The sequence below is a fragment of the Trachurus japonicus genome, chromosome 6 (assembly GCF_045865225.1).
Source record: "Trachurus japonicus isolate A0001 chromosome 6, Traja_1.0".
NCBI lineage: Eukaryota > Metazoa > Chordata > Actinopteri > Carangiformes > Carangidae > Trachurus > Trachurus japonicus.
Genome location: NC_140912.1, coordinates 26,054,186 through 26,126,274, shown reverse-complemented (window position 1 = coordinate 26,126,274; position 72,089 = coordinate 26,054,186). Strand labels below are relative to the sequence as shown.

General features: G+C 40.2%; 3 protein-coding genes and 1 long non-coding RNA gene across 10 annotated transcripts in view; 3 read left to right on the top strand and 1 right to left on the bottom strand.

Annotated features, from left to right (window-relative positions):
- Window positions 1-1,919, top strand: part of gnao1a (guanine nucleotide binding protein (G protein), alpha activating activity polypeptide O, a) — a 107,975-nt gene extending 106,056 nt beyond the window's left edge. For both annotated transcript variants that reach the window (XM_085780034.1, XM_085780036.1), the window contains exon 8: window positions 1,539-1,919. In XM_085780034.1, the coding sequence (XP_085636160.1) occupies window positions 1,539-1,726 (188 nt within the window). In that variant the 3' untranslated portion in view covers window positions 1,727-1,919. The remainder of the gene's footprint in view (window positions 1-1,538) is intronic.
- Window positions 1,920-3,842: 1,923 nt separating this feature from the next.
- On the bottom strand, window positions 3,843-4,151 carry LOC146986271 (uncharacterized). Its single transcript, XR_015036021.1, has 2 exons — window positions 4,033-4,151; window positions 3,843-3,960 (listed from the first exon to the last, which is right to left on the bottom strand). It is a non-coding gene; the product is annotated as an uncharacterized LOC146986271 (long non-coding RNA).
- A 19,103-nt stretch (window positions 4,152-23,254) lies between these two features.
- cbfb (core-binding factor subunit beta) lies at window positions 23,255-60,735 on the top strand. 4 transcript variants are annotated; one of them, XM_085780029.1, is made up of 7 exons: window positions 23,255-23,551; window positions 24,147-24,233; window positions 30,401-30,517; window positions 48,111-48,227; window positions 50,138-50,233; window positions 51,604-51,669; window positions 60,329-60,735. In XM_085780029.1, the coding sequence occupies exons 1-6, from the start codon at window positions 23,474-23,476 to the stop codon at window positions 51,631-51,633; spliced, it is 525 nt and encodes a 174-aa protein (XP_085636155.1). In that variant the 5' UTR covers window positions 23,255-23,473; the 3' UTR covers window positions 51,634-51,669; window positions 60,329-60,735. The 4 variants fall into 4 exon arrangements, with proteins under 4 accessions (XP_085636155.1, XP_085636154.1, XP_085636153.1 ...); XM_085780028.1 differs by having other exon boundaries at window positions 60,324-60,735; XM_085780027.1 differs by lacking the exon at window positions 51,604-51,669.
- Window positions 60,736-65,663: 4,928 nt separating this feature from the next.
- phaf1 (phagosome assembly factor 1) overlaps window positions 65,664-72,089 on the top strand; it is a 12,179-nt gene continuing 5,753 nt past the window's right edge. Inside the window, exons 1-9 of one of the 3 annotated variants that reach the window (XM_085780023.1) lie at window positions 65,664-65,800; window positions 66,959-67,109; window positions 67,272-67,354; window positions 67,920-68,003; window positions 68,717-68,760; window positions 69,067-69,146; window positions 69,269-69,363; window positions 71,218-71,315; window positions 71,696-71,808. In XM_085780023.1, the coding sequence (XP_085636149.1) occupies window positions 67,046-67,109; window positions 67,272-67,354; window positions 67,920-68,003; window positions 68,717-68,760; window positions 69,067-69,146; window positions 69,269-69,363; window positions 71,218-71,315; window positions 71,696-71,808 (661 nt within the window). In that variant the 5' untranslated portion in view covers window positions 65,664-65,800; window positions 66,959-67,045. The other 2 variants (XM_085780025.1, XM_085780024.1) reach the window with 2 other exon arrangements.

Genomic DNA, 72,089 nt, shown 5'->3' with positions numbered 1-72,089 from the left:
CGTGGTGAATGTGCAGGTCACAACTTGTCCACGAGAGCGTTTTGGAGTTTTTGGATTGTGTATTAGCTCGCATGACAAATAAAGGTAACGAACCTACTGCTATGACTACAGGAATTATGGCAATAGGCCAACTTGCCAAAATGTTGAACTATCCCTTTAACTCATTCTGAAGCAGGGTCACGTATTGAGCAACAAAAAGAGCATAGAAACATTGATAAAGTGGAACTGAACCAATAAGAGCTTATAAACAAAACTCAAAGACAGGAAGATTGAGTCAAGTTATAGAGAAGCAGAGATTTTTAAAAAAGAGAGTAGATGTAGCTGTGTCAGAGAGGAGGAGAAGGAGAAGAAGAAGGGACGGGGAGTGAGAGAGCAGGAGACGGTCACGCTTGGCCGGCCGTGAACACAGAGCAGAGGAGATGGCAAGTGAAAGCTGTCTCCTGCCGTCTCCACAGGCCGCAGCTCTGTGAGCCGCGCAGCCCATTCACTTCCGTCTCTCATGCTTTACTCACTCGCTGCTAACCGCCTTGATAATCACACTGAGTCCATGTGACACATTCAATCCCTCTCTCCCTCCATCATCACATTCCTACTGAATGAGAAGCCTGTTATAAATACAGTGTGTGTTTAAAAACAAAACAAAAAAAAGGAAACAAAGACAAAAATAAACCAACAATATTAAAATAGCAAACAACGTAGCACAACTTCCAGACTTGGTGGATTTAGTTAGTAAGTAAAATAAATATGAAAAGTCTTTTTGTGTGTGTTTGTTTGTTTTTTGTTTTGTTTTTTATTCATACTCCTGATGGTATCATGAGACAGAAGACACTGGGCTACTTTACTTTTTGTATAAATCCTCATACAGTATAGCCTCTGTCTTTCCTTTTCTTACTTCATTTACTTCAAAATCAGAATTGGACTACTTTATTGATCCCCAAGGGGAAATTGCTTACAACAACATCTCCACCTCAAAGTGTACAAGTTAAAAGAGCAAAGTAGTCAAGTGGTCAATAGACAAATAAAGAAATATAAATATATATTGTATGAAAAATATATGTACAAGTACAAACATGGACAGGAGTTATTGCACTATACAAAATATGGCATTGAATGTGGGTTATTTAAAAAGTGAAAATAAAATATCCAAAAATAAATATGAAAAGGAGCTGCAGCCATCAACAGTGAAAAGCTGGAACTTAACATAAAATAAACAAACTTGAACTCCAGCTTCACTGTTTTTATGTAAATACACAACGTTAACCTGCTGGAAAACACCTGCTCACCTGGGGACAGGTGTCACACACACACACACACACACACCTTCCACTTATCAGACGTTATCTAGTCCAGGGTTTTGTTACTGTAGCACGACCAGCAGCTGGTTAGTGTAACATGATGAGGATGTGCGTTGATTTTATAATTTGTGTCGTCTTCACAGGTTCTTTGGTGAACACACAGCTGTTTAAAACCTCTATTTACACACACGTTTCTAAAGTTTTTTTTTCTCTCTCTTCTCTTGTGTCTTCGTCTCCGTCCAGGACCCAACACCTACGAGGACGCAGCAGCGTACATCCAAGCACAGTTCGAGAGCAAGAACCGCTCTCCAAACAAGGAAATCTACTGTCACATGACCTGCGCCACGGATACAGGAAACATCCAGGTGGTGTTTGACGCTGTGACCGACATCATCATCGCCAACAACCTCCGAGGGTGTGGCTTGTACTGAGCACACACCCCTCCTTCCCCCTCCCCCTCCGTAATACCCCCCCTCTTTGCCCCCTCCTCTCTCCCTCTTCCTCCTCCTTCTCCTCCTCTTCCTCCTCCCTCCTTGCTCCTGTTCCTTTGACACTGCTGTGGAAATGATGATGGTGATGATGATGATGATTCTGCTGATTATTTAAAGAAAAAAGAAAGAAAAATGCAACTAGGTACATATTAATAATGAGGATAATTTAAAAAAATAGGCATACATATATATAAATATATATATATATAATGTTTTTAGTTCTCGTATCTTTCTCTTCTCCTCCCGCTCCGACTTCTCCTCCTGATGACCTTTGGCCTGCTGCCAAGCAAACAAATTTGTTTTAGTAGAAAACATGAGACCCTGCAGCCTTGAAAACTTCTTGAACAAAGTCGATGAAAGCCTCCGTTCCTGTTCTCCTCTCTGTTTCTTTCTCAATGTCTTTTTGTTGGTAACAAAAACAAAACCTGTACTTGTTTTTTGTTTTGAGCAGATTTTTTTTTATTATTATGAGTATGAATATGACTTCTGTTTTATTTTTGTTGATCATGTGTGTATTTATTACATGAGTATAAGTCTGTACACTGATTTTTATTCACATTTTGCCTCACCTGACACCTTTATTTGTTTATTATTTCTTGTTTTATTTTCTTTTTCTTTTTCTTTTTGCTATAGTAGTGATTACATAATAACGATTTATGCGGAGATCTGTGAAAATGTGGATAACAGAAACAAACAGCAGACGGGTCGGCCAAAACCTTACAAACAAACTCCTGAGACCTGCTGAAAACTGACAACGCCGATTTTTTAACGTTAGTCTTTTGTTTACATTAGCCGAGACATTTTAAAATGTTTGTTGTCGATTTTTTCTTTTGTTTTTTTCTTGATCATTCGTTTTACTCCCTGCATTCGAGACGTGGTTTTCATCCACAGGAAGTGAAGTGGCTTCCCGTGTGTGGTCCTGAAGCCTGGCCTCGGCCATCAGCCAACCCGTGGGGGTCGTGGCTGCGCCCGAGAGCCAATAGGAAAAATGTGCTAAACGTCCAATCAGTGCCATGTAATTGAGGTACTGTACTGTAGATAGCTACGCTTTTAGAAGCAAGTACACAACGTTATAACTCTACCTTCCTCACTGTTATAACCTCTAAGACCTACTAACATCCTCCATGTAAGGAAACTCACTCTTGGTTTGATAATGGTTGATTAATTTATTAATGTATTTATTGATTGATTGCCTGTCCTACACACACCTATCTGTCTGTCTCTCTCTCTCTCTTCATTTACACACACCACCATGCCTTTACTTCTCTCACATCCATCCATTTATCTCAATCATTTTGCCTTCTTTTGGCATGACGCCCAGATTTCAGGGGGTGGGGTGGTAACAGAAGCCCCTCTCGTCTTTTTTTGCCAACCGACCCTCTTCCTCTTCTTCCTCCTCCTCCTCTTTCTCCTCTTCCTCCTGAAGCCCTGACACAGATAGCATGAGATACTCAAGCCTTTGTATAAAGAGACCGGTTTAAAAAAAAAGAAAAAGGAAAAAAAAGCTTCTCATCAAAACTGTTCAGATAATAATAACAAAAAAAATTCTTTTAATAAAAATTGCAAAAGTTAAATAAAAAAAGATGAGAAAAAAACTACAAAAAAAAAGACATAAGAAGATGGATAGCAGCAAATGAAGGAGACAGGTGATTGGTTCCTGAACCGGAAGGGGGCGGGGTCAAATCTGAAAAAGAAAAAACTAAAAAAAAAACTAAATAAATAAAAAAAAGTGAGAGTTGTAGTTTCAAAGAGTAGAAAAGTGATGTGGGAGGTTCGGAAGAAGACGTGTAGATTTTGGGGATTCTTGCCGTGACATGTAGAATTCATAGTGGGGGAAAAAAAGTCTACACTTATTATTACAATGATTAATAATAAAAAACCAATGAACATGGGTATTACCACAACATCATCAACAACAAAGACGATGACGACAACAACAACAACCACAACGACGACGACGATGACGATCGTGATAATCCTGTAATATTCTCAAAAGATAATCTTTCTTGTGCTTTGTAGCTACAGAACATTTTTCTCTATATCTCCCTTTTTTAAATAATAAAAAAGATGTTTTGCAAAAAGGGGTTCCAGTTGGACAGCGAGCTGATTTGGACCCGTGGCGATCTCAGACCGACCCCGTGTTGTTGTAATGCTCTGAACTGTGCCCCCTCCTCCTCTTCCTCCTCCTCTTGCCCTCAACCAACTGCCCCACACACACATACCCCTCCTCCCTCCCCTTCCCCAACCTTACCCTCTTTACCGTTTTGCCTGTTTCCCTGCATTAGAACCGTGTCCTCACTTTAGCCTGACTCAGAACGATTAAATATAATATTATAACAATATCTATTTTTTATTATTTCAGGAAGATGATGAAAAAAAAACAAAAAAACAACCACTTTTTTTGGGGAGAGCACGTTTCTCGCTGCGTTCGCTAGTTAGGGACGCCGCATGTACACACATCAATGCTGTATAAAGTCATGCGCCTTTCTTCTTCTTCTCCTCCTCCTCCTACTACTTCTACTTCTTCTTATTCTTCTGTCTCTTTTCAGTTCGACACACACCTTCCAGGTCTACAATGAAAAGCACAGTTCTCACGTCTCTCACACACACACACACTTTTCTCGCACTCTCACACACATTACACACACAATAAAGTAGATTTGGAAATTTGTTATCTATTCATACCTAATCTATGTTACCCCTCATCGATCTATCTACCCATCTATCTATATAGACCTCTCTCTTTCTTGCCTTCTTCAGTTCTAGTTTTTAAAAGAGAAAACAACTGTGTATAATGACATGATATACCTGTTTTTGGCATTCTGTTCCTGTTACCTTCATTATTTTTTATTTGACCTCCTCTTCGTTCTGTTCTTTACCCAGTGAATGCTTTTTTCTGTGCAGCTTTTTTTTTTCAATCTCTCACTCTCTCTCTCTCTCTCTCTCAATCTATCTCTCTCTCTCTCTCCCTGTACTCCTCTTTAGTGAATGGTTGTTATTTCATGTGGGATGTCCGTGCTGGAAAAACCAATCGAATGTAGTGTTTACATTAAAAAGCCACTGTTTTCATGACTACAAAAAAAAAGGCCAACCTCTTCTTGTCTCCAGTTCGTTCATTCAGTATCGCTGTGTCTACGTCACTCACTCATCCAGCTCTTCCATGATGAAGAGTCTCAATATAAAGACATGTTTTGTTTTTTCTTGTTCGTTTGTTGAAGTTGAAATCTGATTAAAAATGATTAATAACTTCTCTAAACAATGTGACAGATATCAGTTTCAGATCAGGTTTCAGGATTATTGTTGGTTGAATGATGATCTCCTTTTAATTGCATTTTAATAAACACACTCTCTCTCTCTCTTTCTTCTTTCTCTCTCTGTGTTCACAGCTGGGCGTCCAATAGGCAGCACCAGGCAGCCTGATGCCACAGCAGTCACACAGGGAGAAAATTAATTATCTCACTACACAAAACATTTTCCAATTATTTTCTTCCAATGCACCACACTGACCTGTGTAGCTCTGCTGCAACAGTTTAATCCTTAGACTGTAAATAAAGATGGACATACGCACACTGGACTACCTTTAACTGGAGGCAGCGACACCCTCAATTTACACAGAACTTTACGCTATAATAATAAGATTTAAACAAGTGAGTTATATAAAGTGAAAGAGGAAATTAGCAGTAGAGATCAAAATTGTTTTTTCACCAGACATGTTTAGTCTGACTCTTTGTTGGAGCCTCTAGTGGCCGTTTGAAGAAGTGCAGCTTTTGAAACTTTTTATGCCACTGGCTTCAATCTCCAGAAAACTTGTCCAGATGTTGCTTCATCACATGCAGCTCTTGAATGCACCAAGTCTCTTTGATGTGCAAATCTCACATTTCCTTTTTTATTCCAGTTTTTTTCGTTATTATCTTAAAATTCATCGGTCGACATGAACCAAAGAGGAGCCAGATGACGGCAGTAAACTAATTCATCTACAGTCATTGTGAATGAATGTTTAAAACTGGCCATCGTTCCCATCAATGATACAACAGCAGTTTCAGTATTGATTAGCGGAGTAACAACAACACTGCAGCTTTACAAGCAGACAAATGTTAGTGCTGTGAGTCTGGGATGGAAATAAAACCTACATCTGTACAGACAGTGGGCCTTGATGATTTTGATTATCCCCTGAATTTCCCTCTGGGGCCACTAGTTTTTGACGTTGTGTTTTTTTAGTGAAATATTTTTATGAAAATTGGATGGATTTTCACTTCAACACCTTCAAGACTGAACTGGAATAACTGAAATGATAAGTAAACCTTTTATCTAGTGCCATCATAGGGACAAATAAAACTTTGGTTTGGTTTTTGCCTCAATAGCTGTAAAACAAACAACCAACAAGTCTCAGCTGCTTCTCTTTTACTGTCAATTAGCTCATATTTGCAGGCTAAATTAGGAAGGTGAATAGGAAATGAAGAGTTTTAAGGGAATGAAAAAATATGGTTTTAGCTTTGAAACATCTGCCCCTCTCTCTCTCTCTCTCTCACACACATCCTTGTAATGCTATCTTTGTGAGGACACTCATTGACATAATGTATTCCCTAGCCCCTTGCCTTACCCTAACCTTAACCATCCAAAACAAATGCCTAACCATAACCTTATATAAACCTAATTATAACCTAAAGTCTTAACCCTCAAACAGCCCTTGGAAAAAGTGAGGACCGGCCAAAATGTCCTCACTTATCAAAAATGCACTCTGCTGGTTAAAAACTCTTGCTGGTCCTCATAACGTAGTAAGTACAAGAACACACACAGACACACACACACATAAACAAACATGTTGTTTCCTGTCATTGCCCACAGTTGACCCCCAAGGGGAAGGAAGTCATGAAGTGAGTTGACATATTTTAGGGGGACAAACACAAACACACTTTTACTATCTGTTTCTTGCTCAATCTAAGTCACACACACACACACACACTCAAACACAAGAGAGATTTGTGAGATACACACATAGCCAATGTACATCAGTAGAGGGAGTAAGTAATCCATACAGTAGCTACTCACACTTCACTGTGTAGCACTGGCCTGACCTTATAAAGGTGAATCTCGACTGTACTCAGGTCCTATTGACATGAAAAGTCACACACACACAGAGATGAGACAGCGCTCATGTCACTGCAGATAGAAAGGTAAATGTGAGCTGCAGTGATAGTGGGCATGCAGATAGAGGTTGTGTCAAGACTGTTCATTCATTCACACATGAGGAGAGAGGGTGGAGGCAGAGAGGAGCCTTTCATCCTTGTTGCTGTGGAAGAAGCTGTGAGGGAAAGGGCTGGTTCACTGGGTTCAAGCGTAGCAGAGAGAAAGAGGAGAGAGCATCAGACAAGAGAGAGGAGGGGTGGAGGGGGAGAAAGGAAGGGAAACCTCTGGATGTTATCCACTCCCCTCACACAAACTGCTTAAAAAATTAAGTACCTCTGACTTGCGTCTTTCTCAGCACACAGTTTTTGACTTGACCCCTCAGTTCACCTACAGCTTCTGCTTTGATTTGAGTTAAAAAAAAACTGACTGGTCTGCATCAGGAAATCTACAAGTGAAAGTATCATGAATTAAATAAGGCAATGAAGATAAACTAGGTCATTTTTTATTTTAGAGTTTATTCAACATGGGAGGTTTGGTCAATAAAAAGTATAACAATTAGCACACAGTTAGCATCAGTATGATGACTCTATCTGGTGCAGAGAAAACCAAGATGGCAATGTACAGTAGGCTACACATGCAGTTGCCGTGGTAGCAGTATCAGATTCTAGAACGTTATGTTTCATAATGATACGTCAGATTCTAGAACGTTATGTTTGATAATGATACGTCAGATTCTAGAACGTTATGTTTCATAATGATACGTCAGATTCTAGAACATTATGTTTGACTTTAATGCAACAGATTCTAGAACTCTTCCTATGAAGTCAACTATTCCCAGGATGCTGATAGACACTGACAAACCGTCAAACTATAGAAGACACATATCGTGTATCAGTGACCGACAGGATTTCATCATTGTCTCTCTTGTACTTGAAGCAGCACACACCCACCAATACAATCCCTATTATGAGAGAGATTTTTATGCACTGTTCTACATTATAGATTTGTAGCATTTTGAAACTGATAATTGTAATGATCTATCTTGTTATTGCACTGTACTTGAGAGCCACATGATTGTCAAATGGATAATAGAAATCCTTTAAGGACAAGTGAGAGAGTGAGTTGATATTGATGGATTAAGGGGGGGCCAGGATCATTGGTTCCCTCTGTGGCCAATCTAGACGAGCTAATGGACTCTTTGCTCTAGTGCCAACAGAGTGTTTTCAATCTTCTCATTAGCAGGAAAGAGAATAATTCAATTATGATAATTAATAATAATGACAATAATTACGTTTCCCAAAAAGTTATGAAATGATCTGAGGATGAGGGAGGTTTGAGTTTATGGACTCACAGATATGAAAAGCAGAATAGAGGCCACAGCACAAGAGAGGAGCAGATATTGATTTTTAATAGAACGGGGTGAAAACTGACAGGGAAAACTTCACTCCTTAGCAGATTGACTGACAACTGCATTAGACAATTGAGTGTCGAGAATCTTAAATCATACCCTGAGTGACCTCGGCTCCTCGCTGCCAGTGAGATATTTTTAAATCCTGGGGAAAACATCAATGAATCATCATCAAGTGAAACAGAAGATAACAGCAGTCACATCTGCTTCCTGCCTAATTGAAACAGACGCAGCGCCTAATTTATACCACACCGAGGAGGACTGAGATGGCCAGGACTTTCATTGGTGTTTTTTATTGAATTAAAAAGCCAGAGTGGGAGTGATTCAGACGAAATGATGCACCAAACTCACCCTTCTTCTCTGTGTTTTCTCTCTCTCAGATAATAACGAGCAAATGACATTTTGCCACACAGCTCTTTGTATTTCATTGTCTAGAGTCGTGCTGTCTCACTCGTACTTTTTGCACAACTCAAAGCTATAAAAAAAAGTGTCATTTTGCTGAAGGCACATGGAAAAATCAACCCACTATGAGAGTGATGAATTCCAATACAAAATATTTTTCAAATTTGTTCTGGATTGAGAGAAATTAATATTGAGTTCTGCTGCATAATTTTTTGCATGACGTCCCCGCTGGCGTGTACAAAAATCATCGTCTGTGTTTGATTTAGTGCATGATCTTTTCTAGGGCAGTCATTTTAATAGCCAAGGGTGCAAAGTAATACCAGAAATATGATTCTCATCGCCATCCGGCAAGCTTTTATAATCAATAAAGGAGGATGGGTTTTATATGGAAATGGAAATTCCTGTCAGATTTAATTTAGTGCACTTTCTGATGGTTTAATAGCCTTCTTGGTCTGGACTTGTCAGGGTTTTTTTCCCCACATAGTTAAAAGAAAAAAGAAACACTTCTCAAGTCAAACAACAGTTTGATAAGGCAGCAAAATATATTCAGACATATTTTTGCTTGTGTAGTGTTGCAGAATATTGGATTTGAAATGAAATTGTGATTACGGGGTAAAAGTGCTGCCTCAGCTTTAATTTCACTGCCACAACAATATCCAGGGTCCATCCGTCTGTAGGTTTCAAGAAGTTATTGCTCACAAGAAACCTTTCAATACTTTAAAGATTTTTTACTTGTAAAGCTTGCAAACAGGAAGACTAAGAAGAGTGTGTGATATCAAATACAATAGGAAACACAGTCAGCAGCCTGGACAAGAAGCTGCAAGAATGCTGCAAACATCAGATTTGTATTTGTTTGTTTGTTTGTTTGTTTGTTTCGAACTGTAAATTATGTTATTTTTAGATCCATATCTCAAAGCTGCAGCACACACATACACCCACATCCTTTTCAAAGATGCTTATCCATTTATCTACTCCACAATTAGCTAGGGCAGAACCACACTTTATTCAGGGTGCCAAGTCTACTTGCAAAAAAAACCCGATTATATAAGAAAATGTACTTTTAACAGTAAAGATCAACACAACTAACAAAGCTCAATTTATAACTTTGTAAACAAACTGTATCATCACCCGAAAGTGGGGGAAACTTACTGACAGAGCATATTAAACTTATGGGCACCCCCACACTCATGGTATAACCCGACATCATCAAGAGCATAAATCAGGTGAGTGTTTGGTTGACACACCTTTCAGGTAACTGAGCTCCTGCAGAAAGTGGTGAGTACAGAGGATCAATAATATCTAGATTTAGCACAACTGTATTTGACTGACCAACAAATTTTAATGGCAACTGCATAAAATGCAATGGTGACCACAAGATGAAGTGTAAAACGTCACATGAGGTTTGTGTTTTCATGTAGCTAAACACACTCACATGGGGAGTGTAAATGTTTCCATTCACTATTTTTTTCAGTGCTAGTAGTGAACTTTCTGAAACAGTATCAGTGATATGAGCTGCCAACTGCTAATATAAAGTCAATGTGGAGCTAAGCAGAGCATTGTCACTAACATAGCATGTTTTAGATGCTATTGTTAGCTGCAAGCAGCATTATGGAGAAGCTGCATTAGCTGCCAATGTTTAAGAATCAGGCTATGCTATCATAGCTGCTAACTTTTTTACGGTGGCCCTGAAGTGCAAAACACAACGGCAAATCAGACAACAACGGCAAAAGAGAAAACACAACACAAAAAGAGAAAACACAACGCTAAAAGAGAAAACACAACGCTAAAAGAGAAAACACAACGCAAAAAGAGAAAACACAACACAAAAAGAGAAAACACAACGGCAAAAGAGAAAACACAACACAAAAAGAGAAAACACTACACAAAAAGAGAAACACAACACAAAAAGAGAAAACACTACACAAAAAGAGAAAACACAACACAAAAAGAGAAAACACAACGCAAAAAGAGAAAACACAACGGCAAAAGAGAAAACACAACGGCAAAAGAGAAAACACAACACAAAAAGAGAAAACACTACACAAAAAGAGGAAACACAACACAAAAAGAGAAAACACAACGGCAAATCAGAAAACACAACAACAAAACAGAAAACACAACAACAAATTACTAAACAACGGCAAATCAGAAAACACAAAAGCAAAACATTTTGGGCAATACATAGCGGCCTCTGTGCTAGTCCTGCTTGCGATACTTTTTTTCCTACTATGGCCATGCCAAGACCCGCCTTACTCTGCCTCTGATTGGCTGCCTCTGCAAGGCTAAGCCTATACCTGCATCTTACCCTAACCTTAACCACTCCCTTCACACGCCTAAACCAACCGTCTTTGCCTAAACCAGCCCGAGGGTACCTACCTTTTCCGGTTTGGTTAATGTCGTTGTGTTTTCTCTTTCTGTGTAGTGTTATCTCTTTTGCTTTTGTGTTTTCTGATTTGCCGTTGTGTTTTCTCTTTTTGTGTTGTGTTTTCTCTTTTTGTGTTGTGTTTTCTCTTTTTGTGTTGTGTTTTCTCTTTTGCCGTTGTGTTTTCTCTTTTTGTGTTGTGTTTTCTCTTTTTGTGTTGTGTTTTCTCTTTTGCCGTTGTGTTTTCTCTTTTTGTGTTGTGTTTTCTCTTTTTGTGTTGTGTTTTCTCTTTTGCCGTTGTGTTTTGCACTTCAGGGCCACCACACTTTTTGGACTTTATAAAGATAGGTTTAGCTCATCCTCCTAACCTTTTTGTTATAAAGCCAGATTTACTGTAGCTGCTAACCCTTGACCCAGGATAGCATTGAGCTACATAACAGGGCTAATAACATTTTTTTTAAAGCAGATTCAGCTCATCTTCCTGGGTTCCCCACAAAATATACAGTACAAAAGCATACATAGGCTACCATACATATTAGCATGTAGTCTTAGTCTATGTAAAAACGTAATAGCCAGGTTTATTTAACCCATCAACCATTAATAAAACAAAAAAACACAAAACAATTAAAGAGAAATTAACTTAACCAAAAGCTACTATGTTCTAATTTTCTCTTTATACATCTAATAACATCTAATTGGTGATTAGCATTGATAGGGACTTCCAAAGGTGACATCTTTCCTTCTGTAAACAGACTGTCTCTAGAAAATCAACCATGAGGCTATGATGTTCATACTTTGGCACAAAGAAATGCTGACATGTGTTATGTGCACTCCTACCAGTGACAGTTATATTTCCTTTGGATGGGATGACACACTGCTGATATTGGGGCCCACATTTCCTGCTCAAATGGCGCACACAACCACCAGAAGAAGTTCAGTTACAGTCTGGCTCAAAGATATTAGATTACATGGGTTGTTGCCTCTTATTTATTTATTTATTTTTTAATCTTATTTCTTCTTTTTTTTAACCTACTTTGGAGATTTGATTGAAACTGTTTATTGGTTGTTAAAATTAGAGGGGAAGCATTGGTGGGAGGTAAATGTCTGAACAGAGTTAATGAATGATTGTTTTGTGGATGTTTTTCTTGTATTTCAGCAGTTTTCATGAACTCGACTCATGCAAAACCAGCCTAAAACAATCTTTTTTTCTCCTTCTCTCACTCTTTCCTACTCTCTCGCTCTGTGTCTGAAGTGGAACAGGTGATCCACCTTGTGGTTGGACGAGGACACTGCACCACCACACCCACTGATCAGATCAGTGCTGAGTGCAGGACAAGAAGCCAAACACCAGACAACACATGTCATGTAGATGAGATGATGCAGTAACAGACTACAGAGGATCCAGGAGCGTCTTCTTCTTCTTCTTCTTTCTTCTTTTTCTTCTTCTTTCTATCTTTTTTCCTGCATTGCATGTATTTCATCAGATGGCAAGATAGTGTCCATGCTACTAAACACACATAACACACACACTCTCCACACACCAAAAAGGATATTTATAGCGCTCTAGCACCAGCCTGTTGCTAGGATACCAGCCAGCTCACTATTCTCAGACATGCAGTTTAGCTTTGTTTACAAAAATTAGTATGTTCAGTATGGTTTCGCCTGACACACACACACACACACACACACACACACACACACACATATACACACACACACACACACACACACACACACACACACACACACACACACACAGACCCACTCCTGAGCCTCTGAGGGGAACACTTTGACCTCCGAGCTGACAGTCAGTAACCATGGCGAGGGTGTTGGACGAGGAATTGCTGGGGGAGAAAAAGAAAAAAAAAGGGGGGGAGAAGATGCTGACGGTTTTTATTTCACGGTCTGACAGTGTCTGGTTGCTACAGCAACTGGTCCAGGCCTCTCAGGAGCATCACTTCAGCAGCAGAGAGGGATGTGGTAGTTGTTGGTAGTTGGTAGTTGGGTAAACCAACAGCAGCAGCAGCAGCAGCAGCTCCTCATGGGGGGAAAGGAAGCTGCTGTGTCGCCCTCTACTGGTGGAGAGAGGGAACAGCAAGATACATCTGATTTTAGTTTATATCGAGAAACTACTTTTTTGTATTAAAGCAGAAGTAAGTGGTCCGGTCGTTTTCGCTAATGCTGCGTTCCAGGCAGGCTTTTGAAATCGTAAATTACAGCTTCAAGTCACAATTTACGACTTTGTAGCGTTCCAGGCAACCCACTCGTGTTTTTCCGACCTGTTTTACCGGTGAAAGTCACTATAACGGCCACTCGTAACTTCCGACCGGTGAACTCGTACCAGATCGAACTGGTACGGCTTCACGGTCGGAAAAATACGAGTTTCCTTGAACGCACCATAACAGTCCTCGTCCCTACGTCGCCACATTCACGGCGTCCCTTGGCTGCACACACAGCCCTGCATGCCGTTCTCTCTCCTCATTGGATAAAAACTGTAGGATACGATAAATGTTTTCTCCTCGGCTCAGAGCAGAGCAGAGTGACTGAGAGACCCGTGTTTCAGTCCAAACACTCTATGTAAGTGATTGCTGTCGGAAGATACAACTATTTAAGACTTATATTAACACAAATATATCACTTACTTCTGCTTTAATGGAAAGAGTTTGGGTTTAGTTTGTAGAGTTTTCAACAGTTCTACTACAAAAACCCCTAGAAGTCTGATTTTATTAATCTGAGTTTAATCCAATTCACTTTAATCCAAATCCTTGTTAATCTGTTAAAAAAACAAACAGCTGTTTTGTTTGGCTGTCAGGGGGGAGTCATTCTGTATCTGACAAATTAATGTTAAAAGGATAAAGTAGTGATAGTTGGGAGGACGAGTGTGTAGGCTATAGCCCGTTTATTTTAAGATGCAAAACGTAATCGATAAAATTTGATGTCTTCATCGAAATCCAATGAGCTATAAAAACATTTTTTAAAAGATGGCGGCCGCAGCCAGGCCAGGTGCTGGCTGGACAGGTTGGCTAAACATCAGTCCAGGGACAACAGATGTTAAAAAAAAAGAAAAAAAAAAAAGCCTTTTGGCTAATTCTGTCATGTTTTATTAATGTGCATCGTCCCTGATTATTAAACCTTTAAATAAAAATAAAATGATGCTGAATATCTCAGACAGGACAGGATAGTCAGATACTGAGAGATGAATGTATAAGTATTTGCTGAACTATGGGACATGTAGTGGTTTAATGTTTCCACTGGAGGGTACAAAAGTCTAAAGTTTTCAAAGTCTACACCCAAGTTTGTGTTTTATAATGGGGTGTAATGTAACAGTATAATGTTATTTGTAAGAAAAATAAACATCTCAATGGCTTTGATTTATGGCCTTTGTTATGTGGTAAATGCTGTGAGTGCATGTAAGTTAATTAAACTTTATTAAATTAGTACTTCCATTGACTTAATTTAGTGTAAAAACTATTTTTTGCTTTTTAATACAGTGAAGAAATGCATGAACTTTCAGTTTCACATAATGTTATTGCAGAATGTTGTTGATGGCACATACTGTACACAAGATAAAAATACTTTAAACACTCTCGCATGTGCAGGAATATATCATGTTCAGTTAAAGATAGTCTTAATCTAAGTAGTAGGCCTGTTAGGATTACTTGGCCTCATGCTACCCTGGATCATCATTTTGGTTTGACACGTGTGTGCATGTGTGTATGTAGATCTCAGGGGACGAAGACAACAGGCATATCTATGAGAGCATTGCAGGGTCACCACGGTGATCCCCTTTAATGCTGGATATCCGTTCAGCAACAGTTTGATTTGTTTCCAACATTTACAACAATTTTCTTGCCGTGAAATCAACTCAGTCCAAACGCAGCTCTGTGATAAACTAATATTAGACACAATGTGTGTGGAGAAACTTTACGTATCGCTGGTTTGTTGCCATTTGTGTGTTGTCTGTTGTTTATTTTGTTGTTGTCATGAGGAGTAGAGGACCCCACCCACCCCCTCCCCATCCCTCCCTCCACCCCCTCTGGTCTTTCTCAGGCAAGGCAGCAGCAGACAGACAAACAGACAAGCAGACAGACAGACTGGCTGACCGTAACATTGTAACCGATATACTAAAATACTGGACCATGCGCCTTTTCCAAATTTGTCTTTCAGCCACGGGATCCCGCCGTCTGAACAGGAATAAACGCACACACACATGCAGACGACTCCCCCTGCTCTATACTGTACGCCCGTGTGTGTGTGTGTGTGTGTGTGTGTGTGTGTGAGCGATGCAGGGATGTCTGGGTGAGGAAGGAGGTTGATTCTCAGTCGCTGATGTAACCAGACTGGCAGAGTTGGGTCACTGAGCCCACGTGCAGCTCGCTTTATGGAGCCGCGGGGTGATCCTGTCTCCTGCTAACGGTCATTTAATTCACGGGGAGTGCTGTTAACTCTTTGTTGTTGTTGTTTGTGTTTGGAGGTTTCACTGAGCAACACACATGGTGATGATGAACATTTACAGACCAACTTTTTTCCCTCTTAACCTTCGTCTTGTATTAGCTTTCTACTGCCATTTATGGTGTTCTAAATCAGCTGTAAAATACACTTTTCATCAAATTGTTTTTCTTCTCTTACTGTAGTTATTGTGAGGCTTCCTTATCCATGAAAATACTGGTTTTAATCTTTTTGGTGTGGACCCCAGGGCTTTGTTTTTGTCAGTATACCACTTGGCTTCAATTGAACCTTCCTCTTGTCAGCTTTCCGCCACCATTTATGGTGTTCGGGTCGTTTTTGACCCGAGTCTTAAATCAGCTGTAAAACACACTAAAACAATTATTTATCATCCCATTTGTTTCTCATCTCTTGGTTACATTGTCAGGCTTCCTTATCCATGAAAAGGTTGGTTTTGCACTTACGATTTCAATTTGAACTCTCATTTTTGTTCTTATCGTTATAACTGGGTCAAAATGGACCCTAACACCACAAATGTCATAATTTTAACCAGAGCATTTTAGAATTTTGTTTAAATTGAGGTTCCTGACAAAGTCAAAAAGCCTTGATGCTATAAACAAATTTATGTGGTACTTGTATGCATTTAAAACCAGAAAACGGGTCACCGGTGACCCGAACACCAGAGAACTTTTTTCCCTCTTACTGTAACAGCACAGAAAAGCAGAGAATGAAATATTAAGATGTTGTATTGAGGATGTTTTTGAAATACCCCCCTCTCCCTCCTCATGCATGATATATTTATTTTTTTGCAGTGAAAGCAGAAATGATTGTGTATAGACACGTCAGATGGCACTTTTCCAGTCTTGGTTTCTCTGTCAGAGTTACAAACAGTCGAGAAAAACTTGCTAAACACCTGGTTTTCTGTGCTACATTGTGTGTTTGAACATTATTGAGGAGGAAGAGGAGATGACAGACCAGGTAGCCGAACGCAGACAGAAAGACAGATGAGGCGTAGTCGCCTTGTTCATCTTCTTGCTCACTCTCCTTTGTATAAACACATCAAGGAGGTGAATTGAGAACGGCATCGCGACTCTTCTACAAACACACACACACAGATTGTCAGCTGTGTGTCAGTGTAGCATCATTAGCTTTGCTGTGTTTCCCGTGTTATTGATGTGTTTTAAATATTTATCAGGCCACTTCCACCTCAGCAGCAGCAGCATCTTCTCAGCCAGCAAACAAAGCCAAGATATTTCTGTTGTGTCCTTGAATAACAACGAGGAACAACCGGGACAAAACAAATCGACGGCAGATGGGACAGTTTTTCTCCGGTTTTAGTCTGAAGAGGGGTTTTTTGACCTCATGTCCCAGGGATTGGTTGTAAACTTTAATCTAAATCTAACACATGGCAAGTTACTGCTCACTGGTGCAACCAAAGGTGTTATACCAATGTGGCAATTTAATGTTACAACAGCATTTGAAGGATTAACCTTTATGCTATTATTATTGATTAATCAGTTTAAATCTGAATACAGATGTTCATATTTACTTTTCAGTGCAAACATAAATTGATGTGTAGTTCAAATTCAGTGTCCTTTAAAGTCAGGATTTTCACAGAGGAGACAAAATGACCCAAAACAAAAATGAAAGACAGTTAAAGTTTAAATCTGCGTGCAATAACAAGGGAGGTTATGTAAGGGACGGGCTGTATAAATGTTTTGGTGGTGACAAAAACAAGTCATGTGATGTTCGATGTGTTTTGATCTTCCAGTTTGTGTTAGTGTGAAGGATGGGAAACAAGAGACACAAAATGAGGCAGAAAAACAACATGATAAGGTGAAAGAAAAACAAGGTCAAGCTGCAGTGCTCAAAACTGTTCATTTCACACACTGATGTTTTAGCATTTAGCGTGTTCGCAGTCTGTGGGACCTTAGACGTTAAACTGTGAACATGCCGGTGTGTTCGCATATGAATCCACCTGGCTAAAGATTGTAGCCTAAACATGCTGGTGTGCTACTATCATGCTAAAACACCAACCTACTTGTAAACATACTTTTAAATGCTTTAACATCAGTCAGTGAATAGGTTTGAACATATTAGCATGATTATGTTAGCATGTGCTAGTTGTAAACACAAAGACATTTGGCCATAAACTAAATGATGAATATTCATGTCGTAAAACCTCGTAGCACTTTTGGTCACTATTTGCTGAGACCTGTCTTTATTATATTTATTTATATAAGTTCATTAAAATTCATTGAGCAAACAAAACATTAAAATGCCAGCAGCACAATATCTTGAATCTTGAATAAAAAGGAGCAGAAAGAAGAATAATCCTCAATAATTCCCTCCTTTTTTCACAAGACATTCATTAACAAAGCAAATAATTCAACAGATTGAAAAACCTGCAGGCCAGCACATCAAAGCTAATGGACTGCAGACTGTAGTAGACAAAGGGCTGTCCAGATGTCCACCTGTCCAACATGCCTCTTATGAGGTAATCCATCATTGATATATTTCATTTTACTGCACATGTTCACATCCTTTAACCCCGCAGAGTCTATGGTATTTTCTTGTGTCTCCTTGTGTATTTATGCTTGTAAAACTTCAGCCCTGTAATGCACAATCAAGTAGCTGACATCCTTTTTTTCAGGACAACCTGGGCTTTCAGAATATTCATACTGTAGTGGTGTCATATGAATGTAGAAAAAGCTATATGATCAGAAATAGAAAGGGAAAAATAAAAACAGAAAATAAATTTCACACATATTTACCAGGCCCAGAAATTTAGGAGAACATGAGCCTGAGTTTGGAAAGATAAAATATATCAGCCAAATTATTTTAAGACACGAGATCAGCTGTTTAGCAGAGAGACAGAGTGAAACGGAGCTTCATCCACTGTCTTTATAAAACACTTATAGAAAGTCATGTGTTTATACAAAGACTCACAGAGTAAATGTAAGATCTGAGAAAGTGTTGGTGTGATTTACAGATAATGACTTACAGCTCTAAACAAGAATGTTTTATATGGTTTACATTGCTTTGCTAAATTAGGCTCAAATTAAGTTAATGTTAATCTAAAATGTATGTCATATGAAAGTAAATGAGACCAAAGTGCTACACTAAAGAATAAAACTATAACTTAAACTGAGTGAAAACAAATAACTTAAACAAACTCGGTTAAAACCAGAACAAAACCTGCTTTGTTTAGACAGAATAGGAAAAAAAATCAAAAAAAAAAAGTATGAAAATCTGAAAATGAACTTAACTCAACTTCACACTTGACTTGACAATTATCACGAGTCTCATTTTAAAAATGACATAACATGGACTTTAAAAAAAAAAGTGAGCTGTGCCCAGTGTGCTGTGTGAGGATGAGACCAGACTGCGTGTCAGAACAGTTCGCCATGGCAACCGCAGATTACCTGATTAATTAATGAACCTTTTACCCGTTTACTGCATCAACACCAACACCACCACCACCAGCTACTGTTGTTAATCACTCACGCACTATTTGGCCTGCAGCTAGCACACACACACACACATGCATACATACAGATGTAGCCTACAAACGGTGGAAGACACTAAAACTGGTGATGAACTCTTTGTGTGTCATCTCCATGCGAGTTTTGGTGGAAATCAATGACACGGGGCGTCATAAAACCAGGGTTTCTTTTCATCAGAGGCTGTCGGAGCATATGCCGTGGCCCGAGGCCTCGTTTCCAACCGTTGTTTAGGGTGAGAAGAGAATAACCGACTGAAACATTTAACTCGTCATCCTGCACAGATGCACCACAGACAGGCCGAGGACATTAAACTCATCTGATTAGTCGCTGCTACATGGAAACAAATGTAGATATTAGAAACACTGTTGATCAAACACCTTCAGTTCTCCTCTGTTAGTGTGTGCGTGTGTGTTTCCAAAGCTTAATTATGTGTTTTTTATTTTCTCCCTTGTCTCAGGGGATTTTTTATTATTATTCGAACGTACATTTCTCTAGTCTCTATACACACACACACATACACGTACAGCCTCACAAACACCAACAAAACAAACAGCAAAACATGTCAGGACAGAGATGCACACATGAGATTTGTAGCCAACACACACACACATTTCCAACCTGCAGGTTCTTGTTCGTTGTTTAATTAAGGTCTGTGAGTGCGATTATGAAAATCTCCTGGGAGTCTAATAGTCATATTTACACTGTGTGTGTATGTGTGTGTGTGTGTGTAGGTGTGATGACACAAAAAGAAGCTGAGCCTCATTTCAGGGGCGTGTTTTAATCCGCCTGTTCATTGCATAATCAAACATTCATTCCTTATTATGTTGCAAGTGCCAATACGTCTTAGCTGCAAAGCCGTAAATATCAATTATAAAAGCTTGACTCTGAAACAGGCAGATATATTTTATAATAATTGCACTTCTCAACTACACTGAGACCACCCTGAAGTGCGGTGGTGATTTGTATCTCGTCTTTTTTTTCTGTTTTTTTGCTCAAGACATCTTGAGTAGTGACAACAGGAACTCCCAAAGATGTGTGAAAAAAAAAAAAAGACACAGGTGAAACAATGGGTCGGTTAAATGTCTCAGTAAACTGTGATAGATCTGCATGGAAATACCCTGGAACTACATGGGACGCACTCATAATTCACTGACTGATCACAATTGAAAGGTCAGTTGTCCATCATGATTCACTTGCACAGAAGCAGAACAGTTTTTAATGTTATTAGCAACACCTGCGTTTTTCTTGCAACAGTACAATAATAAGTCAAAATGTCTGTTAAGATGTGTCATAATGACAGCGTAGTAACAAGGCAACAGTAGAGATGCAATGTTTTTAACTGAAAAGTGAGGAGAGTTATTATTGTGTGAAGTGTTGTACAGTGTAAAACTTTAACTTAGGAGGCCAGAGCCAATCAAACAGCAGCATCGTGTGCAGACTGACAGACAGCCAGATCTCTCCTGGGAGAGCAGCCAGGTGCTCCCGGTCACACGCAGAAGAAACTCTGTGACCTGCCAGAAAACATGCAAAGGTAACGCAAAAAAACAAAAAAAACAAAAAAGAAACACATAGAGCCGGAGTGGTGCCGTCACAACAAAGTGGCTTTAATCTATATTTATGTAATAACAAAGTGTCAAATGACAAAGTGTAATGTGAGAGGCATCACTTCAGCTGCTAAAGAGTCAGATATTTCCCTCAGGATGTTGGAGAGCAGCAGCAGTTTGGACTTAAGATTCACTGAGCGGCCACAAACATAACATAAAAATATTTCGCTCTAACATCTGAATGTGTAAATATGCAAAAGTTCACTATATCAACTTGTTTTTATAAAAAACTAAAGTTAAATAAAGTTATTATAGGATTGAACAAGAGGAAATTCACTGAAATATAACAATCGACGGGACTTTACTGATGTGGCCTCCTCGCACATTCTTTTAAATGTCAGTCGTCCTATAAAAAGTCTTCAGCAACAAAACAAGATTTCTTTTTTTTTTTCTTTCTTTCTGATCTGGAGTTCAATGTCCTCAGGCGGATCATTTTGAAAAGATGTGTCACTCTCACCCTATAATTAACCCAATAAAGAGTGAAGAAGTACGACTGAACTGAATAGGTGCTCGTCGTCAGTTTGTAATGAGGCCTGTGTTGTTCAAATACTGGGCACCATTTAGGATTTAGGATGGTTGCAACAAGTCGTATTTATCCAATCAGAAAGACACTGAAGCTCTGACCCTCCCATCAGCAGATATTTATTCAATAATAACATTTACTGAAAACTTTTTTGTCACTTGGTGTGTGGACCATTGTATTGTAGTTGTTCTCGGCGACATGTTCATCATGTGTGTGTGTCTCTATCTGGCAGATGATGCTCTGTCATGGCTGATAGGGTGGAGACAGTTGCAAAAAGTCTCTGTTAACTGTCAAGATGAGCAGACATGTTAAAACAGACACAACTGTGTGTGTGTGTGTGTGTGTGTGTTTTTCAACATTTACAGCGACAAATAGGACATGTATGAAGCTAACAGAGGGAACAAGACGCTGCATTTTAATGCTTGAATAAGTTATTTTGTGAGTTATGTTGTTCGTCTTTCATGGATAAATTTAGCCTCGAATATGCTACACATGACAAAATTCAATAAATATGACTAATAAATTAATACTATAATGATATTATATACACAAAACAATGCATATAGTTTCAGATTGCTGCATCAAAGCCAAAGTTATAAATGTAATATATCCTGAATTTGGTGCAACTGTCTCTGATCTGTGTTGCAGCTGTTTCCAGGTTTGGTGATTGCAACCTCTGAATTTCTTACATTCAAATAAATAAATGAATAAAGTTAATGTTATAGGCTAATCATCTTTAAATGGAGGGGGTCATTGTTTAAAAAGTTTGGCTGATCTTGTGCAAATAGTTTCTCCTGCAAATACAGTTTTATAAACCTCCTCCCCCCTCTTTTTTTTTATCAGAGTGTTTCGCCTGCACCCCCTTCACATAAGGATCCTATAAAGTTCCTGCGGTCTAGAGTCGACGCATGCGCAGTGGAGGAGGCCCCGAGTAACGCGTGTGTAGTAGTATTATTATTGTGAATGGGGGGGGGTGGAGATATGGGGGAGAGAGAGAGAGAGGGAGGGGAGGAGGTGAAGAGGAGGAGGAGGGGAAAGGGGGAGGAGGAGGAGGAGGAGGGGGGCGGTATTTTGGGTGTACAGTCACAAGAGCGACTCGACGGAGCCAGGAAGTAGACTCTTGATGCCTTCAAGTACTTTTCAAACTGCCGTAATTTAGAACATTTAAAAAAAAAAAGTGTAACAAAGAACAAGGAAACTGTTTTAAAAAGCTCTGCAGGAAGAATAAATCAGCAACTGGTGGGAAAAGACGACGTGTTCACAGACTGTTATTTATTTTGTCTGTATGTTAACGTATGTTGATGTTTGTTTTTCGCTTTAAATTTTCCTTATGGCTTTGAATCACAACTGATTTTATCAGTTTTTACTGAATCATGCTTATTAGATTTAGACACTGTAAATTAAAGCCAATCAGTTATTTCCTAAACAGCTCTGTGCCACATGATTCATGACTTAATTAAAGCAGCCACATGATAAAATATAGCCTCTCTCTCTGTCTCTCTCTCTCTGTTTCTGTGTGTGTCAGGATCCCTTTGTGCCTCTTTTTTTTTTCCCTTCAGGTGCTGATTCAGGAATAATCGACACACCTTTTGAAGGCGAGCACTTGAAAGTTACAGGTAGAAAGAAAGAGGGAGAGAGAGAGGGAGGCGGGGAGCGCTCGTTTGTTGCCACTTGCTTGAGATCACACGCTCGTCAAGAGAAAGAGAGAGAGAGGTTGAGAGGCACTGAGAAAGAAAGAGAGAGAGAGAGAGAGAGGGAGGGGAGAGAGAGAGAGAGAGAAAGAGAGAGAGAGAGAGAGAGAGAGAGAGAGAGAGAGAGAGAGAGAGAGAGCGCCACACGGTCAAATTGAGCTTTATCTATCGCAGTGGGTCACTTAATCAGAGCCATTTGGAGCCAGGGGCGAAGCGGAGCGCGCAGGAACCGCGTTGAGGGGCAGATCATCATAACAGGAGCAGCAGCAGTGATAATCACAGAGAGGGGCAACAGCAGCAGCAGAAAACACATTGCTCCACACAGGGAAGAAAAAAAACACACACACACTCGCACTCAACAGACACACTCACTCAGAGAGTCAGACACGGAAGAGAGTTGAGTGAAAGAGAAGCTGAGTGAGGGACGGACGGACGGCAGGAAACACAGTTTAACTTTTAACTGTGCGGGATAATTCAAAGAAAGAAAAAGAAAAACAACAACTGGATTAAAAAAAAGTGAAAAACAACAACAAAAACAAGAACTAAACAAAACAAAAAACTCACAGAGGCCACCCACGGGAGAGAGAGAGAAAAAAAGAAAGTGTCGGAGAAGAGAAGATGCCGCGGGTAGTTCCGGACCAGAGGAGCAAGTTTGATAATGAGGAGTTTTTCCGCAAGTTGAGCAGGGAGTGTGAGGTGAGTGAGAGTGAGTGAGTGTGTTTGTGCACACTGGATCCATTCAGACAGACGGCGAAAATAAAAATAAATAAATAAAATAAAAAGAGAGAGAGAAGAAGGCTCATTAGAGGAGGAAAGGAAAAGCATGCTGGCGTGGTTGAACTGTTTTAGCCTCCACATTAAGTTCTTTCATTCATGTTTGAATAGGAATCCCTCCTCACATGAAGCTGTGGTGCTGCATGGGCTCATGTGTGTCCTGCTGCTCACATTGAGACAGATGTATATTGTTTTTTCTATTACTATTTTTTTATTTTCTTACATTCCCAGCACTCAAATGAGTCAAAAAGTGACATATTTGCTTTAATTGGTATAGATCTGGAGTAAAGCACAAAGAAAGAATGATACCCCCTTTTTGCCTTAAATCAAAATTCTTGTGGTTTATCTTCAAATTGCAGCCAGAGAGCATCGTCGAACAGTCATACATACACAGAGTGGTTTCTACTGCAAACCAAGCATGTTTTATATATAAATAAATGAAAATAAATAAAATGCATATACAGTAAGTCTGTGTTGTTTAAAGTTTTGTTTTAATTATTGTGTTTTTCTTGTGTAGATTAAATACACTGGGTTCAGAGACCGACCCCATGAGGAGCGACAAGCCCGTTTCCAGAATGCCTGCAGGGACGGACGGTCAGAAGTAGTGAGTGCAAAACTAAATATATTCTCTTATTCTTTGTCTTCTGCAAGTTCAAGAGGGGTTGGGGGTTGTGGGGGGGTTGTAACCCTAATTACTGATATTATACGGTTCAAAGAGAGAAAGGAAGTCACTGTGTGCATGTGTGAGGGTGTAGGACTCACATGCACACTGAGGCAGACATCATGTCTAATCTAGTTTTTATTTTTTATTTTTGTATATAAAGAATAAAGTAGCTGGAAGATAATGAAAGAAACTTTAACATCCTCCACAGGAATGAGTGTTAATCCACCATGTTGTCTCCATTTTAATCAGTTCAATCATTTACTCTTATTTTGAAAAACCCTGCAAATCAGCTCATTTTGTACAAAAGTTTACAGTTTATTCTCCCTCATGGACCATGTGTGTGTCTGTGTGTGTGTCGATGTTTTTATAACCAGGAAGTAGACGTGTTATCAGACATGCAGAGACCCACCAGGCTTTTACAGTAGCGTCACTACTACACAGGCTCATCACTTCACTTCTTCCCTCCAGATTCTTTCTTTCTTTCTTTCTGCAGCTGCACTCGTTGTTGCTTTGTGCGCCAGAAAGAAACTCACCCATACATACAGTACGCACACTTTACTAACACTTAATGTTGTCACTGTGGCCCCTGTGTGTGGTTAACTATAACACACACCTACTACAGTAATGCAGTGTCAGGGCCGTCATTTTTGGATCCTCAAACGGGTGACCTGAGGTAAATATCACCCGTCATCACGTCTAAGTCTGGTGGATACGGTCACAACAGAGACCGAGTGAACAGAAATACACAAATACCGTAAAAAAAACAACAGCTCTGTAGTAATTACTATTCAATCATAATGTTTTTTCAACAGTGGTAAAAAAAAAAAAAGAAGAAGCTAAAATTGCTATAACAGTGAGGATTTGCTGTTTTTCTGTTTGTCCTCAAGTGAAATAAAACAAGCAGAGTTTTTAAAAACCAGATGATTTGATAACTGAGGAAACAACATGAACTGATAAATCAAAAATAATCAATATTTGCAGCCTGCTTTTTATTCAGATTCTCACTCAACTGAAAATCCACAGACTACATTATTGTATTTTATTATAATAATAATTATTATCATCAGTATTATTTGGTTTCCTTTCATTTTCACACATGTGGCAGCAGCAGAAGGAGCAGTAAACCGGTGTGTAGTAGTTGTCGTCGTCGTTGTTGTTGTTGTGTAGCTGCAGCAGACAGAGATAGTTTGTGGCGACGGTCTGCTCCGTGTCGGGGTCGGTGGGCTCAGTCCATCGGCCTCCATTTCCAAAACCACAACCACTGTCGTCGTCGCCGCCATCTCTCTTCTGCCGTTCGTCCAACTTTGAGATGGACGCCTCTCGGCTCGAACACAAAGCAGCTAACGTATGAGGAGTGAAACTGTGTGAAATCCAATATAGTCCATTACGTTACAAGCATCCAGACATATCACTTCACTGTTATCACTGAAGTTTATAAAAGTAAAAGCAGCAGCCACACAGACAGATCTCTCTCTCTCTCCGTCTCTCTCTCTGTGTCACTGTTACAGTCCAGGATGATAGTTTTGCTTGTGCACATGTCAGCAGCGTTTTAATATTGTATCTGGACTGAGGTGAAGCTGATTCTAGCAAAAAATGTTCTTGAGCTGCTGTTTGAGGTTTGATTTGTTGATATTTAATACGTAACGCTCACTCTGGTGTTTCTAACATGTCGACCAGCAGAGTAAAATAGTAGAAGAAAATGAAATCACCCAACTTTAAATACTCTGTACTTGCTTGACGAGTTATTTTTCCACCATTTCAGGTGAAAACTAAAAAAAAAAAAGAGAAGTTTCATGGGTGAGTTCACATCCTCACCTCTCTGCAGAAACACACGGTTGAACTTGTTTGACCTTTTTATCGCTTCCTTTAAAACACACGCACACAGGCCAGGTGTGGCGTCTGTGACGAGCTGTTTATAACTTAAAAGCGAACCAGGACAAAATGCATATCGTATTTGTGTATTGGTGTGTATTTGTGCTGCTGCATGAAGTCCCTTTGCTTCTTTTTTTTTTTTCTAATAAACTTCCTGAAACGTGTCCTCAGATAAAAGGTGAAGCTCCGACGAAACGCCTTCTTCTGCTGCCACTGGCACAAGCACACACCAACACACACACACACACGCATGGCGACTTCTGCTGTCTTAGTCATCCTGGAGGTATTTTTCACAAACATGCTGTCATCATCACAGGAGGGGGAGGGGCTGAGAGGGGGGTTGAGGGTGGGTTGAGAGGGTTGAGGGGGGGTCACATCTAGTTTTACCATCTTATAGTGGGACATGATGCGTCCGTCTGTCTGTCTGTCTGTCCTCACTGTATTTATAAGCCTCTTCTGCTGTGAGAATTGATGGCCACGGTTTTAATGGTTTGACGGCAGCTGTGACATCATGTCGCTGATTTATCTATCGGCCAGACGCTGCTAAAGACCTCCTGCTATTTTCATGTCCAGTGTGGACAAGCATCAGACACAATGAGACTCAAACGTGCTGTCAAGAATCACTTTTTATAGACGACACAGATGAACAAAGAACAAACAAGCGGTAAAGCTGTGGACACTTTATTGGGTCAGAGCTCAAGTGTCTTTTTTTCCTTTTCTTTTTCTTTTAAAGCTGCTCTCAAACCCTGATTATTGTTATTACTATTATCTATTAAAGTTAAAGTTTCTCTCCACTTTGAATCTGAAGTTGAAGATGTGACGTTATAGTTTTGAAAGGCCTCATGGTCCAGAATGAAGCGCACACACGGTTTGATGTGTGAACTGTGCACGGAGGTTAGGTTGAAGTCAAGGGGTTAAAGTTTTGTAATAATAATTTAAAAAAAAATCAAGCTTGTGTAATGTTAGGTACTTTACACAATTACACAACTTTTTTTTTGCAAAACAAAAATGACCAGAAACAAATTATTACTCCAAGCAGAGACGCAAAAGACGTCTTTGAATATGGTCTTTCTTTTGTCAAAGCTTCCATTTACAATAGATAGATAGATAGATAGATAGATAGATAGATAGATAGATAGATAGATAGATAGATAGATAGAAAGAAAAAAAATAGGGTTAGGGCATAAACTTAAGATTTCATGTGTTGGTAACCGTATAATATATAATAATATATTCAAGTCTAGAACTAATTGTTATTGCAGAAGAAGTTGTTTAATTGAAGTAATAAAAGGCTGAAGGTTGAATAGAACATCAAATAAAACACTTTATAATATCGGCTTAATGTGAAGTCATAGTTTTATTTTCACATGCTGTTTTGTTCTTTTCTTAAGGGATTTAGTTGCAAAGATAAACAGACTGTAAATACATGTACATTTCTGTCCTGTGTATGCTGCTATATGTCTTTTATTCTTATTTGAATAATCAGGGTTTGGTTAATTAATATATTATATAGCCTACCTACTAGAAATGTGGTGCGTCTGAACTCACCGTCATTAAAAAGTAATGAGTCTTCTTCTTCGCTGCACGACTTTGTGTTCATACACTGCATCATGTACAAATGAAATTAGGCAGCTGTTTGTAGGAATTTCAAAACGACACACACACACACACAGACACACACACAGACACACACACACACACACACACACACACTGAGATCACAGAGCAGCTCTAAAATGTTCAGGATTGATCTGATAAATGGGACAATAATTCAAAGTAAATTATCTTCTGCTCAGCTCATTAGAGATGAGTCGCTTTCTAAACTACTATTGATTTTCAAGCTGCTCTCTCTCTCTCTTTCTTTCTCTCTCTCCTTCTCCTCTCTTCTCTTTTATTTCATTTCCTTTGTTCTGTTCTTTTTTGTCTTCTCGCCATCTCACTTCCATTTCCTCTCCTTCTTTCTCTTTCTCTCTCTGTCTGACTTTTCTTTATGCCCCACCACCACCACGCCGTCTGTCTGTCTTTAACACCGTTATCCCGTTTCCTTTCATTTCTCTTCCTCTTTTTTTCTTCCTCTTCACTCTTTTTTTTGCTTCACTCTCTTTTTCTTAGTTCTCCTCCTTTGTCCCTCGGTTTCCCTCCATCTCTCTCCTCTCTTAGCCTCTCCTTCCCTCTTTTTCTTTCCAGCAGTAGTAGGCAGCAAATTGGTATCAGATGGTTGTAATCCAATACTTCAAATACAGCAGAAAGGATGACTCGGGTGTTCTTTGAGCTCTCTTTTTTCTCTCTGTGTGTATGTGTGCGTGTGCTTTCCTCTTTGTGTGTTCATACACACACTCAGTAATTTCAGCTCTCCCCTTCCTTTTATTCCTCTCTTCCGCTCCTCAGCGCTGTTTTCTCCTTCTCCTCTTTCATTCAGTGTTTCTCTCTCATGCTCTCTCACTCTCTCTCTGATGAGGGACAGATTTGACAGGGTGCATAATTCATATGCTTCTAGCTTCAGTCGCAGGCCTAATGCCCTTAGTATTGATCTGTCCCAGCAAACACAACACAACACACACACACACAAAGACAACAGACACACACACATGCAGATACGCATAAAAAAACAACCATTTATAACTTGATTTTCTGTCTCTCTGTAATTCATTACTTTCTGACTGCAATAGAGAAATGTATTCCATTGGTTTTACTGTAATTTTATTTGTGTGCACATGTGCACTGCACAAATGTGTGTGTTTGTGTGTGTGTTGTGTGTGAGGACGGAGCTTGTTTTTTTAAATCTTGGTAGGGACCCGTGTCATTGTGTTGGGGGACAAAGGGTTAAGACTTTGGGACTTTAGAGTAAGTGTTAGGTTTGGTTTGGGTTAAGCTTGTGTTTAGACATGACGGTTGAGTTCAATCATAAAGCTTCAGTTTGATATGATTGTGTGTGTGTGTGTGTGTGTGTGTGTGTGTGTGTGTGTGTGTGTGTGTGTGTGTGTGTGTGTGTGTGTGTGTGTGTGTGTGTGTGTGTGTGTGTGAAGGGAGAAAGCCAATGGTTCACCCTGTGCTTTTTATTCTGGTGGTTAGACCATGAAGAAACACAGAGCGGCCGAGGAAAAGGAGAGAAAGAATAACTTTGATGTCAACTTTTTGAGTCTATCAAACTCAAAACCCTCACAGGCTTAGATCCAAATAAGACATTTAAACTTATTCAAACATTTCTTTTAGTTATGCAAGAACCCTCTGAAAACATTTCTACGAAACCGTGATAAGTGTAACGTACTTAAAAATCAATATTTCAAAAACCTGATCTTAGATTAAAGTGTTTGAACCTGCATTAAGTCATAGTTTTGACTTTAAAAAGTGGCTTTCTGGCAAGTTTAGCACTGATTTCCATAAAGATGTGGGAAGTGGCAAGAAGTAAACTATCGCCCACCTTTTAGTTTGGATCAAACTTCAAAAACAAGACTTTTCCCATCATGCAACTGACAAATCATCTTTCATTAGACGTTACCTTTATGTCTCGTTGAAACTGTAATGGATTTTTTTCCCTACAGTTGTTTTTTACAGGCTGTGTAATATCCAGTGCTTTTTTTAGCTTCTTTTAGCTCATAGACTGTAAGTTGCAGTCTCTCCGCTCTCGTCAAACGTCTGTTTACAACCGTAATAAACTCTTTCTGACCGTAAACAGACTCCGACAGGCCCACAGAGCGCTACCTGGCTGCCCAGCGCCGCTGAAACCACTACAATCGTATTTATTTACGGGAGGTGATTGATTTCATCACATAGAGGGGAGGGAAAGAGGCACTAATTGGATCATTGTGTTGCTTTGTGTAAAAAACACAAAAACAGCCAAAACAAAATTCAGCAACCAACCAATCATAACCCAAGGCTGGGTTTGTGAGTTTTATTTCATAAACTTTCTGCTCCCTGTTGATTTTATACTCTACCCTCTCTCTCTCACTTCAAATTCGCTTGATTGGCATGAATGTTATGAGAACTATGTTGCCAAAGCATCAAGAATCAATGAAACAAAACAAATACAACTCACAGAATCAAATGTATACAAAAAAAAATGTATATATACATTTAGATATTGTATACCCTATGTGCTGATGATGTGCTGTCTCACTCTTATACACAGATTGGGTGTCAGGCAATTGCAAGTTGTTATGTATAATGAAAAATATATATATACAGTTCATATTAAATGATTAAATGATTAAATCTCTCTCTCTGTCTCTCCACAGGCCTTTGTAGCTACAGGTACCAACCTCTCTCTCCAGTTCTTTCCAGCCAACCTGCACGGAGACCAGAGACAGGTTCCTACGAGGGAATACGTCGACTTTGAGAGAGAGACAGGAAAGGTAGGACAAGTGCAATGCACACACAAGCACACGCATGCACACACATTTCTCAGTTGCAAACAAGGTCATGAGGTCTGAGTTGCCGCAGACTGACAGACAGACAGATCTGGCAGAGATGAGACAAAGATGCCCAAAGTTCATCTTTAACCGCTCCAAAAACTTTCAGCACATTATTTCAACATCAACTGGATTCAAAATGTCTCTATCCAGTCATGTGCTCTGGGTTCACACGACTCCGACTTGACAATGTGAAACTCAAAAAAAAAAAAAAGCATTTGCAGAAACGCACACTGTATAACACTGCCTCCTCTTTTGCTTTCTGTTCCTCTTTCATATCATGAAATCATTCATGTGATTTTTTTTTTTGTAAGCGTGATCACACCAAGCAGACAGGATATTCAGTCTGTGTTTGAGTCTGTGTGTGTCTGTGTGTGTGTATGTGGGACGTCTAACAGGTCTTGTTCGAGCTAACAACCCTCGACAGAGTGCAGATTGATTTGGGTGTCAGGTTGAACACAGAGTCCACAAAGACAAATTAAAGTGATCAATCAATTTTGCAATCGGCTTCATGTTGTGCCATGTTGAGCCGTTAAATCGCTGTGCGCCGGGTGAACGACAGTACCTGCTGCCTCACAGCTCCGCCGCGCAAATCACTGCTGAGCTGAGCATCCCACTGTCACACAACAACAAAGACTCATCACACACAAAGAGCTCAGTTGTGTTGTTGTTGGTTATTTAAGATCAAAGTTAAACAAACTTAAAGAGACGAGTCGATGTGAGTTTGCTGCTGTTGTCAAGGTGAAGGTGCCGTACAGTGCTGCTGCTGCTGCTGCTGCTGTGTTTATGTGTATGTTAATTGTCTCCCCTGGCGCTACGCCTGGACTTGTGTGTGTTTGTGAGTCTGTGTGTGTGTGTGTGTGTGTGTGTGTGTGTTTGTGAGTCTGTGTATGTGTGTGTGTCAGAAGGCCCTCCACGGACACTGGCCAGCTGAAATGAATGCCGGCTGGCAGCTCATTAAAAATGCATTCTCGGGAATCAATGGACCTCCATGCCCCAAGGCTGACGGACTAATCTCACACTGTTAATTATTTAACACAAGTGCCCTGATAGTTGGGAACGGTGTGTGTGTGTGTGTGTGTGTGGGTGTGTGTGTGTCTGTGTGTGTGTGTGTGTGTGTGTGTTTATGGGTGTCAGACAAAGAAGGAGAGAAAGAATGCATGTGTATGGCTCAGACAAGAGTGTGTGTGTTTGTGTCTGTAAGACGATATCCTCTTCTTTGTCATCTCATCTGTGCTGGTTTTAATGAGGCCAGGAGTTGTCAATGTAAAGCATTTTCACAGTTGTGTAGCGCCAAAGTCAAAGTTTCTCTCTCTCTCACACACAGACACAGACACACACACACACACACACACATCTAAGGATCCTGATCAACATGCTGACAGTCTGCTGCTCTTTTCATCCATAATCATCTTTTTGAACTGAAAAACACAAGTCATGCTTCTCGCGCTAAGTCGCTCCAGATCGCTGATCTTTTTTCATCCTCGTCCAACGACAAAGAAAAAACAAAAAACACACAAAAAAACAAAACAAAAAACACAAGTATAAGGTTTCCACTCTTCACTTTTATGTAATATTCATTTATATCCTGAGTGGATAAAAGGAGACAGGCGAGTGCAGAGTGTGGTTTCTCTCCAGCGCAACGTGCTGCAGAAAAGAGGTATTGTTGGGCAGCGTAACAGCCTTTAATTGTGTACTTAGTGTACATTTTTTAGAGTGTTGCTCTACCAGGATCCCAGCTTAAGTTTCATACTCGCACTCAGTGAACAACACACACACACACACACACACACAAACACACACACCCTGCCTCCTGATCTGATCCCGCTGGACCTCCCTGTAGAATACAACTGTCAGGCCGAGGCAGAAATCTTGTGTACGTTGCAACTTCTTCTCTTAATTACTGACACACACGCACACACACACACACACAGACACACACACACACACACACACGCGCACACACACACACACGCACACACACAGATCTCTGATGCTTGGGATGGTTACCTCCTACAATATTATAATCTTTTTTTACCATTTATACGCCACAGAACCTCAAACTGTTTAATGCAAAATAGAAAAGGAATTCATCTTTGGGGCGTCGTATAGAGGCTATAGTCCTCGCTGCAGCAGCCCCCAGTTTGATTCCCCCGGTGGCCCTTTGCTGCATGTTATTTGCCCCTTTCTATGTCCCCCCACAGTCCTATCAATTAAAGGTGTAAAACCCCCCCCAAAAAAAAAATACTTAAAGAAAAGCAGAAAAGGAATTCATTTTTGATTAACTCTATTTGTTCTCATAGATAAAAGACACTGATGACCAAAGGAGCGGGAGACATGAATGTGAATAATGGAATAATTACAATTCATTTTTTTGGGGAAAAAAGATAAATTGAAGTGGCGGAGAGAGGGATGAGAAAGCAAAGCTCCTGATCTGTGATTCAGGCCGAGCTACCAGGTTGCTGTTTTTGCTTCTCTTTCTTTATTTTTATTACTTTTCCCTCCATATTTTCTCTCGCTCGACTTCCCTGTTCTTTCCTCAGTTTGTTATTCTTGCGGGATTTTATATGAACATCCACACTGCATGTCTCTCTCTCCTCCATCCATCCCTCCCTCCCTTCCTCTTTCTTTCCATTCCTTATGGGTTTTTTTTTGCATACATCCTCGTTCCCACCATACATCTCCCCCTCCATTCCCTCCTTTCATCCTCTCTTCCTTCATTCGCTCCCATCCTCCCTCCATCCGCTCTGCCCCCTCCATTCCTCCCCTCTCTCCCGCCTTTCATTTCCAAACACAGACGGTGCCAAACCAAAAGGCTAGCACAGCCAGGTTAAACTTGGCGGCTAAATATAATGTGTGTGTGTCTGCCTGTGTGTGTCTCTCTGTGCGTGTCTGTGTGTGTGTTCGAGACACAGAGGGAGAAAGAGAGTAGAAGTACAGGCTCTCAGTGTCGTTGCAGCCTAATGGGAGCCAGCTGTGGAGGAGGTTAATTTTAGTGCTAGCTGCTAACGTGCTAGCAAACATTAACCCTGTCCTGGACTTGACTTATTTCCCAGAAGCCTCAGCGGCAACAGACCTGTAGCTGCAGCTCATTAAGTTCTAAGTTTTTTTTTTGCAGCTTAAAAGCATGAAAATGACCAAGATGTTAAAGCAAACAGAAGGCGGTGAATAGATACGATGTATAATTAGATGTAAAATGTGGTTATAAAAGCGTATAACCTACATGTTTTTGCTTTTTTGCTGCTTTTTTGTTGTGAAATTAGGAAAAACTATAATTTTCACGCTGATTCCTTTGGTGCATTCAATTTATTATTATCCAGTAAAATGATATTCGTATGGTTTCCGTATTTGTCGCTCCTTTGGTGGAAAACCTTTCACTCACTTATGTTCATGAATGTTTTGATAAATCACAGATTTACATTTCTCCATATTGACAACACCCTTTCCTTCACTCTTTCTTTCTTTCATTCATTCGGCCGTTCGTTCATTCATTCGTTCGTTCTACCGTTTCCTGTTTTGTTTGTGGTTTCCCTTAAGTGAACACATGGCCATGCCTCTTGTGTCTCCTGCAGATAAAACAGATACTAGTCTTTCTTTCCTTCCTGTCCTGGCCTGTGCTACATCCCTGCAGTGTGTGTGTGTGTGTGTGTGGTAGTGTTTTCGGGGGTTGAAACTATACAGAAATCTTAAACTGAGCCTTTCACTTTTACTGCACCGATTGTGCTGCAGCTTTTAAGATGAATCCAAATAAAAATGAAGTGCACTTGAGCTTTGAGTGCTGCTGGAGTAAAACATGTTGAAGTGATGAACGGGAGCAGTCGCGACTCGCTGCTGCTGATTTTCATTAAGCTCCCATTACAGCCTCACACCAGAGTGTCGAGGTGAAGGAGCCGTCATGGAGCCGACGGTTGTGGCTGCAAACTGGTCTCTCATTGGTCAACGCACTCTTGAAACAGATCGAGATTTGGTTTGGAAATCGTCTCTGGTACAGATGGTCCGCCGGTAGAGTAGAGAAGTCATATTTGAGGATGTGACCCTAGACTAGGTTATGATATTAATAACATTAAGGTTAAAGCCACAGGAAGTCCCACCGCTGTAGGTACTCTCTGTGTGTGTGTGTGTGTTAGTGTGTGTGCATACTGGTGTGCAACAGTAAGTGTGCTTGCACGCTGGCCCTGCATGCTGATGAGGTGGTGGCGCCAGACTGATTGCTTAGCCTTACACACAGATATATGCAAGTCTATACACACACACACACACACACAAAAGCACACCAACATGTAAACAGTAAACAAAACAGAGAGAAAAGAGTCAAAAGCAGCAGAAAGAGAAGAAAAGAGATTAGTGGTCGTGGAGGAGGAGGAGGAGGAATGAGATGCAGATGACTGAGGAGGGTGGACCCTCTGAGAGCAGCTCACATATTAAACCCAGAGCACGAACACACACATGGGTAGACTGGAGCTTCATTCATTCTCAGAGGTGTATGTACAGTATGTAGGTGTTTGCAATGTTGTGTTTTTCAGTAATGAATAAACTGAAATTACCACCTGCTTACTGTACGTACCTACTCACTTTGGTGGAGCACATACATCTTGATTAGACTCAACATCTGCACATAAAGCTGTGACTTTGATATTTTATTTTATTCAAATTGTCGGGTCAAACATCTTGGTTAAAGGAATAGTTCACCAAAAAATGAAATTCAGCCGTTATTGACTCACCCTCATGCTGATGAATACTCTGGAGTATTTTTTTATTCCTCAAAGTGCATCTGGAGACGCAGGAGGCCGGTTCATAGTCCAACGAAATCCTTATATGAAAGTCAATAGCGTGCAACACAAAAAGTTCATAAAACTACACAAAAACCTTGTAATATTCCTCCATACTGCTCGTCCACTGCAATCCAAGTGTCCTGAAGGGATATAGTCCAGAGTTTACTCGAAACAACGTCATCTAGGACATTTTTACAGCCTAAACTGTCCTGTATTGAATTTGCCTGTGGCACGCTCTCACGTTCGAGCACAAGAGGAATATTACAAGGTTACAAGGTTTTTGTGTAGTTTTATGGACATTTTTGTGTCGCGCACTATTGAGGATAAGGATTTCGTTGGACTACGAACCGGCCTCCCGGGTCTCCAGATGCACTTTGAGGAATAAAAAACTACTCCGGAGTATTCATCAGCATGAGGGTGAGTCAATAATGACTGAATTTCATTTTTTGGTGAACTATTCCTTTAAGTTCTTTACTAACCGAGAAAGTAAGTTTGGAGTTGTGACGAGTCGTCTGAAGAGTCGAGACCGTCTTCCTGTTGTTTTATGCGGCAGATTATTATGATGACCCATAGTTACGTTTTGTTGCTAGGCGACACCTAGTGGTCACGGTAATTATGACAGGAGCAGAGGAAGACGTGCGGTGACGTAGTATAAAGAGCAAGACCGTGCAAGGTTGGATGATTGGATGGATGGGTCGGTAAAACACAGGCATGAGTCGGGTTTTATTTTAGTTATTATAGTAACCATGGCAACAACGGACGTCAAATGCGGAGGAAGTACTTTTTTTTTTTTTTTTTAAACCAAAACACAATCTTTTCCAAATGGTTTTTGTGCCTGAACCTAATCAAGGCATTACTGTTTTCGTAGTAACTATAGCGACACTTGGTACAATAACAGGTTTATTATGGCAACCAGTGACAACCAAGTTGCGGTGGAGGAGGAGACGCTCGTAGCAGAAGCTCGGATGAGTCTGGTCTGGTGGTTCGCTCTGTTTTGCTGTGTCACTCCTCAGCTCTTGCACTCTAGCTGCTTCGTCACCCCCACACTGATGTCAACCGTGTTTATTCTGTTGCCATACGATCAGATATCATTATGGTCCCAGAGCCGATACAAAGAATGAAAATGTGGCAGATGTGTGGACACAGCTGTTGAGTGAAGTGTGTCAATATTTTTATTGTACCTGTGCAGCCCTGCAGCTCCACACCCAGAGCAAACGCACTGCTTTTTTAGATTGTCACGTATAATACATCACTCATGCATATTTTTGAAGCTGAATTTGATAAAAGCTGAATTGAAAGTGTCATAATACAATTTAGTTTTCTCTCTTTTGTCATTAAAAGTGTTTGCAGAAGATGAGTACGTATGTATGCATGCACTGCACTTGCCTTATTTTTCTATATTGCACTGTGGACATTGTCTTTGTATGCATGTGTGTGAGAATGGGACTTACTGTATATACCCGCTGCTAAGTCTCCAATGTCTTGGTTCACTCTAAGCAGCAGGAGAGGGCCATCGCATTTGGATCCATCCATTTATTCATTATCTATTTAAACTTGCACTTGTACTTTAAAAACTGGCCCTTTATAGAACTCATGCTGACTTTACTGCACTTAATGTATACATATGAATGTTTATATCATGTGAATCACTGTTTAACGCTGTGTATTTTTATTTATATATTATTTTTTCTTATTATTCCTCTGTCTGTTTGTTTATTACCTTCCAAGGGACTGCGGATTTAAATTAGCAGGCTTGCTAACTCCGACACATTTACATTTGTATACACATACTGATGTTCATTAATGTGTATTGTCCCTTTCAAATAAATAAATAAATAAATGAGCACTCCAGACAATGGCCAGAGCCTGATGCAGACTGCAGTGAGTCCTGGTTTACAGACTGTAACAGATTGTGATGTGGTGACTGTTCAAATCCTCCCACAGCTGTAGCTCCAGTCCAGTCCAGTCACTGGAAAGCACCACATTCAGAGGCGATTTTAGAGTCTGCTGGGGCCCTAAGCAAAAATCCCCAGGGGGCCCTCCAGCAGTGTTTATCACCATAATTTTATAAATAATCGAACACCAACAAAAAATGTATGAAATTTAAACTTTTTTTATTCCAAATGTCCAGTTATGGTGTAAGCTGGTGACATGTCGTCTTTATGATGGGCAGGTGTTGCTGTCTCACTGGAGGTGCACGTTCAACTGATATGACAAAAAAACAAAAGACAGTTTTACTTTAATTGATAACATATGCCATGCCCTCTAAAGATTCTTTATGACAATATACTTACAGTTTTCACTGTCAGCACTGGGAGGGGGCACTTTGTCCTTCTGATTTGCTGCTGTCAGAAACCTAAATAATAATCCTGAGGAGAGATAAGAGAGTGATTTTTAAATGTTTTCCTTGGGCATAGCTTTCATAGCACCAATAGATTACACTTTCATATTATTATAATAATAATAGGCTACTCACTTCAATACTGTAACATAACTTTACTATGTCACCCTGCTACCTAGCAAGTTAATAGTGTTGTTACTTGCTGCCAAGGAGGCCAGCAGATAACGTTAAGTTAACCTTGCTCTTTTTTTTTTTTTGTCACTTAACGACCGTAACCGAGTGGAGCACCAGAACCGCCCGCACCGAGTCCCTCAGTCCAGTGCAGTCCCACTCGCTAACTGGTCACCACTGGTCTGAAGCTAACATTAGACTATTAGCATTTGTTCAACAGTTATTTACTGTTCACGTTACACTCTGCTCCACTTACCACCACTGTCTTGCATTCATTTTTACTTCAGCCTCTTTTTTCTTCTCGTCTTGCTCCCAGGTGGACTCTTCTTTTTCCCTCGGCTTCATTAGAAACTCCCAGTGATAAGGTGCATCATACAGGTTGACGTTAGCTGGGATCAGGTCCGGAGAATGACATGGGGCCCCGTTAGGGGGGTTTCCTACTGCGATGTCATTGCAAATCGACGCTATACGACGATACGGGGAGGGGGGTGCGGTCACTGCGGGTAGCGCATTTTGAAATATTTCTGTCGATAAAACTGCCCTCGAGCCCCGACCCTCGGGGGCCCCCTAATGGCTCGGGGCCCCAAGCAGTTGCCTGCCTTGCCTGTTCACAAGTAGCGCCTCTGACCACATTCAGCAGCAGTGTTTAAACACGACAAAAAGTCAACATGACTGAGTGTCTGCAAAAAAAAAAAAAAGCTCAGCTGTGTGTTCAGGTTTTTCTGTTTGAACCTCTCGGGTTTCAGCCTGAAGAAAGAAAGAAAGAGAGACAGAGAGAGAGAAACTTCCTGGTGCTTTATAGACGAACATCAAACTGAGACGTCGCCTCCGCCGCCGCCGCCGCCGTCGTCATCGGTGGCAGCTTTAAGCCTCCAGGAGTCTCCCCTGTCACAGGCGTATCAACATCAAGTGTGTGTGTCTGTGTGTGTGTACGTCGAGCACACTGTGTGGTTTTATGTTTCCCTCTGAACGGAAGCTGTGCCATCAGTGCGTGACTTGTCAGTGACATCATCAAAGCCAGACCACTAATTGGTTCCCTCTGCTACTGCTGCCCTGCATCTGACTGTGTGTTTATGTTTGTGTGAGTGTGTGTCAGTGTGTATGTGTGTGTGTGTGTGTGTGCACGCGCAGGGTTGTGTTTAACATCTTGTCCACCCATGTGTGATTGTTCGCTACATTGCGATGAAGCTTTTTAAATTTAAATGAGTATAAGTGAACTTTACAGACAGTCGAGGCTCCGCGCTCCACAAAACCTCTTCCCTGTTCACGCAAACACACAAGTATGGCACACACACACACACACACACACACACACACACACACACACACACACACACACACACACACACACACACACACACACATTGTCCGTCTCCTCCCACTGAGTATCATATTTCCTGCTCCAGGCCTTAGATATGGGACCACACCCACTCCCATCATGCATTGCAGCACACAAACATACATAATTCTCCATTTATAAGCTCTTTGTGGGTGTCAGTGTTTAATGCTGGCATCATTTGACTGAATCTCTTTGTGCATACATGGTAGAGAGGTGTGTGTGAGCGTACGTGCGTTCCTGTGTGTGTGCGTGTGTGTGCGTGCAGGCAGGTCAGACAGAAAACTACAGAGTTGGTCAGTCTGGTGTTAAATCCTGCATGAGTGTGTGAGTGTCATTCTTCTTGTCTTGGTGCTTCTTTTCCAGTAACTGTCTGCAGGAGTGTGTAACACAGCTCACCTGTGTGTGTGTGTTTTTCTGTTGCTAAGGATAGAAACATGATTTTTTTCTTTATTGATTTGTCACCATATGAATAAGGAGAGACATTTTCATTTTGACATATTGACTTCAACAAAAGGGCAAATAAAATCAAATAAAATAAATGTATTGACTTGTTGCCTCCATCTACCAGTTGTCATACAGCTAAAACACACTATCAGATTTGTTTTGAAGAAAACAAAATACCACCATGATAACGTCTTATATGACGAGGAGAAGTTTTTATTGAACGTGTACAGTGTCAGCGTTTCTATCGTCCTCAGACAACTGGAGCGTGATGACGGCTGGTTTTTCTGGTCAGATTTAAGCAGCTCGAAGCCTTTTTTTTCTTTTTGGTTTCGGTTAGATATTCAAATATTTTGGAAATAAAACATTGATTTTTTTTAATACCAAACCACAGTTTTTCCCTGAACTGGACAAAAACTTGTCAATACAACTGTTTCTATCAACATGCACATTTTTTTTTATATTAGTCTAGACAGTCTGAGAGTTACGACGGCGTATAAACATCAGGCTCCATGATGACGTGGTGGTTCTGGGCTGAAGTATTTGATTATTGCTGAATAGTAGAGCATGATAAGATCCTCCACTGCAACACAAATTCACATGTTTCTTTTTTCTTTTTTTTTGCAATTGTTTCTCATTAATTTATGACTTTATGATGTGAGGAAATAGATGGCCCTAATACATCGCCAGAGAGTGGAGCTCGTAATAGACCACCACAAGTAAATACAGACAAAACAAATTAGGCAACAGGAAGAGCACAATTATTGTCTCATTGCAAGGCAACCAGCAAAAGCCCAGGAAAATACAAATTTCCATGTAAGAAATGGACATTTGTCAAAAATATCTATTTTAAGAAAAATTCACACAGAGAATGGAAAACAGGAAAAAAAAGCAGCACAAACTGTATCAACAAGGAATCAACCTCCAGCTCAGCACAAAAAAAAACCCAGCGAAGGGGATTACGAAGCAGCAGCTCTGACAGACACTACAGCTGTTTGAACATGTGGCCAGTTTTATTTTTCACAATGAGTATTTTTCCCCTTCTCTGCACATTTGATGACAACAGTGCTGATCCCAGTGGAAACAAAAACAACGTATAAATCGTAGAATTACAAGAGAGTTCATGAGCAACAAGGGGATAAACACATAAAAAGTGAGCAGCAAGTTGAACTGACTGTGTGTCGTCAGGTCTAAATTATATTCATAATTGGTTCAGCGAAATCATTTGTAAAGTGAAGATAGTTTGACTGTGAACTTATTTCCACTCTAATCTAATAATAATAATATATATAATATATATATTATATATAATATATATATATAATAATAATATTTCCATAACCTGTGAAAAACACGGGGACCAAGCTCTGGGTCTTTGAGTCCTGCAGTGCAGAGAGACTTTGCATAGGAACAGTGCAGCTCATGTGTGTCCATTGACTCCCCATAACGAGCTACACAAACTGCCATTGATCAATTATGTTACAATAGAGAACAAGGTTTTTAGTTTTTATTTTATTTTTGAACATTGTGTCTAATGCAACAAATATATAAGAAATATTTGATACCTTTTTGTACTTTGTTTTCCCTCAGTTCAGTTTGAGATAACTTAATAAACATTACAAAACAAACACAGTGCACATTTGGCTGTCGGTGTCATGTGACGTGTGCGTGTGTAAGCGTGTTTGTGTGTGTCCTACAGTGTGTTGTTTTGCAGCCTCTATAATAACAGGGTGGGAAAGCCGAAGAAGAGAGAGTGATCATGCAGTTGGAGAGTACCGTGCTATTATACTTACGTTGCTCTGGCAGGTGGTGTGTGTTTGTGTGTGTGAGTGAGTGCCTGTGTGTGTGTTAGTGTGTCAGACAATAGGCCAGAGGACGTTAGGCTGTATTCAGTCTGGGATTAGGAACAGAAGGCCAGTAACGTGCTTTATCTCCACCTGCTGCTGTCACACCTGACACACACACACACACACACACACACACACACACACACACACACTGATTATAGCTCCACACTCCTCTCTTATTGTCTCATTTACTTCCCTCTCTGTCTGTTTCTCTAGTTGTTTGTCTGTCGCTCTCTTTACATCACTTTCTCCATACGTAGTTTTTTCTTATTTGTCTGAGTTTAACATTAAAAAGCTTTAACTATAAAATATCTTTCACCAACAACAGTTTGAGCCTTGACAGATACACACATTTTATTCAAAAAAACAAAAAACAAAACAAGTTACTTGTGATAGAAAGCCGTTTTGGGGGGATGAATCACATCGTGTGTGTAAATTGGCAGCTTGACGAGCACCGTTGAGTTTCCTTTATGTATCCAGTGGTTCTCTAACATCTGTCTATGACACTTACAGTAAAACCAATCTACCATCTGATTTATCCACCATTTATTTATTTATTTATTTTATTTTAATATTTATTTAACAGGGACGATACATACAGCATTGCCCCAAAAAACGGAAAATGCGATGCATGCAAGACGTCTAGCTTCAGCTAATTTGCAGACTTTGTCCCTGGTCAGGCTTTAGAATAGGATAAAATATACTGAATACAATAAATGCAATGATACAAATACAGTGGATAATACAGTGAATAAACACAATGAATAAATGAACACAGCATTTACTCAGTGGTGTCTCCTTTTAGTATCTCAGGGTCTTTTCAGCCAGAACCTCCAATATAGTCATATAGATATAGATAGATACTCCAATATGAAATTAACAACTCACATGGTGTTCATGTATTTAAAGCTGTTATAATACACTTAGCTAATTCAAGTGTTGTTGTCTTTGACATATATACTGTACTGCTAACATTCAAAAAGCTGATTGTGTGTCAATATGACACAGTCCTACCAATTATGTCGCTGATACTTTGATTTTCTCTTTTCTGTCGCTGCTCTCTCATCTTTCAACGTCCGTTTCATTTCACAACTGCCACAGACGACAGACGGACAACACGAGGTCCACGCTGGAAGAAGCGTTGACTTGTGTTGTTATGTCTTTGTTGTTGGCAGTGAAAGGGCCGTTGTGTAGCTGTGTGTTTGTGTGTGCTTCAGTGTGCGTGTGTGTGCTGTGGTGGGAAGAAGCATGAATCAGCAATGATTAATGTAAGATGCAGTTGAGTGGCTCATTGTCCTGGCAGCTTTCGTGACGTAGTTTTTATCTTCTCCTTGAAAGTGTTTTATGATCTCGTCGGAGAGAAGATCATGGATGGATGATCGCCATAGTGACGGCGTCTGGTGCGATTAGGACAAAGAGAAGGAAGAGAGAAAGAAAGAAAGAAGAAGAAAGACAGACATCTATGACTGGCTGCTGAGTCAGACACACTAATGGACATTAATTGTGTGAATAATGCACACACACAGATTTCCAGATATACACAACGGCTCATCTTTTATCTGACTGACACGCACACATGCACACACACATAATGGAAATACCCAATGCATAACTCTGCATACATTTAAAGGGATAGTTCAACATTTTGGCAAATTAGCCCATTGCCATAATCCCTATAGTCATAGCAGTAGGTTCATTACCTTTAATTGTCGGTGCAAGCTATTTTTAGAACGGCAGAGCAGAGCCGCGAACTGCTCAGAGCTACTACGGAGACTCGTGGGATTTCTTGGCAAGTTGACAAGTTGTGACCTGCACATTCACCACGCTATGAGATAATAACACAACGTTACCAGACAGAGTTGTTTTTGAGGTAAATACAGAGACTGTAAAACTAACTTTGACGGTAATTTGCCTCTAAAACAACTCTGACTCGTAACGTTCTGTTATTATCTCATAGCGTGGTGAATGTGCAGGTCACAACTTGTCCACCAGAGCGTTTTGGAGTTGTTGGATTGTGTATTTGATGAGTTTGATGAGGGAAACCAAGAAATCCCATGAGCCTCCATAGCGTAGCTCTGAGCAGCTTGCGGCTCAGCTCCGCCGTTCTAAAAATAGCTTGCACCGACAATTAAAGGTAACGAACCTACTGCTATGACTATAGGGATTATGGCAATGGGCCAGTTTGCCAAAATGTTGAACTATCCCTTTAAGAAAAAGACAGATAAAACAGAGAAAAAGATGAATAGGCGAATTCAAAAACGATGTTTACATCTTTGTGTTGTTTATTTGTGCATGCACGCGTGTGTGCGTGTGTGTGTGTGGGAGAAACAGACTGTCACAATTCACGAGGCTGAAACACAGTTACCCATTGTCTTCACACACCTCGTGGGCACTGGTCAGTGTGTGTGTGTGTGTGTGTGTGTGTGTGTGTCAGTGGGCAGTTGTGCTGACTAGATGGTTGGCACCAGGCTGAATGAGCGGCACTGTGCCAACACATCCCTCTCGATCTGCGTCACACACTGTCTGCCAACACACACACACTTTCTCTCTCTCTCTCTCTCTCTCTCTCTCTCTCTCTCTCTCTCTCTCTCTCTCTCTCTCTCTCTCTATCTCTCTCTCTCTCTCTCTCTCTCTCTCTATCTCTCTCTCCCCCACACACACACTGCAGAAAACACATACAGTAGCGCGCGTGTGTGTGTTTTGATCAAAAGGGAAAGATGCAAACATTCACTTTCGTACGTTTTAGGTTTAAGTTTATTTGTTTTGCACAAAAAAATGCGTATATAACGCTGCGCAAGGAGGAAACGAAGTCCTAGTGAACTTGTACAAGGTTCAGTAAGACAAAACAAGAGACAAGCAGACAACACACATAAACTAAACAAAAGGCAAAAGACAAAAGATCAATAGCAGCATGAATTAAGGTACTTGAAGAAACTAACAGCAAAAAATATGTGACAAAAGCTGAACATGACAGAGAAAATATAAGAGTGAGTAGGGAAAGATAATTAGGTTCCTGTGGAAACTACTGTAAGTAAAAAATCCTTCAGATTCTTTTTAAAAATGCAATGGGAGGAGATGGACCTCAGTGATAAGTTTAATTCAGTCCAGGCCTCTATAGGTAATGTTGAATTGATGACTTGATGTTTGGGAAGACGGTAAAAATAAGCTGTTATTATTACTAAGCCTCGTTTGATAGGAATGAATATCTGTAGTAGACTAGAAATTATGAAAAGTAATTGGCAGATCTTGTTTCCTGTTAATAAACTTATGGATGAAGAGGCATGTTTGATAGGCATTCACCTCATCAATAGATAAGAGTCGATATTTCAAAAAGATATTTATATTTTATATTTGTAGAAGTGATGTTTTGCAACTCTCATCACGTCTGTCACACAACCTGACAAACATGTGACCGTCCACATGCAGAAATGATGTAAGACCACACAACACACGACCATACACACACATATGTAGGATGAATGAAGGAAAAACCAATATAAAGCGTCGCAGTGAGGCGTGGTCGACTCTGAGGACCAACGCAAGTTATTACTTATATCAACCCGCACTCAGTTTTAAAGCAGGTCTGAATTTCCACTGCAGTTTACCATGCTTGCTTTTCTTATTCACTGTGTGTGTCTCTCTCTCTCTGTGTGTGTGTGTGTGTGTGTGTGTGTGTGTGTGTGTGTGTGTGTGTGTGTGTGTGTGTGTGTGTGTGTGTGTGAGTCTTGGTAAATGGATGTGGGGGTTGACATGGTTCTCTCTCAGAGGAAGTCTGTGGTTGGGCCATTTCTACATATTTTCCCCTCACACACACACAGACACACACGTTTTCCCTATCAGGCCAAATGAAGCTTTCTTTTAAAAGCAATGTGCAGGCTCACAGATGTGGAACCCATTTCTCTCACATCTCTCTCTCTTTTTCGCTCTCACACACACACACACACACCCCAGAAAAAACATTAATGCGAATAAACACAAAAAACCCACAGTCTCTTGGGGTGCGGTCTCTCCCCTGCTACCCCGGTGCACTGTGGGTAGCTGTGGTAAAAGAGGTCCCTGTGAGAGGCTGCCCAAAAATAGCCTGAGTAAAAAATGCAGGAACGTGGCAATCGCCCAGTGTCACACAGAAAAATCCAGTCATCTGTGTGTGTGTGAGAGTAAGAGAGAGCTGTTTCATTTTGTTAATTTATTCCTAAATGCTTGTTTACTCGGACAAAAATACCACCTAAAAAACTTTCTACCCTGGGAAAAAAAACAGACGGCCTGATTCACCGCCTCCCGCTGTCGGTCGTCTCTTCCTCCTGGAGAGTCGAGTCGTGGGAAAGAGGACGGCTACGAGACGCAGAGAGAGAGAAACAGACGTTTGCCTTTTCCCACCACACCTCCCCACCTTTAACTGCTTATTGCTCATTTAGGGTGGGTGGGTGGCGGGTAGCAGAAATGACAGGGGAGAAACTGTCAAGCTGGAAAATGAAAGTCTCTCTGCTCTGTTTTAGCTCTGGTTTGGTCTCCACCACTCCACCAGATCTGGATCTTTAGCTGCTAAATGCACCAATCACTAACTGTCTGCAGGATTCAGCTTTATTGATTGTGTGGTAGAGAGCGGTGAATGAGTCAAAACAGAAAATCTGCAGGTTATAAAACCAAAAAAAAACTGAGCTAAAAGATGCCAAAATACTCCACTGAGCTGAGTTTAGGCCTTTTTTAAATACAACTAGTCATGTGATCCATTGTTGATATTATAATAATTATAACAGCTGCTGGAGTTACGGACAGTTTAGGTTGTGAACAAAGAGATATCCTGTTCTCCGTTCTCATACTAAAGATTCATTGTGTGAACATACAAAGTTCTCCTTTCCTATATATCATGTTCTGTTTCTTAGTTTTAGTTCCTAGTTTCTCAGTAATTTAGAAGAGGATGAGGAGTAAAAGGGTGTGCGGGCACTCCTCAGGCTCATACAGATGTTCACCGGGCGTCAGAGGAGCTAACTCAGCAGATCAGATGAGGGGCTGCATAACAGGCAGTTTGATAAACAATTGCCTTTTTAAAATAAAAATTGTCAGTCATGCAAAACTAGTCCAGGAATTTCAGAAAAAAAAGAACAAAACAAAACACAGAGCTGGAAATGAGCATAATAGATCCACTTTAAATGACACCGGGAAAAAATATCCCCTTCCACCCCCACCTCCCCTGACAAAATTTGAGCTCCTGCCAAATGTTGAGAAATAGTTGAATTTGCTCCACCACGTTGCAGCAGCGTGGATTTACCTCCAGCAGCGGAGAAATCCAAACAGAGGAGCGGTTCTGTGATTCCTCAGATGTACACATTCCCTCACCTCACGGCTGTACACACAGACATGCACACGCTCACATATTTGGTGGTTAAAGTCTGCAGCCCCTCCTGGCACAGAGCCATGTGTAATATAACCTGGAGTGCAGAGGCAGAGGCAGACAAAGCCTGACTGACCCTCCTCTGTCTGTCTGTCTGTCTGTCTGTCCGTCTGACTCTGACTCTTTGTGCATGCATGAGGAAGAGAAAGTTGTTAATAGAATATGAGTGAGCACTTGTAGTGGCCTTATTATCACGTCTATTTCCCCCCTCTTGCTCTCTCTCATTCACACGCAGACAAAACAGACTCGGCACAAGGTCAAACAAGACGAGTGGTGGTGGTGGCTTTAGTGTCGGTCTGCTCGTGTTGTCCATGCGTGCACCTTTTTGTCCGTATTATCAGACTTAACTGGAGACACATGAGGACCGAGGCAACATGACATTTGTTTTCAATAGATAAATAAGTACAACAAGAGCTTCAAAGCAGAGCAGGATGAGCTCATCACCGAGCACGCAAAAAGATCACAGTCAGATTTGAGTTGTGCCGGTGTGTGAACAAGGCCGAGCTGATCTGGAGCAGAGGCCATAACCCAGAATGACAAAAACCAGCAAACACACATACACACATACACATTTTAAAGATGCACAAACCTCACACGAGCGTGCACATGCGCACATAGCTGCAGTTACAGTACAGTATGTGAATGCACCTCGACACACACACAGACACACAGAAAGAGAGAGATTTACTAGTCCACACGCTCCGTTGTGCAGGAGACGTTTTGACGTAGTTGGTGGTTTTTCTTATTCACAGCAGTTAGAGCGGGGGCAGGAGGGAGGGGGAGGCCCAACACAGAGCTTTGTATTATTCTGGAGAAAACGCGCTGACGGTTTCTGATTTAAGAAGTGTAATTTTGTGTGAAACTCCAGGTCATGTTAAAGCTGCTGCTGCCGCTTCGGGCAGGATCACTGTACGGCCAGTACTGTTACCAGAGTCATGAGAAACACAGAATGGATCCTTGTGTTGTTTCTAAAAAAGAAAAAAAGAAAAAAGGGCATCAGATTTCAGATTGTTTATTGGTTAGGTTTGTTTTTAGTCTAATTTATTTTTAATATGACACGCTGCCAGATTAGTTTAACATCTCAAAGATGGATTTTTAACTTTACCAAAGTCTCACAACTAATTACAAACTTTCAAATGTTGCACAAATGAACTGTTGCTGGCATTAATCTCTCTTTCTTTCTCTTCCTCCCTCCCTCTCCCTCTCTCTCTGTGTCTCTGTCTGTCTTTGCAGGTCTATTTAAAGGCCCCTATGATCTTGAATGGCGTGTGTGTGATCTGGAGAGGCTGGATCGACCTACAGAGGCTGGACGGGATGGGATACCTGGAGTACGACGAGGAGAGGGCGCAGGTGTGACACGTGTTGAGGCGTCTCTATGTCTACATCCACATCCTCTTTTCACTTTACCTTCCTCCTGAAATTGTATTACTTCTGTCCTGTCCTCAACTTCTTTGTAGGGATGTCACGATTATAGATTTTCTTGGTACGATTATTGTCAGAGAAATAACCACGATTATTATGCATCAATAAATTTCACAAGACTTTAAATGTGTAAAATCAAATATAGTCAAAATATAATTACATTACTAATCTCTTAATATAGGACTAGTTATTAATCCCCCCGGGGACAGTGTTTGAAATAATTAAGTCATTAGTTGTCATTTATACCAAATGTTTAAGTTAATTTTAATCATTTTTTTACATTACAAATAGGGCTGCCACAAACGATTATTTTGATAGTCGACTAGTCACCGACTATTTTTTTCGATTAGTCGACTAATCGGATCATACGTAAATTGAAGGCAAAACATACAGATTATCGCACCAGCATGCAGCTGCTCTTTCCTACCATCATTAGCTTTCAGCTTGAAGTGTTTAAGGTATATGCTAACTGAAAATAAAGACAATTAAGATGATAGTTCATTAAACATTTAATGAAATATGCAGCTTTAACTGTAGCATAAAGTGCAAACAGCTGATTAAAATAAAGATAAGGCACTGGCCTAAACAACACCAAAATAGATACTTAAAGGTTTTTTAGGTTTTTCTTTCCTTCATTTGTCTCTGGCATTAAACAGCTACATTTAAATAAAATGAGGTAGACACCTGAAACTAAGGAATTATTCACAATAATAAAGTTTTGGTAGGCTTATCATTCAAATATAACTTGCTCAGTGTAAATAATAGTCGTTCTGTTAAAAAAAATCGAATAGTTTATAAGACAATCGTCTTGTCTGAAAAAAATTAAATGTTCCCTTTTTACTGTCACAGAGGGAGAAACATGGAAAACATGGTGTGAAACTCTGTCAAATGAAAACAAGTGAAACTGAGGTGCAGCTCAAACTCTGCAAGGTGTGGACTGTGATGAGAAGCTACCGGAAAATATTGACGTAGTTTTACGCCGGGAGAGAAGACTTGCTCGTTAAGATGAGCGCTCATTACGTGACGAGGACGCTGTGACCAGACGCGGTAACGTTCTAGTTCTCCAACACAGAGTCTCAAAGTCCGCGATTTTATTTTTAAATGACGAACGGCTGTTTTTCAGTCCGTGATTTAAAACGATGGACCGGCGGTACCGCTCCTAGTAGCGCTGCTCATTTAAAACGACAGACGAGAGAGAGAGAGAGAGAGAGAGAGAGAGAGAGAGAGAGAGAGAGAGAGGAGCGGTGGTGGCGGCGGCGACGGGGGGGCGGGGCTACACCGGTGCCGCTTGATGAGGGACAAGACCGGTAGAGAGAGAAAAGAGAGAGAACACCTATGTGTACTGAGTGAGTGAGTGCATGTGTGTGTGGTGGGCGGCTGCAGCGGTGGGTGCGTGTGTGGAAGGTGCGGCAGCAGTTTTGAGAGAAAAACAAAATTTAAAAAAACAACAACAACGACGCATCGACTATTAAATTAGTTGTCGACGATTTTAATAGTCGACGTAGTCGTGACTAGTCGACTAATCGTGGCAGCCCTAATTACAAATGACACGCTAACATTTAAATTCCCACCAATTCAATGTTACGTTAGATAAATGGGCCAGTATCGATGCATCTTCCTTTACTTTGGTGCCACATCTGCCCATATGGTTCCGACATAATCTTTTTCGGAAAGTGGCGGTATTTAGGAATCTGTACGATCAATTAATTGTGGCGTTTAATAGCGCGATTAATTGTGAAAACAAGTAATTGTGACATCTCTACTTCTTTGTGATGGGAAAACAACTATCTTTCACTCTTTGTTTTCATGTGTGTGTGTTTATGTGTGTGTTTGTGCAGCATGAGGACGCTTTGGCCCAGGCAGCTTTCGAAGAGGCTCGACGCAGAACCAGAGACTTTGAAGACAGAGATCGATCACACAGAGAGGACCTCGAGGTGAGAGGGGACTTATCCACTTATCTGCTATCTCAAACACAATGGGGACTGTCGCTGGACCGTGTAGCTCCAACTGCTTCCTCACTAGACTTATCTCAGCCTTGCAAAGCCAGACTAGACTAAAACGTTTTCCGTGGCACACACTCAGAATTTGGTGCAAGGGAAGGAGGAAAAACATGTAAAAAAAAAAAAAAAAAGAAAAGAAACGAGCTGTGAAACTAAAGAGCTTTGTTTCACTTCAAGCCTGTTGTGCATCTGACCACAATTATTTTGACTGATGGGGTGTAGTCATAAGTGCTCTTGCTCCTCTTCTTCAAACGAAAACCACACCCTACAGTGAGAGAGAGAGAAAGAGATTCAGTGTTGGAGCAAACACACCCAGCCTGAGTTCGCTGCATGGGACATCACTGGAGCTCAGTAAAAACAAGAACGCGAAATGAACGGATAATTCACACGAGGCTTTAGTTTCAGTTTCGCTTCAGCTCGTGTGTCCCAGACAGTAAAATGCAGATCTTTGTTTTGTCTATAATTGTTTGACAAAGTGAAATTAAAAAAAGTTTTTTTGGGGGGCCTGGCTTTGCAAGACTTAAGACTTAACCTAACTGGAAATTTTACAATCTTTGGTTCATAAGAACTCAGCATCACATGTGCAGCGTACGCACCGTTTCTCTGTTGCTAACCAATCAGAGAACTGTCTCTTATTAAATGTAAAAAGTCACATTTTTCATCCAGTTAATTTCCATAGCCTCTTAAGTTGTAAAATATATGATGATTGGTGTTTAGAGGAGACTTAATTAAAGCCACAGAGTCAAATTTCCAGTTAGATTTTCTTTGCTTAGCGCTTGGAGTGGCTTATAGGGTTGTCTGACGTGTGATTGTGTGCTTCAGTTTACTTCTTATTTAAAATAGACCGTTTTCACAGTTTTTGAAATTATAGGTTTAGTGCATGATCAGTTTGATGATAATAAATCTAATCTGATAATTTGACTTGATTTGATATTAATTAACTATTGAATGACTGGTTCAGTTGTGGTGTCAGGTGTCCCAAAAGCCTCAGAAGGGAAAGTAGTTTACTCACACGAAAGAAAATACTCAAATGTAAATTTATCTCACAATTTGTCCTAATATCAGCTCGTGAATTGCGTCTGGTTAATAAATGAATACGTTTGTGTTGTTTGCAGCGTCTAACATATCATTTAGATTCACAAATTCTCCTGTTATAGGTCTGAATTTCTGTAACTGTCCCAAATGAAATGGAAATAATCACTTGAGACAAACTCACTTTCCCGCCAAAGGCTTTGGGGAGATCAGTGGCATCCATCCGAAGTTGACGCCCTACGAATGAACCCCAAAATTGTTTATTTTTTTAGGACCCTGTGGTTTCTAAAATCTGGGACTGATGACACACAGACAGACAGCCAGCAGAAAAGAACAGGGTCTGTGTCCTTCACTTCTCACCATCTATCACACTGTCATGCACTAAACCACCCTGTGTGTGTGTAAGTGTGTAAGTGTGTGTCCACCTGTTTAATTTATAAATGTGCATTCTTGTTGTTATTTTCTTTTGTGTGTTTGTGTGTGTGGCAGCTGTTTGTTCATGTATGTATATGTGTGAGTGTGCGTGTGCATGTGTCTGTGTATGTCCATGACTGTGCATGCGTTTCTAATGAATATAATGAGTCTTATATCTGCTCATGCTTATCTTAATGCCTATTTTAATGTCATATCTAACTTGCACAATTTGCACACACACATACTGTACATACACACACCCACACACATGCATACACACACTTGCGGTGCGTGCTTCTGCAGAAACCAGGCAGTATACAGGAGAAAGGCACATGGAGAGAGAAAAAGAGGAGAAGAGAACGACAGGAAAGAGAGGCATTTATTGAAGGTCGTCTTTCATCTGACTGATCTCATGTTTCCTCCCCGAGGCTGTCGGAGGAAAAAGAAAACCTCGTGTCTCTCGCTGAATCAATATAAGCGCCACGCTAAAAAAAAAACACACACCCAAAAAAAACACAGAATTTATCATGTATGTGAAAATTAATTCGATGTGGTAGTAAATATTATTTAGATTAGAGACAAGCGTGGACAGATGGAAGGTAGCGAAGAACAAAAGCTTCCTTTGGGTCTTTCACCCTCGGGGAGTTTATAGGAAATTTTAGCCTGTGCTTTGGCACTTTTTTATTGCTGCTTTAGTGCTGCTTTCACATTTGGAAGGAATGAGGAAAAATGTACACGGCACATGTTTGAAAAAGCAGACACACGCCCACAGCTGTTGTACTGTAAGAGTGCGTAGGGATAATTATGATGTCTATTTGAAGATAGAGGTTATTTGTCTCATGCACATTAATCAGCTGGTTTTCTCTGAATATCTTTAGGAAACCAATAGTTAAGTAAGTCACATTAGCAGGTAGAATTTATATGTTCAGATTGGAGGCTTTGATAAAACTTTGATGTTTTTTGAGCCACTTCCCCCCTCAACACTGTGCTATACTGTACTGAACTGTACTGTACTGGGCTGTATCTGTGTCTGTGTTAATCAACATTGGGAGGCCAGACAGTTTAACAGCAGAGACTAAAATATGTACACTAATAAACACACATACATGTGCTGACATGTATGTGTGCCGCCGTCCCAGATACCAAAATAAAGCTCTGAGAAATCCAGATCACAGCACATACAGAGGGAAGTGGGTGACATTACTACACTTGATGTGTTTACATACTAGAAAATATTTGTTTGCTGTGGTGTTATTGTGTAAAATCACACCAACAGAACCTTTAGGTGAAAGAGCCTTTACATTAGCCTAGCTGAGAGATGAGAAGTTCACTAATTAACATATTATAGATATATGGACTGTTTAATCTGTACACAGGCAGGAATATGAAGGCAACAAGTCGTGTTTTTGCAGCTGCAGTGATTCCTGAAGTCTCAAAACATTTACCTCACACTACAAGAAGACTCCAGTTGAAAGTTTTAGCATTTTAATCAATGAATCCTGTTTAGGGTCTTTTTTTTTATTGCTAATGAATTCACAGGCCATTTTAACACAGGTGCCTCTTTATTGTTTTAACTACAATTTAAAGAGGCCAACTTTCTCTGAAAGCCTTTTCTCTCCCTCCACCAATATGGTCTATAAAGTGAGTCACGAGCAAAGTTTGCACTCTCTTCTTTCCTCTGAATGCAGTTTTGTGAATAATGTGATTAAATGCTAAGGAGTAAAGTTAAATCAATCAGTATTTCAGAGGGAAGCTCTACTTACAGTATTTCATGTTTGAAATGTGCGAGTTCAGAGTGGTTCTCCCCAGACGTCAGCTATTTAAAGGTTTTTACTCCAACCAAACATCGATCTCTTTCAGGATTTTGGGGTTATGACTGATTTATTCTTGTCATACTGGTTAGGACTCCAAGAGCCAGATGTTCATAAATTAAAAAAGAACATAAAAATATCTTTATAAATGCATCATAAAAATGCATCATAAATTTTAAAAGTATGTACTTGAATCCTGGCCCTTTTTAGGCTGTTGTCTTTCATTCATAAACTGGCGACTGTGAATTCATTGTATATTAAAAATCTGGAAAAAAAAATGCCTTGGAGAGAAATAACTCAGATGATTAGAAAAGTCAAATCTGTTTCTTAAAATGCAGTTAGACTGAGAGTTCAGATTGACAGAAGCAGAAATCACAGTGTGAATCCAGAGATCTGCTCTGAGATGTTTTTTTTTTTGGGTGTGACTGATGAACGTTGCCGAATAGCTGTAGAGACACAGCGTCAGCATATCTGTGGTCTGAACTCCACCTCTCCTCTTCTCCTCCTCTCTCTACAACTCTCTTTATCTCGTTAGCTGGCGATCTAGTTATCTGTCTGTCTCTCTCTGTGTAATTTAAAGCCGCAGTCAAACTCCACTGTTTATCAGATATAGAAGACAGAAGGTAATAATCCAGTATAATTCATATTTAACACCTGAACAAATCATCCATATAACAATATTTTAAACTATAAACCTCTAACTCAGAAGAAGAAATCCTCTGGAGCTTATCAGTAGCTGCAGTATCCCTATGATCACCGTTGCTATATGATCAATAAGAATCATATTTTATAAAAAAAAAAAATGCTGCAGAGGGAAATTATGGTGCTCTGATGTTTATTGAGTTGTGTAGGTTTCCCTCTAATAAAGCGCAGCATGTGGGCGCTCACTGAATATAAAGACGTTTCCCCTCTCAGCTCCTGAGGCCTTGTCATTCTGGCAGATACAACATTTTTCATCCAGATGCAGCGATATCCAGTCATTCAAGGTCAGGAGGTAGCTGTCAGAGTGATGGATGGAAAAGCAATAGATTGAGAAGAAATGCGTGTTTTGACTCCACCACACACATACACGCAAACACACACACACACATATGCACACACTCCCGAGTGCTCAGCAAAAAGAGATTTGGTGGTGAATGATGAGCTCGCACTGAAAGCATTAATATATCATTAGTATTGATTGCCATCAGACCCCCTGCTTTGACTTATACACACACACACACACACACACACACAAACTTGCACACACACGAACACGCACACACACATTCACAGACATTCAAATACTGGACAGGCACATATATGCACCAAATCGCAGATACAGCAAATCTACTCACTTCACTACACACACACACACACACACTCCTCCAGTATTGAGTTGTGGTGAAGCAGCCTAGTGGCCCAGCGAGCTTCCATCTGTGTGTGGATCAATAGCTTTCCTCTTCCTCCTCCTCCTCCTCCTCCTCCTCCTGCCCTGATGATTAGCGAAGACCACTCCCTTCTACAATGACCGGCACTACTTAAAGCTGTGTCCACAGTCACTTTGCTGCAAATAGGATTGGTTTGATTACATTTTAAATCTTGATTGAACATCTAATTACTGTAATACTGTAAACAGGAGAATTAGCATTTGACAAATAGATTATGTCAGAGGTCTTCAACAGGGGGTCCGTGACCCCTAAGGGGTCCGCAGAGGTATTGCAGGGGGGTCATGAAATTTTTGGTTGATTATACTTTTTTTTTTCTGGGCAAATTGAATCCCAGACAAATACAAGTCCAGTTGCCTACGATTCAATTTGCCCAGAAAAGAACGATGACCTGGATGAATGAGAATATCCATAGACATTATACAATTTTGTTTCCACATTTATGCTTAAATAAAAACATCAATTAGAAAAGCTTGTATGCATGGTTATCATGCAAGTGACAGACATTGTTGATATAAGAAGGTCTGTTATAAATGACAGGGACACGGCCACCCTACTCACTGTATCTTTAAAATAAAAAACATGAATATGTGAACCTGTGTATTGTTTGAATAGCTTAGTATTTGAATCTTGGGTATGTTTATACATGGTATTAGGCCCAGTTTAATTTAATACACAATTTTATAATAATAAACTAAGGGGTCCCTTCTTGGCCTGGAAAACGTTGAAGACCCCTGGATTGTGTGTTTAATTAGTAGGGGATAATGTAGATTATTGAGATGGTGCACGTGGTCTGAGTTTTAAAAAAAATGAAGTGAAACTGAACAGATTGTTCCCGCAGCAGAGAGCCACAGTGGTGTGAATCATCACATGTTAATGTTATTAATCCCACTGATCCTCTGAATATGATCAATTTGGCAACAATCACTTGGTAAAAAAAAAAAAAAGAAGAGGTTTCTGAGGATAGTAACGTTGCCATGGTAGAGGTTAGGAAAATGTGGTCAAAAAGGCAAAATGACCTGTAAAGTACTAAATGAACAAATTGAATGAAATGAATTGGAGATGCCCCCGAAAACAAAGGAGCCTTTTGTAAATTGTGTTATCTTTAAGAGCTGTTTACTCACCAGTCCAGGAGAAACAGTGGAGGTTCAGCATCAAACTTTCAGCTCTTCTTCTTCTCTTCTATCACTTCTTTTCTATTACTTTTCTACCAAGTCACTGTAGCACAGCTATTTAATTAAACATCTAGCAGCAACACCAACACCACCGTCCATTTGGAGACGTGTTTCTGTCAATCTGGCCGTATTCTCCTCTGCTTTTAGCTCTGTTTTTTGTCTCCACCAACTCCTCAAGGGGGGGGGGGGGTGGGATATGAATATGATGAGACTATAAATTCTTCACCACGTCGTCAGCCTTCCTCTACATTCTTACCTTCTGCCTCACGACGTTGGCTGTGAGCTGCTCTGCTGCAGAATCATCCATTATGAACTTTATTCCCAGAGGAGACTGGCAGCACACAAACACACAGTCACGGCCTGTATAAGCACAGATGGTGCTGTAATGAACAATCAAGTGTTGGTGACTGTGTTGGTGTGAGTCGGATTTGAAATATGGGAAGAAAAAAAAATCAAGTGGCGCTAATTGAGCCACGCATGAATATTTGATGGCAGCAGTTTTGATAAAGCTGCAGAAAGCTTTGCTACAGGAGACAGACACAAAGTGGAGTCAGTCTGGCTGTGAGGAGTCAAAATGGTAGCATGACATACTGTATGTGTGTGTGTTTGTGTGTGTGTGTGCATGTGACAGTGTGTATGTTGCTATTATGGTGAGTCATTGAGATGACACAAACTACATTCCTGTTGAACTAAGCAAACCCCTTTACTATCTCTGTCTGCAACTCTGTCTGCTCTGCTCTCTGCTTCACCTCTGCCCACACTTTCTCACCTCCTCTCTCCCCTCTCCTCTCTCCTCCCTCTGCCATCCCACCCCCACACCCCCACACCCACCCCCTGCTAAATTCCCTCAGCTCTCACTTAAGTGTAAACATATAACCACAAGTATTTTTTTCGACAGCAGGAGCAGGTTCATGCCACGAGCTCACAAACACATACACACTATACCCAGTCACGAAATATATTTAAAAGTCTTGTCATGCTGATGGCCTCTAATGATGACCTAATGATCCCTCGGTGTATGTGAGTGTGTGTGTGTGTCTATGTGTGTGTCTCCATGTGTGCGTGTGTCTGTGTTTATCTGTGTCAGACAGCCTGTATGTCTGCCAGTTTATATGTCTGTCAGTCTGTCTGCCCCTCTGCCCGTCTGTCTGCCAGCCACCTTGACTAAAATATCATCATCAGTAAAGTGTATAAACAGTCACACAGAACTTGTTACAAAGCGTTCTGGCTTCCTCTAGTGGCAGCGTGCGGAACTGCAACTTCAACTATTTGCAGTCCTGAAATAACACGTGAACCAAGTGTGCATCGTTATTCTCACATTTAGGCTCCACTTGATCACTTTTCTGACTCATCTTGACATTTACAAACAGAATATTAACACTTAGACTCAATTATATTAATGAACAGGCTGATTAACGGCATTATAACACACTGTTGACTTGCTGTAAGCAGATATGAGGCCATGTCTAAGTTTATTTTGTCCACGGTTATAAATGGTACTATGAAGCATGGTATGATTTATTTGCTATATAGCCTTGGAAAAAAATATCAGTTCTGTCTGTCATTAGATTGTTTCATTAGGTTAGATCATGTCCTAAATTCTTTAAAACTGCAGAACACAGAGACAAACTTATATTATAGCTGCTGCGCAGCGATGGGTCGGGTCCGGGCTACTTTTGGGCAAATTTAGGCAATTCTGAGCAACAAACAGGAGAATAGGAAGACAAGACAGTTGTCCTTATAATGTCCAATTTGGACCAGTTGAGGATTGAACCCACAACCTCGGGAACCAAAGACCGTTGTCTATCGCACTGAGCTAATTGACAAGTGGCAGTTCAACAGTGGCTTCACAAATTGAGTAAGCCATTCACTGTCGTGTAGGCAGATTTGAAACCACAGTAAAAAGAAAAATCAGTTTTTGAGGTAATGATATGTATTTGTTAAACATCTACTGTGACTCTAAGATGTTAGGAGCCTTCGCACATAGTCCAGTCCAAGCTATTTGGATTTTTAAAATTAGAAGCTTGCTGTGGTGCCACCATTAGGACAATTGTCTTGTGTTTCGTGTTGAGGACAACTGACATTTTGATCTGTCATCATCATCATCATCACCCTTGCTGGGACTCGAACCCACAGCCTCTGACACCAAGAACCAGCTCCTAACTGGCTAAGCTAATTGGCTTGTAGTGAGACCTGCTGTGTAGCTTCATTTATCCACTCAGGTGAGCCAGTGCCCGGGCAGCTGTTGTAAAGGCAGATTTCAAAAATGGTCAAAAAGTCAGAAATTATGTTATCTAAACAAAAATCTGTTAATACATAAATTGCATTTAGACAGCAAAACAGCTTGAGGACATGTGACATTTTGATCTGTCATCATCATCATCACCCTTGCTGGGTCTCGAACCCACAACCTCTGACACCAAGAACCAGCTCTTAACTCGCTGAGCTAATTGGCTGGTAGTGAGACCTGCTGTGTAGCTTCATTTATCCACTCAGGTGAGTCAGTGCCCGGGCAGCTGTTGTGATGAAATGGTCAAAATTTCAGAAATTCAGTCATCTAAACAAAAATCTGATAATACATAAATTGCATCTTGACAGCATGAAAATGTTGGTGATTTGTTTTTAATGATACGTGTTTTGCTTCATAAGAGAAAATATGATGTTTATAAATTCCACTCTCACATTGACTGCAGTTGTTCCCATGAGAGCAGAATTCAAAATGTTCTCAAAAATTCAGTTTTTGAATTAAAATTCTGATATTTGCCAAACTTCATTAACCATGACTCCAAAATATTCTAATTTTTTTTTCAGGAAGTTTGAAAATGTATTTAGCAAGAATTTGATGGTATATGTTTACAGTAGTGTTTACAGTCAAACGTTTTCATGCACTGTAGGCTCAATTTTTGCTTAATCAAAAATCCGAGAAACAAGTTTTGTGGAGGACGGTCTGGAGATGCTCTGTAGCAAGTTTGGTGACAATTGAGCAAAAATTGTGGGAGGAGATACATTTTAAAAGTTTTACAGTTATTGAAAAAAACAGAGTGATGGACTTCATAATTTGTAATGAGTTTAAGTGGACAAAAGTTTCAGCAGTATTGAGGCTACATTGTGGTGAAGTTTCAACACTGTAGCATCTACCGTTGGTTTGGTAGGAATTTTTAAAGTTTTTAAATTTAAACGCTTATTGTGCCCCCCCTAGGAGGGGGGGGCACATGTCCTTGGAGTTGAGTGAATCTGGCATGGGGTCGGATGTTTCTGTGAAGTTTGGTGAGTTTTCGCCCATGGGAAGTATGACTTCCTTGGAAGAAGAAAGAAAGAAAGAAAGAAGAAGAATTCCTAGGAATACAATAGTGTCCCGGCAGCTTAGCTGCCCGGACCCTAATTACAGACAGACTTGCAAACAGTTCCCATGCAGAAATGTGCCATAAAACCCATGACAGGACATAAACAATTTCAACTCTTTATGTAAAACATCTTGTACATAAACCTAATTTCTCAACACATGTTTATTACGCACATCAGTTACAGTGATATCTGTCATTTAGTTGTTTACAATGATGAATAATTCAAGCTTAAATCAAGCTTGTGTGTCAGTAATCAGCTATCTTATTAACATGATTATCCTGAACCCTTCAGACAGATGATTTTCTGGAGCTCAGGTGACCTGACAGCAAAGACACAACTCTCTATAATAACATTTACAGCCAGTAGGTTCTTGTCTTAGGTCCATGAGTTGTGTTCAGGTACCAGGCGGGAGGAGAGCTCTGATATATGAGCTGATAATCGGCCATAAAGACAATAAAGAAATCAATAACTACATGTTAAAAGACCATTAAAGGCTGTTATAAGGCATTAGTAATTATTTATGTGCTATCATAAAGACATTATGTTTAAAAGTATTCTTTAATCAATATAACAGTCAGGTAAATGCGACTGGTGCTGAGAATGTAAAAGTGAACTATTTATAATTTATATTAGATAAACACAAGAAATCAGGGGGAACTCTTCTGTACCTTAATTTTAAAATTGTACTTAATTTATTTTATCTTTCCCTCTGGTCCCTCTCCTGCTTTCCTTCCCATTTCTTCCTGCCTTCTCTTCACCTCCTCTCCAAATCCTCTCTTCTCTGTCCCTCTTTCATCCTTCCATCTCTCTCTCTCCCCAGTCCAGACGACAGCAGGACCCCAGCCCTGGCTCAAACATGGCCAACGCTGACGTGGAGCACAAGATGCGCTGAGGAGGGAGGAAGAGGAGGAGGAAGAAGAAGAGGAGGAGGAGGATGACAACGATGATGATGATGAGGAGGAGAGAGGAAGAGGCAAAAAAAAACAAACCAGGGCTGGCAGTCTATTCATTTTCAACACAATCAACTGAGGAAAAACAAATCAAAACCGAAACTGCAGTTGTAGACCAATTGTTCATTGTTATTTTTGAACAGGTTTTTTTCCTTTGCAATATTTTAATGTAAACGACAATAAACCTCCTGAATTGATTGAATTGAAAGTGAATAAAAAGCCAGAGAAAAGAGATGTGGCCACAACAGACCTGGGCAAAAAGTACTCAAATATATTTTGATACAGAGGAAGGAGCACGAGCCGTTGATTTAGCATTATATCGTAAATGTGACACATCCAGAGGTGGAATCATTGCAGTTGCAGGAGAAAGAGAAGATGAGAAAAAATATATTTTTTGTCCAGGTCTGAGGGGATTTAATACGTCAGGGTAGTTTTAAGTACCAAAAGTATATTTTCTATTGATGTTGAGATGTTGAAAATAGAAACAGAGACAGAGAGAGAGAGAGAGAGAGGAGGTGATGATGTTATTAACAGGGGAGGAGGAAGAGATGCAGAATCTTTGTTTGGCTCAGGGTCACGGTCGGGGCTTATTGGTCAGGATCACCAGTAGAGCATGCATCAAAAGTGAGGTGTTGACAGTCTGTGAAAAAAAACAAACTAAAAAAAAAAACCACGATTTTGCATTGTTCAGTGTTGTGCAACACTTCACATTTGTGAACATGCCCTTGTTAACCCCCCACTCTACCCAGCTCACTTCCTTGAAACCTGCTGTTTTCTGAGACCAAAGTTCACTTTGCTGGAGAAGGGGAGGGAGGAGGGGGGAGGTGGGGTAGGGCGGGCAGGGGGAGGAAAAAAGAGGGAGTACATTTAGTTGCATTTTAATAGAAAAAAGAAAAGAAATAGATGGCAGGTGGGAGGAGGAGAGCATCCACGGAGATGTTTGCCAGGTCGTATAGAGGTCAAGACGTGTTTGCTATACTATAAATTGAATATATTTCTCTAAACATCGCTGATGGTGAGATGAGAGACGCCCACAACAGAGGAGTCACAGGTTATGTAGCAACAACCTACCAAGGCAGGACAGTTGACAAAGCTCGAAGCAATTAAGGGTAATTATTATGAGGTGTTTCTGAGGGGATGGATGGGGGGGTTGGGGTGGAGGGGGGGTTGGGGGGTTCAGCTCAAACGTCCTTTGTCTTCCAAGGGGGTTTTGCACTATGTGATACAATCAGTCTTGTTCTCCACGTGGATTTTTTTTCTTTATATGCATGAAACCAAACACAGGCCTACCTATGTTCTTTGTTGTTCCTTATGCAGCCTATTTATGGTCGGAGCGATCTCTCTATGTACAGCGCTTTGATCAGGAATGAGTGGGTGATTCAAGGCTGCGTCCTCACACGTCGTCTCTGTGCGTGTGTGTGTGTGTGTGTCCTTGCAAACATGAGAAGCATGATAAAGCACAAAGCATCGTGTCCCAATCCCACATTTTTTTCCCTCATGACAAAAAGATTACGGTTATCTTTTTTTTTTATCTCTGAGAGACTGAGTTCATTCTAACTATTAAAACGTTGGTGTGCAGTAAAAACATGCATCTCCAAACTTGGATTTTTTATAAGCTGAGAAAAATGTCCTACTTCATAAGCCAAATAAACCATTTATTTAAAAGCCCAGTTTTTTCTGGGTTTTTTCTCAGTTACAAAGCTGAAAACTTTTTTTCCTTGGCCTATAAAAAGTTGATCTTTGGAGTTGTGTTTTTTTTTTCACCACATAAATCTTTTTTTTAACATACTGGCAATAAAAACAGAATTCATCTGAGATTCAAGCTCACAAACTCTGCAAAATAGCGCGTGTCACATGTGACTGATCAGCCACTGATCGATCGATCAATCACCCACACATTCCTCATCAATGAAGGACTGGAAAAAGCCTGAATGCAGTCTAAATACTATTCCCTGTCCTTTTACAGCACTAGTGTAATGAAATGGTATGTTTTGTTATCTTATCGTTTTGTTTGTGTGAAAGTCATGATGTTTACTTTTTCTATTACTTCTCTCTTTATGTATGTATTCATTTTTTTGTCCATCTTTCAGCTTTGTTAAGAGCTAGTAGTAGCAGCAGCGGTAGGCTATTTTATGTTCAGTTGAAAGTTACAAGATGTCTCATTTGGGAGTTTTAGGACATTTGTTGCTTTTGTTTTTAACTATTTTTATTAATGTTCTTTTTATTATTTTTCTTTTGTTTCATTTTTTTTCTCTCAAGGAAATCCACTTCCTGGGTTAAAGATACATTGAATGTGGATTGACTCACGCAAGCCCTGTTTTTTTAGGCGACGTAAATGTTTTTATATTGTGCAACGAGAAGCTCATTTCAATTTCCAATGTGCACTTCAACGGTTTTAATAATATAACAGAAAAGAAAAACGCTTTGTTCATGCTTTTCTTTCTTCTAAGTATGACTTATTAAGAAGTTTAAGCTTTACATGAACTGAGAAACTCATGATCGGTAGCCATGTGTTTGTAACAATTTACAATACGTCCTGGAGTAAGGTTGTTTCTAAAAAAACAACAACAACAGTTTGAATTAAAATAAAACAAAAAATGAAAATGTAGTGAAAGTCAAATATGATAAGTCCCCTGCATCTTCAGCTAAAACATAAAGCTCAGGGTACAACAACAAAAACTAATGTGGATCCTACACAGGAGGACAGAATTGGGGGTAAAAAAAAATCAACTTTCTCATTTGCAGCCTTGTTTGATATTTCTCCCACAGAGATTTGTGAGATTTCCCTCAGAGCAAACTGATCCTATAAAGTCAGCTGGCCTTGTGACCTGGTGCTTAATTGGCTGAAGAATGTGGGGAAAACACACTTTCTGTCTGTCTAAGGTCACCTTCAGTGCGATACTGTAAGAGCGGAGGGGTTTTTTCCAAGTCTGGGCGCAGTTTGGCATAAAGTAAAGTCGAAAAGAAAAGTACAGCAGGTGAAGTGGCATTAATAATAATGAGTGTGAATGGGCAGGAGGAGGCATGGAAGTGGTTTTTGGCCCAAGATGAGACTCGGGTGATGTTAGTGAAAGCTGTTATGATGTTTTTATGAGGATGGATCCACTGCAAATCGAATGAAGGGAATCTGTAATCATTTAAGTGTTCGTATGCACTTCATTTTTACCTTCGGGTTTGGCAGTGTTAAGTCAAGTAGTGGTCAGAAACGGCACGGTTTGGGATGGTTACTGGAAAGCACAGGTTCATTATGTATTATTATTAGACAGCAGGCTCAGCTGTTCAACCTGCCATCAGGTTTACTGTAACAAATATCATGCTGTGATAAATCTCAGAAATAACACTACCAGCCAACAACCTCACTCTTAAACCAACACATACGAGCTTGTGCTCCCATTAATGAAGCCACAAGCCCGTTGTAGTGTGTTAGTTAAGGTAAAGATGTTCATACCACAAGTGTTGCTGGAGTTGTATGTTCTCAGACTGGTTCCTTTGTTGTGCCAGTTTACCTTATGATACTGTACCTTACCAATCAATAGTAAATAAAGTCACATTTCTAGCTTGATATTACTAAGCATCCACCTTGCCCCTACTACACCAGCCCAATCTCTTATTACACCATCATTTCATCATTTCATCACCAGTGTAAACACCTGAGTTGGTTCTCCATCCCTCACTTTTCTTAATGCAGGCATTAAGGCAAAAACATAAACCACAAACATTTTATTTCTGTCTTTTTTTTTTTTTTTACCTGAACTGTTTATCTTCTTATTTGTTTAAGTTATTTATACTTTGGTTTTATTTAGAGATCCAAAGAAGAACTCTGTGGCTTGTACACACTCTCTACATTTCTCTTTCCTGTGTGTGTGGTCTGTCTTTCCCCCTGTTTTAGGGTCGAGCTTGTCCTCTCGGAGGAATTGAAAATATGAGATACTCAATTCAAAATGTTAGATGTTTTTCATAATAAACATGTATGAATTCAGCCATTTGTGTCTGTCCTTTTTTACCTTTTTACATTGAATCTACTTCTCTAACATCAATCAATCAATCTCTGATTCGTTTAATTTTACAAATTACACTCATGTAATTGTTACTACTACTACTACATGCAGATTGTTGATACGACAATGTCTGATATTGAAATCAATATCTGTATGGGTGTGTTCCTAATGCCATTAACAATGGCTGCCAGTGCAGCATGACAGTCAGTCAATAATCACACTACCACATAGAAATGGAATGATTATTTACATCTGTGCTTTTCCTGCTGTTGACATTTACTGGGGGGGGAGCCTGAATTTGAAATTATGTGGCTGCTGATCTAAAGCCTGCAGGCCAACCAGCCCCCTGGTGGACCATGCATCCAACGGCCAAATTACTCCTGACATTTACAAAAGGTGAAAATTATTTTGAGCACCTAATGCTTACATATATTTCCAAAGTTTGCAGTTACCAACCTACGGTAGTCTATATAAACCTGTAGCCTATAATAGTACTGAGACCTGCATCTCATTCCTCATGTTTCATCTATCTATCTATCTATCTATCTATCTATCTATCTATCTATCTATCTATCTATCTATCTATCTATCTATCTATCTATCTATCTATCTATCTATCTATCTATCTATCTATCTATCTATCTATCTATCTATCTATCTATCTATCTAATCTAAGAAATTCAAGTCTGTGGATGGGAAAAAAATGTATGTGTGTGTCAAACAGATGAATCTATCTACAAGTGTGGATACCATGTGTGGAAAAACTATGCTGTTTAATAATTTGCGTTTTCCCCAAATTTCATACAGAAAACACTTAGCTAGCTTAGGCCTGGCTATAATAACATATTATAAACAATATTAATGTCAGATTAATAAATAATAATGTTTTAAATGTGTTTCTGTTAGCTTAGGCCTGGCTATAATAACATATTATAAACAATATTAATGTCGGATTAATAAATAATAATGTTTTAAATGTGTTTCTGTTATTATTAGTTTTTAAATGCAAAAATAAATAAATACATTATCATACATATATTTATATAAATAAATACTATAAAATAATTTAGGTAAAGTTGACAAAAATGTCTTTTTGCACTCGGTTTCTCTTGGGCGACTGTGGTCAGCTGACCGTGACGTCAGCGCGTACACCGAGAGACTGCGTCGTACACAGGAAGTTGAATTTATCAGCTGATCCTGCCTGGCTGTTGTTGATGCCCTGAAGTTGCTGTTGTTTGGACACTGTGTTGCTCTTATCTGCTCCTCCAGTCCTCCTGACAACACAAGAAGACGCATTAAAAGCCTCACCGAGAGAAAGAGAGGGAAGAAAAAAAAAAAAGGGAAACACGGTGGGGGCAATTCACCGACCGACGAGTTGATGAGTATAACAAGCGGGGGGGGAAGCGTCTCATCATCGCGGTCGAGGACTTTGAATTTGCGCACTAGCAGCGACAGAGGAGAGAGCTAGCTGCTGTTAAAGCTTGAAGGAAGAAAGAAAAAGAAAAACAGCAAAGGCAGCCGACGTGCAGCAGCAGCTTTGACGTGCTTTCTTTGTTTTAACGTCGTGCCAGTAACTGAACACACACAGTATTACATTTCTGTGTCTTAACATTTAGATTTGTTGTGTTTTTCCTTTGCTGCTGCTGCTGCTGCTGCTGCTGTTGCATATACGTTATTTATATTTATACTTCAAACTGCCAGTACGCCACACACACACAAAAAAAGGGGCAAGTAGCAGCTCGTCAGCTAACGTTAGCCCTCCATAGCGCAAAGAAAGAAACAGTGTTGTTGTTGTAATTGTTTTGCTTTCGTAGCCGTCGTTAACAAGAGGCAGATAACACGGTGTGTTTTGTTGTCTGTTTTGTCACTGGATCAGGTGCTTTGTTTAGTTTTGTCTCTTGGTCTGTTACAGGACAGGACAACACCGCTGTTAAGTGTAGCTAAAGCTGAGGTTCACTTATGATATTGAAACCTGTTGGACAATTTTTTTTGTGTGTGTGTGTGATTTATCTGCTCGTTTGTCCTTGAATTTTTTTTGTTCTTGTTTCCGTATCGATTTTTGTTTTAGAAACCACACACACATACACACATACACGAAAACAAGCAGGAGGTTAACTGACAGCTGGCCTTGTGCGTTTTAAGTTTTGCTGACAGGTTGCGTAATTTGTTTGTGTGCAAGCTGTCAGCCTCTGTGGGTAACTTGTTAGATTGTAATTTAAAACTTATGTGTTTCTGTGAGCCTTAGGTGTCCAGCCTTCGGGAATATCATTTTAAATATTTAACATTTTGTCATCATTTTGTCTAGCACCTTTTTTTTTTTTTTTTTTTTAAATGTCAACAACCCATGACATGTGATAAAGAGCTCACTAGTTTTTTTTTTTACTGTACCTTCCAGGCTGAGTAGCTGCTTGATGCTCACACGCTGGTGCGTTTTGTGGCTTTTGAAAGAGAAGTTATGAATTAAAGTAGCATCATAAACTATAGTGACTAGTGAGTACTGTAATCAGGGAGAGACCGGCAGAGAGTAAGGGTCCCTCGGAGGGTCCCACTGTGTCTTGAGGTGAGGTGAGCTGCCCCCCCCCTACTTCTTGCCAATGCTGGATCTGGAAGTGGTGCCTGAGAGATCACTAGGAAATGAGCAATGGGAATTCGCCTTAGGTGGGTGTAATAACAACATTTGTGTTTGTAAAACCACATTTGAAATGATTTTCCTCGCTGGTTAATTTTTACTATTCACTGTTGATCCCTAAGGCTGAATAAGGAAAATACTGTTGCACTCATTTCATTTGAATGTGTTTTTGCATGTGTCTGTGTTTACAGGGATGCCATTGGCCCAGGCCATCTCTATTCTGCAGAAACACTGCCGCATCATCAAAAATGTCCAGGTGCTATACAGTGAACAGGTAAGATGGCCGAACTAAGTATTACATGATCTCTCAGTCTCTCACACACACACAAACAAAACAAAATAATCTGCTTGTGTAAGAATCCCACGTTTAGGTCTCCAGCCAAGTCCAAGTTCTTTTCAGATAAATTACCTCAGCACATTAGCTGTAAATATAATCAGAGAGTACTGACAGGTTAATAATTTATCCACAACATTGCCGCAGCATTAGTGTCCATCTTTGTCTCATTATGGGATATTTCTTGTAGTTAGTTGAAATCTGATTTTATTTTCAACTCAGCCTTGAACTTGCAGCCTGTTTTTAAAGTATTTCTCTAGATTCAATGGTTATGAAATCGCCAAGGTTGTTTTATAAATGCTGTCTGATCGTGTTGCAACTTGAAGCAGCGGTTTATATTAACATAAATAACATCTATCATATCACGAGAAACTGTCAGTGACACCAAATATATATGCAGCGTGTCCCATTCTATCTGATTGTCTGGCCATCTGCATCTCTGTGCAGAGCACGTCCCCCCCCTGCCTGTCTGTTAATTAATTCGCGTGTTTATCTGCCCCTTCAGACGCCACTCAGCCATGACCTCATACTGAACCTGACTCAGGATGGGATTAAACTGCTGTTTGATGCCACAAATCAGAGACTCAAGGTGACAATTTCTTTCTTTTTTTTTTTACTTGGTGGCTTATGTGGAAGAAAAAGCCGCAGAACCAGTCGTGTGTTAGCACTAAGGCTCAAACTCAAAGATGTCTGAGAGAAATTTGGGGGGAGATCCTCAGTGTTTCCATTGACTTCCATTCAATACAGTATTATAAGGTAGTATAAGTTCTTAACCTATAATCATTTGTACCTATGAGTAACTTCAAGTGTATTATAAAGAATGCAGTTAGGGAAGAGTGTCATTGTTTTTCTCGTATGAACAGTCTCTATCTAGATCTGGGTTTTGTTTTATTGTTTATTTCATATCTTGTATGGGCTGATTTTACATGGCTGCTACCTTGGCCAGGTCTCTCTTGTAAAAGAGATTTCTCAGATCTCAATGGGATTTCCTGGTTAAATAAAGGAAAATAAATAAATATAGTTGTAAACATTAGAGAGGAGCTGTAGGGAAGACTGTGCGAACTTTAACTTGCACAATAGGTATGAGAGAGAGCTGTGGTATTTCTCCACAGTTAATTAGCAGCCGCAGCAGCAGCAGCAGCTTACCACAGCTGAAAAACTGCTCCCACCTCTACTTCCAGATAATTAACAAAGATATTAAGACTCCCTCGGCCCCCCCTCCCGCTCCCCTGGTTTAATGACATTGAACTCACCGTTTGTTTTTCCTGCTCTAACGCTCTCCGTCTCTGTGATCTGTGACAGGTGATTGAAGTGTACGACCTGAGCAAAGTGAAGTTGAAATACTGGTGAGTGGAAATATAATGCCGAAGTAATAACCTGTTGAATATGATAGGTGATGATGATGGCCATGGTTGTTGTTGTTTCGCTTCATGTTGCCACGGAGACTATAGAATTACTAGAAGCCATAACGACGACGCCTTCTCTGCAGCTACTTAATGGATGATGTTCACCTGCATTAACCACTGTAATGTGTGTGTGTGTAGGATTGTCTATGTCCACTGACAGTGCCTCCTCCACTAATGCAGTCCAGTGCTGTATGAATAATATTAATATCCTTAATGCTGACTGACTGTGTGTTTATTGTGTTACAGTGGAGTCCATTTCAACTCTCAGGCCATTGCCCCCACAATAGAGCAAATAGACCAGTCGTTTGGAGCCACGCACCCTGGAGGTACTTCACGAAACAAAACAAAACAAAACAAAACACACTCACAAATGAAGCAGCGTTTTGATTTTTTTTTTATCTTGACCCTTTGAGCTTTTAAAGTAACATCATCATCGTCCTCTCTCCAGTTTACAATGCTGCAGAGCAGTTGTTCCATCTCAACTTTCGAGGACTCTCCTTCTCCTTCCAACTGGACTCTTGGAACGAGGCTCCAAAATACGAGGTGAGAACTTTTTTTTTTTCATTGATTGTCATTGCTTGTCACGCCGATTAAAGAAGAGCTGAGTGATCGTTTCTCCGCCACCTCAGTGGGAATCAAACCGCCGCCTCGTGAATTTTAAGTGATTACCCTACGCACGGACAGCCGGAGGTCAAGCCCTTGTGTTTTGCTCCGAGCACGTCATGCTGTTTCATCGTCTTGATCAATATTTGCTCGGCTGGATGTAGATGCCAAAATGCATGTTGAGAATGATTTTTTTTTGTTGCTGCTTGTTGAATCTTGGCAACAAATTCCTATATTTTTTTCCTGGATGGTTGTGCTGGATAGAAAATGCTGCCTGATGTGATCTTCATCACACCACAGTAACACAACAACAGTATGGCGTCTCAAAAATGCACCAAATACCAGTTCCAGTGTTATCCTGTTGAGATGTCAGAGACTCAGTGTTATGTAAGCTGGAAATCTCCTCTCTGCAGTGGAGAGTTTGGGGTCCTGTGTTTACTCAGGTAGCATAAATTCATTATTAAATTCTCAGAGACGATGGAGATACTCAGCAGTGATAGTTGAGATTTTTCCTGCATGTCTTTAAAAAAGCAGCTGGATATAGAAAAGTGTTTGTTTTTTTTTGCCTTTGTGGCTTTGTCTTTGAACTGAGCTCTGTATAATTAGACGGAGCCTCTTGTTGGATGCTGTACTGCAGCTGTGGATGTCTTGGGTGGTGTATGTCATGAACCAGCTGCTCTTGACATCTGTCCCTTTCTGCAGCTCGCTACCGCTGATGGCTTCACTGCTGCTTTTTACAAGTTAGATTCACCTCAGCTGACTTTTTGCAGTGTATCTCTTTCTCTTTATGTTAGCTGCCTGCTACACCATGTAATGCTGCACCAACAACATCTGCGCTATTATAGTATTGATTATTTAATTTACCTTCCCATCCACCCAGGAGCTGCATAATGAACTGGTTGAATGGTTTTGTTTAAATTCTCCAGAGCAGCAACTTGTGCTTGATGCGTGCATGTAAGAACGCGGTAGATTCAATGTCTAGTCCAAGTTATAATATGTATTTTTTTTCAAAATCTCAACACTTTGCTGTAAAACACTCCCTGTTTGACATGAGTGTGTCTGAGACTCTGTGGAAGCCGAGCCATGTCGCAGTAACATATTGCAGTTTATTTCCTGGGATAATTATAGTATAAACTTTGTCAACTTCTGTTTGATCTAATGAGATGAAATTATTAGTTCATCTCATTTAAATCGTATTTATTTTTGATTCATCAGTCTTACTCTATGGTCTTACTATAAACTTACATTCATATCTGCAATTGACATGATAATAGATTGATACTCAGCGCGCGTATATCCACACAACATTGTCACAAAAATATCATAACGCTATGCTGTATTGATTGTTTTCCCCTCACCTCAACCTAAAATCTCCAAGTCTTGGCTCTAAAAATTAAAATTAAAATAAACAATCTGCAGTTGTTGCCTCGATACTGATGAATGCGCTGCAAAAAATCAGAATAAATGAACCGTCACTGAGAGGAATAGATGAATCACAGTGAGTGTTGATTAGCTGCTGCACCTCTCTCAGATTAAAGGTTACAGTTTGATAGAGACTTAAATTAGATTGACTTGGTTTTTCCCACTTGAACACAGGTATGTAGGTCAGTCACTGTGTGTTATGTGACACTTGACACCTCTGTGCTTTATCATCTTTTTATCACCTCTTTCTCTACATGTCAAAATAGTTTCCCGTTTTACCTCGTCTTCATAATATGTCTGTTATGTCTGGACACACAAACACAATGTCTGTCTCCCAGTCTGGTACTACTCCCAGTTGTTTTGCCTTGGCAGCCTAACTTTGCCCTGGGTTTGGCCTCCCTGCAGATTCCACACGGGGCCATGGTCAAGAGGATGCACATCTACACTGGCAACAACCTGCAGGAAACAAGGTGCACACACACGCACACACATACTGTTGTGAAGGCTGCACATTACTTAGAAATAACATAATACAATAGAGAGATAATAGAAAACGTTTAGAAGATTTTAATCTCATATGGTGATAAAAGTGTTTTGTGAGCAGTAGATAAAAAGCGGCTGCTAATGTGATAAGCCAGCCGCCGCAGCTTTGATGGCTGTTGACTAATATAACAGTGGTTTGGTTTGTTGTTGTTATGTGTGTATATATGAATTATTATGTTCCTATTAGGCCAAAGACAGAAACATTACATTTTTAATATGTGTGCTCTATTAATATAAAATACAAACCCTCAGGTTTAAGAAACCCGGTGATAACAGGCACAACCCTATTTCCCCTCTATTTCCTCAGAGCTCCAGCGATGCCGTTGGCTTGTTTCCTTGGCAACATCTATGCAGAGTGTGTGGATGTCCTGAGAGATCGGGCCGGACCTCTGGGGCTCAAGCTCCGCCTTCTCACTGCAGGTAACATATGTCTCTGCATCTGTGTGTGTGTCGAAGAACAAATGGGACTGCAGTATTAAAACAGCAAAGATGGAAGAAACACAGAATAATGTTTCTGTAGCCAACACAGACTTATCAATTATTAGTCAATCACTTAAGAGCAGAATAGAATAGCAATACTTTGTCTACCTTTGCATGCAACGACAGAAATTTGTCTTTGGCTTGCATAAAAACACATTTATAAAAAAGAAAACATTTTATAACATCAGCAGAAACCCATTAAATAATTTACATAAACAGTT

Excerpts from the sequence above, each read along its gene's own strand:
- cbfb (XM_085780026.1), top strand. The coding sequence starts at position 23,474 with ATGCCGCGGGTAGTTCCGGACCAGAGGAGCAAGTTTGATAATGAGGAG. Across the intron at positions 24,234-30,400 it reads GGGACGGACGGTCAGAAGTA|GCCTTTGTAGCTACAGGTAC; the intron begins GTGAGTGCAAAA and ends GTCTCTCCACAG. Across the intron at positions 30,518-48,110 it reads TTGAGAGAGAGACAGGAAAG|GTCTATTTAAAGGCCCCTAT; the intron begins GTAGGACAAGTG and ends CTGTCTTTGCAG.